At 38.0% G+C, this 72089-nt stretch overlaps 1 protein-coding gene and 2 long non-coding RNA genes across 6 annotated transcripts; all 3 read right to left on the bottom strand.

Moving 5' to 3' along the window:
• Positions 1–5085: 5085 nt before the first annotated feature.
• On the bottom strand, positions 5086–26565 carry LOC110793265 (uncharacterized). Its single transcript, XM_021998123.2, has 6 exons — positions 26509–26565; positions 26177–26299; positions 25446–25561; positions 24337–24525; positions 22996–23923; positions 5086–5301 (listed from the first exon to the last, which is right to left on the bottom strand). Exons 1-6 carry the CDS (start codon positions 26563–26565, stop codon positions 5086–5088), a joined length of 1629 nt encoding a protein of 542 aa, XP_021853815.2.
• Positions 26566–26769: 204 nt separating this feature from the next.
• LOC110793262 (uncharacterized) lies at positions 26770–31523 on the bottom strand. Of its 4 annotated transcripts, XR_008932918.1 has the most exons (6): positions 31130–31523; positions 30822–30958; positions 30179–30248; positions 29236–29502; positions 27956–28049; positions 26770–27125 (listed from the first exon to the last, which is right to left on the bottom strand). It is a non-coding gene; the product is annotated as an uncharacterized lncRNA (long non-coding RNA). The 4 variants fall into 4 exon arrangements; XR_008932921.1 differs by having other exon boundaries at positions 29236–29480; positions 30835–31515; XR_008932919.1 differs by having other exon boundaries at positions 29236–29480; positions 30822–31514.
• Positions 31524–37293: 5770 nt separating this feature from the next.
• On the bottom strand, positions 37294–41879 carry LOC110793261 (uncharacterized). Its single transcript, XR_002534652.2, has 4 exons — positions 41865–41879; positions 41210–41426; positions 41017–41115; positions 37294–37487 (listed from the first exon to the last, which is right to left on the bottom strand). It is a non-coding gene; the product is annotated as an uncharacterized lncRNA (long non-coding RNA).
• Between the last annotated feature and the right edge of the window lie 30210 nt (positions 41880–72089).

Here is a 72089-nt window from a genome sequence, read left to right on the forward strand (position 1 = left end):
ATTCAATAAAAGCATGCATTTCCAAATAGTCAAAGCAAAAATCCTTAACCAAATAGTTTAGATTAACTTCATCAAGGAAATCAAATCTTTAAGCAAAGTTAACACCAATAATGCAATCAATACCACCAAACCTTGAAAGATTGACCAAGCAATCAATAAATCTAATCATGGAAGATTAGAAGAATCCTAAAATAGACAAGCAAGTAGAAAAGGAGATATGAAAGTGCCTATTTTTAGGGTTATCATTAATGAGGGAAATAAAGGAGGGAAATCAAAAGAGACCAGAAATAAATGACAATAAATGAAAGCAAAGGTTGAGAGTTTTACAATGAAGCTTCAATCCAAGACTTGAGGAGAATCCCCAACATACATGAGCAATAAATGAGTTCCTTGTTTTTCTCTCTCTAAAACTTTAAAAAGTTATGAAAATAAGAATGTAAAATGAGGTCCCCAAAAAATTGGGGGAAAATCAGTGTTTATACTCTTTCCTAAAAAGGACATAAATAAGCTAAAGAATAAGAAATCCGGACATTGGTGCGGGCGCACAACTCTAGGTCTTTGAGGGCGCACTACAAACGGGTGCGGGCGCACCGATTAGTGAGAGAAAATCAGCAATCCAAAATTACGATGAAGGTGTTGGCGCACCATATTGGGTGCGGGCGCACGCCTTGAAGTCGATGAGGTGCAATGAGGGCGCAATAACATCTCCAAAAACAACGGAGGCCGGTGCAGGCGCACCTCTCTTGAAAGCTGAAAATGGGATTTTTCAAAAGTTCCTGCAACTTTTTCAATTTTATGCGGGCGCACCCTTCTGCAAATGTCATAACTGCCGAAATCTCCTTATGCAATCTTGTGCGGGCGCTTACAACTTGGTGTGGGCGCACCATAGGCTTGAATATCCTTTTCCCCTTCTAACTCCGTCCAAATTCCTACAAAATATAAAATAAACTAATAAAAACGAAATAAAAGCTAAGGAAAAATGAGCTAAACTAAGAATCATTACCAATTCAATTAAAACTGACATATGAGTTAAATCATGAAGTAAAAGAATAAATAAGAACAAAAACTAGAAGAAAATGATAAGGAAATAAAGGTTTAGAGCGACATAAATGCCGCTCATCAAACTCCCCCAAGCTAAGGCTTTGCTAGTCCTCTAAAAAATCAATCAAGAAACAGGAGGAGAAAGAGCTTATTAAGAAATACACTACCAAGGACCAAATGATAGACACTAACTCACTGTCGTAGGAATCACGGTTGCATTTAAGCGCATACTACAAGCTCTTTGAACCCTACAATCGATCATGAGGGCGAGTGGGATCTCACAAGGGTTTTCTAAGAGATTACCCCATAACTCTCCAAAAATATGGCTAAGGCAAGATTAAAAGAAAAGAAAACTAAAAACAAGCAAACAAATGAAAAGGAAAAACTACAAAAGTTCTAGAACAGGGATTTTATTATGGAACAAGCAAAAGAGGAAACAAATATTTCTAAATCAATAAACGAGTACACGCTAATAGATGTCCCAAGGACGAGTGAATGATTCACATGCAAAGCGGAGAGAACTAAGAAGTTTACACTGCCCTATCCCCCCACAACCATCTAATCGCGTCCCCTCTCTAGATTCAAATCCACCCTCAAGGATAGCTTCTCATGACACCACGAAGGTGCCAGAAAAGAATAGAATTTCAAGAGAGAAAAAAACGCTACACGACAATCTTGGCATGACTATCTCGCTCCATAGGCTTGACTTATTCCTCCCTCCACCGATAATGACTCAACTCTCTAATGTCAAAAGTACTTTTGGGGTGTAATGTTAGGCTAGGGTGAAGGGTGTGGAAAATTTTGGGATTTGGAGCTAAAACCTAAAGTGAAGCATCAAAATGAACTTAACTCAAGCAAATAGGACCAAAAACAAACTATACCACTTATTTGGGGCTCCCCCAAGCTTATTCAACAAACAAAACCAAACTAAACATCTTTTTGCACTTTTCTTTGTTTCTTTGTTTTTGTTTTTTTTTTTTTGTTTCAAGTGAACCTTTTCTATTTGCCTTGTTTTTCTCTATTTTTAGCTTTTTCTACATTTTTGCTTTGCTTTTTATTCAACATATACAAAGAACTTTCCAAAACTTTCCATTTAAATCAACTGCCATCATTCTTCTCAAATTTGCATATCTAATCACATCATAGAGCACAATAACACCAAGCTTCACTATCACTTCTAAGGGTGAAAAACAAAACAAAGGCACGGCTCGTAATGAGCTAGTAAGAAATGAAGGGACAAGGCTCAAATGGCTAGCAAGGGGGAAAATACAAACAAAATACAAGAAAAGTAGGAAAAATGATGTCCTAAAACTACAAAAATAAAATAGTCACAGAAAATAATGCCTCTATCTTCCCCTGGAGTAGTACGGTCGCGATCTCGGGTAGGAAATAGTCAAATTTTAGATCGGAGAAATTCAATGCCAAGGATCCAATACACTCGATGCATTGTGTGTTTGAGAAATAGGCTAGAAAAATCAATAATCCTCACACATGGGTAGCAAATACCGTCCTTCCCGGCTTCAATAACTAGAGAGGGCGACATTGTCTTACTGCTAGCCTAAGGTTCAAGATTCATGTTCTCCTAAGTTCTAACCGACTACCTTTGCATGAAAATTCTAGACTCGACCATAGACAACCAAGACCGTGCACACCTCTACCAGCTAGGAATAAATGCATTCAAATTTACAAGTTCCAATTTTTATTCCTGAATCAAGAACAAACCCTAAAAAGCTAGAAAAACGTGCCTTCACTAGAAGGGAAAAGGAAAATACTTTTGGATTTTTCCAGGAATTTTCAAAGAAAAAGTAAAAAAAGAAAGAAAATAAGAAAAAATGAAGAAAGGAAGTAAAAAGTAAGTAAAAAGAAGCAAAAAGAAAGAAAATAATCAAGAAATATTCACAAAATCACGCAAACATCAATCGGAGATCATCAATGGCATCAAACAATCAAGTTCGATCCCCCAAGCTCGAATTAGGCCATGTCCTCAAGGCCTAAAACAAAACAAGGGGAGGCACAACTGCCCATCCAACCAATGCCCCAACATGTATGATGCCCAATCCCAAAAAATGCAAGAGTTAGAAGGATATTACCAGAAGTGTCGTGGGAGCAAGTCCCGTAAAGAACCGTTAATACCAACGAACTCAACATAAAAAATACCGGGCGAGGCAATGCTAGATGTAATGACCTCCAACTCAAGGAGGCATGAGACAAACACACTCAAAATAGAAAACAATGTTTATATACAAGGCCACCTTGGCCAAAACAATATCAAGCATTAAGAAGCCAACAATCAAATACAATCCGATATGACGTGGGCAAGAAGTAACAAGTGAAGAGACGTGGAGTTTCAACCAACACTCCCCCAAGCTAGACAAGACCGTAAGAAATCAAAATGAACCTAGCCCCTATGTAGCTCACCTTTCCCCCAATCTAATATAGAGCATACCATCACAACAAAAATGACGGAGGAGAGGTACTCGAGCTAGCACCCTTAGCTTTTCGAGCCCTCTCACTCCTGTCCTCCATTTTCCAGTGTTGGTAGGCAATTACTTCGTCGTCGCTGAATGGAGTAAAGTTATAGTTAGGGTCCACATAGGGACCCGAGGCGTCGGTGTAAGGGGGCCAATGATATTTGGGCTCAATTGGGTACATGCCATGGGGAGGCTCTCCTCTCGGGCCGTCCCAACCTCTTGTGTAACCCTCGGGCCACCCACCGGTGTAGCCAACAAGCCAATCCGCGGGGCGGAAGTCCGGCGCCACCATGGGGTACACACGGTCACCATGGTAATCACCCCCCCCCCCCATTTGGGAATAATCATATGGAGGAAAAGAAGGAGGAGTGACTCCCGGTTGGGATGGTCCGACCCAATACGGATAGGTGGGAGTATGCTCCTCATTCCACCTAGGGACGAGCCCTTGTTGGGGTGGACTATAGGGATAGTTGACATAAGGGTAAAAATCCCCTTGGTCTACGTGGTAGTCATACACCCGCCTACCGTAGTAGGAGGAATAATAAGAATCATGCGAAGCCACCTCTTGAAGACCTGGAGAGGCAAGAGAATCTATGGAACTAGCTTGCTCGGCTTGCCCACTCAAGATGGCCAAGAGAGTGGCTTGCAATGCATCAAAATCAAAAGGAGAAGAGGAAGAAGTCATACCACCCTCTTGGAGCGGAATGGAGGCCGGTGGAGGAAGGGGAGAGAAGGGTCGGCTTTTCAAGAACGGAATCCAAGAAGGGAACCTTGGGCATGAGCCAAGCATTAGCATGGGAGGGGATCACCTTGGTGGCAGTGGGATATGGAAGGAGGAACCACTCCTTCAAAAAAGAATGTCCTACAAACCATATGAATTTTTTTGGGTTGCCGGTCCGATGCAACCACTTGTATCCCTTAAGATATTCCACGGAGAGACTATAATCCCCACGGGAGGCAACCCCAACAACTCTTGCTCATAATTCTTGTTAAGCCCTTCCACGATCAAGGTGAGCATCCCACCATGGAGGATGTCACCACTAAGAGGCCGACCATTCCTTGTATCGATGATCCATTGCATAAGCAAGCCTCCAAAGTTAAGGTAGCCTTTACTACCCCCATGATGGGCCAACCACAAGGCCTCCAACTCCAAGCTCGAGAGAGCCCTCGCACTAGCCTTAGAGAAACCACAAAAGACAAGAAGGTGGGAGACTTATCTCATAGCCGGGTGAATGTAGGAGGAGGCTTTGGAAGAGTTTGTAGCAAATACCGGCTCACCCGTCAAAGACTTTCACCACTCTTGCTCACTATAATCCGGACAAGAAGCATAAAGCTCCAAATGGTGAGCAAAGATCCCCTCTTTTCGGAATTGAAATATGTCATTGATTTGGTTTTCCGAAAGGGTATGAGAATCATTGAAGACTTGGAAGGTCAAGTGAGGCTTGTCATCAATAACATTCAAGCGGGTTGAGGACAAGAACTCCAAGGTTAATCGTCTATATGTGTCGGCCCGCATAGTCATAAAGTGCTCCCGGCCACCCTAAACTCCAAATTAAATACTCCATCTCCTGCCTTATCCCCAACTTATCAACTTCCACCACATCATAAAACTAGTGGGGCAGATTTTTCGATCACAAAGACCCATAAAATAACCCCACGAGGCTTGATCATCAGATTCAATCCCAATGGTATTGACATTGGGAGGTCTAACCGCCTTTTTCTTAGACCCGGAGGGTGCTTTTGAAGTTTTGGACTTCTTCCTACCAAACATTATGGTGGACAAGGGACACTAACACAAAAAACACTCAAAAACTACAACAAACAATCCACACAAACAACCACAACCTCAATCACCCAAAAATTCCAAAAAACCAAAATTCCTCCACAATACTCCTCCAAAAGTTTCTATCACCAACCAACACAATTAACGACCAACAACCAATATCCAAAATACCAACAATACCACAACAAGTCACAACAACCAATAAACCACCAAAAATTCAATCACCAAAAACTAAAAAATTGAAAATTCAAGAACAATGAGAAAAAATCAGTTAAAGGAGACGAAATATACCACCCAACAATTGGAGTTGATGAATAAACTCCCCCAAGAACAACTTCTAGATCCTAAATGCTCCAAAATCCCAAAAATGAAGAATTGTTAAATTTGGGTTTCAAAGCCTAACTTTGGGAAAATCTGAAAATTTGAGTGGAGAGGTGGTTTTTGTGAAAAAGAAGTATGGATAAGTGGTGTGGTGATGGAGAAAAGATTAATTTTATGCTTGATGTGAGGAGGAGTGGTGATGTAATGAGGATTTCAGAAGGTGAAGCAACGAAAATGGTGAGAGAAGAGAGTGTGGGTTTTTCGGGGAGAGAGAAGGAGTGAATGAGGGAAATGAAAAAAAATCGTGGGGGAAAAGCAGCAATTAACCAGAAAACGGAAGGGTGCGGGCGCACCCAAAACGGTGCGGGCGCACAACTACTTGATGAGCGACATTTATGTCGCTCTTAGCTTAGGCATCCTTTCTCTTTTTTTGTTGTTTTTCCTGAATTTAGCACACTTTTGTATTCATTTATAGGCCTCTCACTAACTTTGATCTTGCATAGGATACATTGGATTATTCCAGGATTTTCAAGGAGAAATAGGAGAAAAGCAGAGATGTGCGCGCGCAAAGTGCTAGCCGTGCGCGCACACGAAGAAGGAATTCTGGCAATGACAAGAAACAGAGCATGTGCGCACACACAAGATTTAGTGCGCACACACAAGATTTAGTGCGCACGCACAAAACTCCGAAATTGTATCAGTAGCTCTTCAAACATTAATGTGCGCGCACGTCCCCAGCCTGTGTGCACGCATAGGCCTGTTCGAGTCCCTTCAGCAGTTGCGTCAGTGCCTCGTCGTCTCAAAAGTGTGCGTGCGCACAAAGATTTTGTGCGCGCGCATAGATTTGGGGGCTCCTGTTCTTCACTTTATGCGCACATACACCATCCTTTATGCGCCCCCACATACCCTCAAGTGTGCGATGGATATGCCTTTGTTATTTATGCTAATTTAGGAAAGCATATAAATAGATATATTTTTCTGATTTATAAACACATTATATTCTAGTTCTAATTTTCATATTTTCTTAGCTTTTAGAGAGAGAAACACTTAGCCTAGTGGAACAATCTCAAGCTTTAAGTAAAATTCTTTCCTCTTAATCTTGTCATATTTCATTATTTCTCTTCCTTTATTTTTCTTCAATATTGTTCACTTGTTATTGCTCCTCATTTTCCTTCATATTAAGAAAACCACAAAAACATGTTTGTTCGAATTGTTGATTTAAAATTTGTTTTTAATTGATTAATATGCTTCATTGCTTGAATTCCATACATAGATTGCTTTCTCTTTCCATGGCTCTTGAATAGTTGCTTTCTAGGGATAGGAGTGAAGCTTGAAATTAATTAGGGATTTTTGTAGGGAATTCATGATGATGTTGTGATTAAATTTTGATTTGATGATTAGGATTTCCATGTCTTGTTAGATTAGGAGTTGTAAATGCTAATTCTAGTTAGTTGATTGGAATGATTCATGTTAGTTTGGCACGAAATTTTGAATTAGGATGAGCATGTGGATGAACTAGTTCTAATCATTAGGCAACTTAATGCATTCTATCAGAGAGGTGGCGAATGCAACATTATCCGGTTTTCCCCCTAATTGTCATATCTTTGCAATATCAATTTATTGAACCTTCGTCCTTCCCTAATGAAACCAAGATTATGCCCAATTCCCTAGTTTATTCCATTTGATTTCTCCTTTTAATTAGTTGTTAGCTTAGTTCATTGCAATTCCTAATCTCATTTTCCTAAACTAGCTTGCTTAGCTAATCTCAATCTCACCGTTCTCATGGGACGATCCCTACGCTTGCCACTATAGTTGACATAGTCGGTTAGTTTAGGTGTTTTATAAATTTTGTTTGATTGGATGGTTGTTGGTTAACAATACAATAATCGTCTATCAAAATGGCGCCGTTGCCGGGGAATGGCATCATTGTTTGATTTTTCATTCTAGTTCACTAGTCTAGTTCAATTTTCATTTTATTTTAATTTCCTTTTAGAAAAAAAATTTGAAAACCAAAAATATGGCAACTACCTTTGTTCCTCTAAATGATTAACCGATTACACTTGATTATCTTCTCTATCTCCATGATAAGTTCTTAAGTTCTTTGAAAGATGAATCTACCAAATTATTGTGTGAGATACTCCTTTTCATGAAATATCTTTATTTACAAGAAGAACATGAAGTAGATTCTAGTTTGAAATCAATTAAGGGCATGTCCCAAAGAGTTGTAAAAGGATTTTTGAGAATCTTTAACCTCATTGATGAATCTATTAAGGATGTTAAACGGAGAAAAGAAGAGTTTGAGGCTATATTGCCACCTATGATGCATGACATTGAGGAATTGAGTATTGGAGAGTTTGTTCCTACTCGTTCCTCTTTGAGTGAATGCCTTGATGATGGTGATGAAAAGCTCTTTGCTCCCTTTTGATTTGAAGTGCTTCATTTGATTCAAATTGAGGATGAAAGTGAATTGGCCAACCAAAAACAATTTCTTCAAGGTATTAGGGAATTGAGGATATGGAAGTCCCCTCTTTGAATGAAGGATCCTTGGTTGAGAGTTCTTGTACTCTTTGTGGTGAAATTGAAGTTGTTTGTAAAAGTTTTGTTCTCATTCCCTTCCCTCATATCCCTTTTTGAATTAGAAACTCAACATTTATCCTTCATTTCCCATCTCTTTTCCCTATTTACCCCAACTCCCACCGCTTGAGGATTATTTTTCCTCTTTTGATCCTAATGATTCTCCTTCCCCAAAGGAACAAGAAGAAGGGAGTATTTTTTTCCTTTAGCGTGTAGTCATGATTCTTCTTCTTATTTTCTTATTTTTCCCTTTGATTTTTCCTCTTTTTGGCACCCCACCCCCCATAGCCATAGAGTTGCATTTAACTTTGTGCATGCTTTTCACTTGACTCTTGCCTATTTAATGTTCTTGGATATGTTTGCTAATGCATTTGACAAACTATTGCGATCATTGTCGGGGTATTTACTAAAGGTAATTGTTGTCAAGCTAATGACGTAAAAGAAGCGCTTCTCGGGAGGCAACCCGTGGTTTTGGCCGTTGGCCCTTGTATACTAATATTTTTTTTTTTTTTGAGTTTGTGTGCCTCACGCTTCCTTGATATTGGAGTCATGTCATCCACCATTGTCGTGCCCGGTAGTTCTTATGATGAGTTTGTTTGTTATTTCGATTCTTTGCGGGACTTGCTCCCACGATACTTCCCTTAATATCATTCTAACTCTTTGTATCCTTTTGGGAATGGGCATACTTCATGTTGGGCCATTGGTTGGATGGGTAGTTGTGCCTCTCCTTGTTTTGTTTTAGACCTTGAGGGCATGGCCTAATTCAAGCTTGGGGGGATGAGATGTGATTGTATGATTGCCAAGATGACCTCCATGTGATTGATTGCGTGATTTTGTGAATATTTCATGTTGTGTTTCTTTGATTTCTTTTTATTTAAGTTTATTTTCCTTTTATTTCTTTTTTGTTTTCTTTTAGGTTCCTTCGTTTATTTCCTTTATTTCTTTTTTTTCATTTTATTTCATTTTATTTCATTTATTTTTCCTTTATTTCTCTTTCTTTTTATTTCTTTACACAATTCATCAAAAATCCATAAATATTTTCCTTTTTTCTTTTATTCAAGGCAAGTTTTTCTAGCTTTTTGATTTTGTTCTTGTTTCGCGCATAATAAAATTGGAAATTGTGAATTTGAATGCTTTTATTCCTAGTTGGTAGAGGTGTGTACAGTCTTGGATTTCTAGGATCGAATTTAGGATTTTCATTCAAAGGTAGTTAGTTAGAACTTTGGAGAGCGTGATTCTTGAAACTTTGGTTTGTGGTAATATGGTGTCATTCTCTCTAGTAATTTGAAACCGAAAAAGATGGTATTTGCTACGCTTGTGTGAGGATATTGAATTTTTTGGCCTACTTCTCAAACACACATTGCATGAGCGGCTTGGATCCTTGGCATTGACTTTCTTTTATCTAGAATTTGATTATTTCACTCCCGAGATCGCAACCGGATTACTTTAGGGGAAGATAAAGGCATTTCTTTTGGTGGCTCTTTTCTTTTTGTAGTTTTAGGACATCATTTTTCTTATTTTTCTTGTATTTTTTTTTTCATTTTCCCCTCTTTCTAGCCATTTGAGCCTTGTTCCTTCATTTCTTACTATCTCATTACAAGACGATAGCTCTTGTTTTGTTTTTCACCCTTAGACGTGATAGTGAAGCTTTGTATTATTGTGCTTTATGTTGTGATTAGTCATGAAAATTTGAGAAGAATGATGGAAGTGGATTCGAATGGAAAGTTGGGGAAAGTTCTTTGTATATGTTGATAAAAAGCAAAGCAAAAAATATAGAAAAAGCCAAAAGTAGAGAAAAACAAGGCAAATAGAAAAGTTTCACTTGAAACACAAAAAAGAAAAGAAAAAAGGAAGCAAAGAAGAGTAAAAAAAGATGTATAGTTGGTTTTGTTTGTTGAATAAGCTTGGGGGAACCCCAAATAAGTGGCATAGTTTGGTTTTGGTCCTATCTTCTTGAGTTAAGTTCTAATTGATGCTTCACTTTAGGTTTCAGCTCCAAGTCCCAAAATTTTCCACACCCTTCACCCTAGCCTAACATTACACCCTAAAAGTCCTTTTCACCGTAGAGAGTCGAGTCATTGTCGGCAGAGGGAGGAATAAGTCAAGCGTATGGAGCGAGTTTTTCATGCCAAGATTGTCGTGTAGTGTTCTCTTTTCTCTTGAAACTCTTTTCTTTTCCGGCACCTTGGTGGTGTCATGAGGAGCCATCTTTGAAAGTGGATTTGAAACTAGGGAGAGCACGCGGTAAGAATGGTTGTAGGGAATAGAGGAGTGTAAACTTCTTAAGTTCTCTACGCTTTGCATGCTAATATTTCACTCGAACTTTGGATATCCATTAGTGTGCACTCGTTTATTGACTTAGAAATATTTGCATTCACTCTTGCTTGTTCCATAATAAAACCCCAATGCTAGAATTTTTGTAGTTTTCTTTTGTTTGCTTGTTTTTAGTTTTCTTTTCTTTTTAGGTCTTTCCTTGGCCCTTTTTTTGGAGAGTTATGGGTCAATCTCTTAGAAAACCCTTGTGAGATCCCACTCGCCCTCATGAGCGGTTGTGGGGTTCAAAGTGTTAGGTTATGATTCATATGAAAAAACATAAATCATGCGGAAAAACCTTAATGCCAGGAAACATATTATTTACACATAATCATTTAGCATAATTTAGGAGCATACACTTTGTAGCGTGCCCTCCCTAGCTGCGCCCGAACCGAACAAGAACAAGTCTTTAGGACTCCAAATGTCGTCCCTCCGTAGATAGTCCACAGTACGTCCGGATCCGCCTCAAGTTAGACCAACTAGAATCGCCCTTAAGGTTACTAGGAATTTCGGCTATTGTGTTTGCAAGTGTATGGCTGATTTTTCTTTCAAAACTTACCCTTTGAATACTTCAATTGTGTCTATAAATTATGACCCTAGGCTCTTATTTATAGAGGTATGGAAAGGGAATTGGAATCCTAGAAGGATACGAATTAATTAAACTTAGAATCCTATAAGAACTCTAATTAATTAATTAATCCTTTTAGGAATAGGAATTTAATCATATACCAAATCCTAATAGCTTTAGGAATCGTGCGATTGATGCGTGTGGCTTGCTGGGCGATGGCCCGGCTTCGTGCTGGGCCTTCGTCCGGCAGGCCTCGTCCGATGCTAATTCGTACGATACGCTTCCGATTAAATTCTCGGTTCCGGAATTCATTTCCGATACGAACAATATTTAATATTTCCGATTCCGGAATTAATTTCCGATTCCGGAATTAATTTCCGTTTCGAACAAATATTTAATATTTCCGTTTCCGGAATTATTTTCCGATTCCGATAATATTTCCGATTCTGACAATATTTCCGTTTCCGGCAACATTTCCGATTCCGGCAATATTTCCATTTCCATTAATATTTTCCGATACGTACCATGTTTCCGTTTCCGGCAACATCTACGACTTGGATAATATTTATATTTCCGATACGATCCATATTTCCGTTTCCGGAGTATTCATTTCTTGCTTGTGACGATCTCAGCTCCCACTGAAACCAATATCCGTCGATTCCGAATATCCATAGATGGAGTATTTAATGCCATTAAATACTTGATCCGTTTACGTACTATTTGTGTGACCCTACGGATTCAGTCAAGAGTAAGTTGTGGATTGATATCATTAATTCCACTTGAACTGAAGCGGCCTCTAGCTAGGCATTCAGCTCACTTGTTCTCACTGAATTATTAACTTGTTTAATTAATACTGAACCGCATTTATTAGACTTAATATTATATGCATACTTGGACCAAGGGCATTATTTCTTCAGTCTCCCACTTGTCCTTAGGGACAAGTGTGCATTTACCTAATTCCTTTGTCGCTCGATGCTTGCTCTTGAACATAAGGTAAGAGTTGTCATCCTTATTATGTCCAGAGATGTTTCTCGGTTTCAGAGTTCAACTGATCAAATAAACAGATAATCAAAGCCTATGATTCATCCGAGCACGGCCATGCATTTTACAGTTTCTAGCTCTCCGAGTGGCTTTGTACAACTTTTAAGCATCTCATCCCGATTTATGGGAGGACAATCCCAATCTTGCGATCTTGAGATTAGACTTCGTTTGATAGGTGATTACCTGAGCGTTGCCTTTATAGCCTCCTTTTACGGTGCGACGGTTGGTCAACGTCAAAGCAACCAGTTCTCAAACTAGTAATCTCAAATCACTCAGGTATTGAGGATTTAGTGTCTAATAATTTTAATGAAATTTACTTATGACAGATTTTCATCTCTTACAGTAAAGTTTTATAGGTCTGTCCGATACTAGTCTTCCCAAAGTAAGTATCTATGCAAATGATTATGACATTGCCATGTCCACATAGTTCAAGAAACAGAACTACTAGCCATCTTGCATTCTAGTCGTCTAACGTTTTCTAAGCGTCCAATTTTATAGAAAACTCCGACCAGGGACCATTTTCAACCTTTGACATTCAAGTTCACTTGATAGACAGTTCTTAGTCACAGGACTGGTCCTGACAGTCTATCTTGAATATATCGTCAAATTGAAGGGACTCATCATTTAATAAACCATAAATTAAATGGAAAAATGAATTCTATTTATTTATTGTGAATGATTAACCAATAATGTTTTACAAAGATTTAAACTCTAAAACTTTAAAACATTAAATAAGGACATCAAAGCCATTCTCCAATATGCTTGATTCCCATAGCTGCAGTGTGCGAGTTGTGCTTCGCCTGCGGCAGAGGTTTAGTCAATGGATCTGATATGTTGTCATCAGTTCCAATCTTGCTTATCTCGACTTCTTTTCTTTCAACGAACTCTCGTAGAAGGTGAAATCTACGAAGTGCATGCTTGACTCTTTGGTGGTGTCTAGGCTCCTTTGCCTGTGCAATAGCTCCGTTATTATCACAATACAGGGCAATTGGTCCTTTAATGGAGGGGACTACACCAAGTTCACCTATGAACTTCCTTAGCCATATAGCTTCCTTTGCTGCTTCATGTGCAGCAATGTACTCCGCTTCAGTTGTAGAATCCGCAATGGTGCTTTGCTTAGCACTTTTCCAGCTTACTGCACCTCCGTTGAGGCAGAAGACAAACCCATACTGTGATCTGAAATCATCTTTGTCGGTTTGGAAACTTGCGTCCGTATAGCCTTTAACAATTAATTCATCATCTCCACCATAGACCAGGAAGCCATCTTTGTGCCTTTTCAGGTACTTCAGAATGTTCTTGGTAGCAGTCCAATGTGCCTCTCCTGGGTCTGTCTGGTATCTGCTCGTAGCACTGAGTGCATATGCAATATCCGGGCGTGTACATATCATAGCATACATAATTGAACCAATCAATGATGCATACGGAATCCCATTCATTCGTCTACGCTCATCAAGTGTTTTTGGGCACTAAGTCTTGCTTAGAGTTATTCCATGAGACATGGGTAGGTAGCCTCGCTTGGAGTCCGCCATCTTGAACCTATCAAGCACCTTATTGATATAAGTGCTTTCACTAAGTCCAATCATCCTTTTAGATCTATCTCTCGTAAATCTTGATGCCCAATATGTACTGTGCTTCTCCTAGATCCTTCATCGAAAAACATTTCCCAAGCCAAATCTTGACAGAGTTCAACATAGGAATGTCATTTCCAATAAGTAATATGTCGTCGACATATAATACTAGGAAAGCAATTTTGCTCCCACTGTCCTTCTTGTATACACAAGATTCGTCTGCGTTCTTGATGAAACCAAAGTCACTGACTGCTTCATCAAAACGTATATTCCAGCTCTTTGATGCCTGCTTCAATCCGTAGATTGATTTCTTTAGCTTGCATACCTTTTTAGCATTCTTTGGATCCTCAAAACCTTCAGGTTGTGTCATGAACACAGTTTCTGTTAAAACGCCGTTTAAGAAAGCGGTTTTGACATCCATCTGCCATAGTTCGTAATCGTAATATGCAGCAATTGCTAACATTATCCGAATAGACTTTAGCATTGCAACTGGTGAAAAGGTTTCATCGTAAGCCACACCGTGGACTTGCCTGTAACCTTTTGCAACCAATCTAGCGTTGAAAACTTCAAGTTTCCCATCCTTGTCCTTTTTCAGTTTGAAAACTCATTTGCTTCCAATGGCTTGGTAGCCATCTGGCAAATCGACCAAATCCCATACTTGGTTTTCTGACATGGAGTCTAATTTAGATTGCATGGCTTCTTGCCATTTCTTGGAGCTAAGGCTCGTCATAGCTTGTTTGTAAGTCGCAGGTTCATCACTTTCAAGTAATAGAACGTCATAGCTCTCGTTCGTCAAAATACCTAAGTACCTTTCCGGTTGAGATCTATATCTCTGCGATCTACGCGGGGTTACATCTCTAGATTGACCATGATCCTCACCAGATACTTCTAAAGATCTCTGAGTTCCATCTTGAATGTCATCTTGAGCATTTTCTAGAGTTTGTTGTTCGACTCGAATTTCTTCGAGGTCTACTTTTCTCCCACTTGTCATTTTGGAAATGTGATCTTTCTCCAAAAAGACACCATCTCGAGCAACAAACACCTTGTTCTCAGATCTATTGTAGAAGTAATACCCCTTTGTTTCCTTTGGATAGCCCACAAGGATACATTTGTCAGATTTTGGATGAAGTTTGTCTGAAATTAATCGTTTGACGTATACTTCACATCCCCAAATCTTAAGAAAAGACACTTTTGGAGGCTTTCCAAACCATAACTCATATGGAGTCTTTTCGACAGCTTTAAACGGAGCTCTATTTATAGTGAGTGCAGCTGTATTTAGTGCATGTCCCCAAAATTCTATTGGAAGTTCGGCCTGACCCATCATTGACCTAACCATGTCTAGCAAGGTTCTGTTCTTCCGTTCCGACACACCGTTCCATTGTGGTGTTCCAGGAGGAGTCAATTCTGATAGAATTCCACATTCTTTCAGATGGTCATCAAATTCATAGCTCAGATATTCACCGCCTCTATCAGACCGCAGTGCCTTAATCTTCTTGCCTAATTGATTCTCTACTTCACTCTGAAATTCCTTGAATTTATCAAAGGATTCAGACTTATGCTTCATTAGGTAGACATAACCATATCTACTAAAGTCATCAGTGGAAGTGATAAAGTAGCTGAAACCACCTCTAGCATTTGTACTCATTGGTCCACATACATCTGTATGGATTAAACCCAATAGTTCAGTTGCTCTTTCTCCAACTTTAGAGAAAGGTTGCTTTGTCATTTTGCCAAGTAAACATGATTCGCACTTACCATAATCCTCTAAGTCAAATGGTTCTAGAATTCCTTCTTTTTGAAGTCTTTCCATGCGTTTCAAGTTAATATGGCCTAATCGACAATGCCACAGATAGGTGAGATCCGAATCATCCTTTTTGGCCTTTTTGGTATTTATGTTATAAACTTGTTTGTCGTGATCTAATAAATAAAGTCCATTGACTAATCTAGCAGATCCATAAAACATCTCTTTAAAATAAAACGAACAACTATTGTCTTTTATTAAAAAGGAAAATCCCTTAGCATCTAAGCAAGAAACTGAAATGATGTTTTTAGTAAGACTTGGAACATGGAAACACTCTTCCAGTTCCAAAACTAGCCCAGAGGGCAACGACAAATAATAAGTTCCTACAGCTAATGCAGCAATCCGTGCTCCATTTCCCACTCGTAGGTCGACTTCACCCTTGCTTAACTTTCTATTTCTTCTTAGTCCCTGAGAATTGGAACATAAGTGTGAGCCACAACCTGTATCTAATACCCAAGAAGTTGAATTAACAAGTGTACAGTCTATAACGAAAATACCTGAAGATGGAACGACTGTTCCGTTCTTCTGATCTTCCTTTAGCTTCAAGCAATCTCTCTTCCAATGCCCCTTCTTCTTGCAGTAGAAGCATTCGGATTCAGAAGTGGGTTGACTGGCCTTCCTCTTTTCAGACTTGGCGCCAGTTTACTTAGTTGGGCTGGCCTTGTTGCCACCTTTCTTAGCATTCCTCTTCTTTCCAGATTTCTAGAACTTGCCCCCACGCACCATAAGCACATCTTGCTTATCACTTTTGAGCGTCTTTTCAGCGGTCTTCAGCATACCGTGAAGCTCAGTGAGCGTTTTGTCCAGAATATTCATACTGTAGTTCAGTTTGAACTGATCATACCCGTTATGAAGAGAATGGAGGATGGTGTCTACAGCCATTTCCTGAGAGAATTGCTGATCCAGCCGACTCATATTCTCAATGAGTCCAATCATTTTGAGAACATGTGGACTTACGGGCTCGCCTTTCTTACGCTTGGTCTCAAGAATTTGCCTATGAGTCTCGAATCTTTCGACTCGAGCCAGATCTTGGAACATGTTCTTCAACTCACTGATGATTGTGAAAGCATCTGAGTTGATGAACGTTTTCTGCAGATCTGCACTCATGGTGGCGAGCATTAGACATCACATCCTTGTTGGCATCAATCCAACGATTGAGGGCTGTCTGAGTGACCCCTTCGCCTGCGGCTTCGGGCATCGCCTCTTCCAGGACATACTCCTTTTCTTCCTGCATAAGAACTATTTGCAAGTTCCTTTGCCAGTCAAGGAAGTTTTTCCCGCTCAACTTCTCCTTTTCGAGAATTGATCGAATGTTGAATGAATTTTTGTTTGCCATAATTAAAACTACAATTGAAAAGAATAAACAAATAAATAATCATTCACAGTTTCTCTTAATAAACTTAAATTCTAGCATACATGCATAATTCAATGTTCATTAAGCATTTTATTCAAGTTATGTGTTCCGGCAGGTGTGAATAAAATGATTCCAAGATCCTAAAATCCATTGAAGAATTAAGCACATTATGTATTTAGACTTAATTCTAAAAATCTTTTAGGTAATCAAAAGCCTTTTGCTAATAGTCTAGAAACTATTCTTGGTTGATAGGCACGTCTAAGAACTTATTAGGTAAACCTATCGATTTTGCCACGACATAAAAGGACTCCTTACTTATATCGTTGAGTTTCACCAAAACTAACATGTACTCACAATTATTTGTGTACCTTACCCCTTTAGTATCGATAAGTAACACCTCGCTATGGCGGAAAACTATTACTAAGATCGATGAAGAAAGGATATCCAAGTAAGTGTTATTTTGGCATGGCACCTTTTAACTCAATTTTTAAGTTTGGAACTTAAGGCTCTTACTATGTTGGTTAGATTTTAAGTGAACTAAAATCCTTAATCATGCAACATAATCAAGCTTTGATCTCATGCATATTTAAGACATATTTAAAAGCAATAAATAACTTAAAACATGCATAAGATAAATGTGATCTAGTATGGCCCGACTTCATCTTGAAGCTTCAACTTCAAAGTCCGTCTTGAAAATCTCCGTGGGAGGCGCCATTTTCTTCAAATAGGATAAGCTATAATTAAAGTAATTACAACTATTTGATGGTACGCAGACCATATTTGAATTGAAAAACAATTTTGGTACTTTAGACCAATTACATTCAAATTAATGGTACGCAGACCATATTCTCTATCCTATTTGGGCCATACTAGTCACTTCATAACCTGCAAAACAGTACATATACAATATATACCATTCACCCATTCATTATCATGAATGGCCCACATAGCTGGTTAGTAAAACACGTTATGCATCACATAAATATTTGCAGCAATTAATCAAGGGCACCAATAATCTACCAATTATTCAGCCCTTATTAATTCTAATCAAGTTGTTTAACCTTAAGGGATTTGTAGACCTAATCAAGAGTTTATGACTAAAAATTCTCCCACTTAACCAATAAATTCATATGCTTTACTAATTTTAAACATAAAAATGTATTTCTAGTCTAACCGGAAACATACAAATTTAATTAAAATTTAAAGCTCATATAAATTTATAAACGAATCCATTAATTTAATTTATTTCAGTTGAATTAAACGAATTTAAATTAATTCAAGATTTAATTTTAGTAAAATAATTAGTATAAAATAAAATTTATGATAATTATAATATTCAAAATTAAAATCCAAGAAAACAATTTAAATTTCGAATTTTAAAATTAATTAAAATCGTCTCCAAACTGAAAATTAAAATTAAAATTTAAAACTCGATAATCGTAACATGACGAGCACTTGGGCTTGCGCCCAAGCGCCATCGATTGCACGACCATCGCTGGCCCATGGCACGTCATCGCAGCAGCCACGCGCAAACGCAGCAAGCCAAGCTACGCTTGCGCGCAGCTTGCCCGCCCATCGCATCGCAGCAGCAACGATGTGCTCGCTAGCTTGCTCGCGCAAGCATGCGCTCAAGGCCACGCGTGTTGGCGCGCTGAGCTGCCATCGCTGGGCGACCAGCTCTCGCCCTAGCGCGCGCGCGCCTCTGCATTGTGTCGTGCCATCGCTGCTCGCCCATCGCCCACATGCGCGCAGCGCTCGACACAAGGCAGGGCTGCTGCCTTGTGCTCGCGCGCCATCGCCTTGCTCGCTGCATTCGTACCGCATGGGCGACGAGCTCCCTTGCTCGTCGTCGCATGCCCGCACTATACAACACCCCTTTAGGGTAACACGTAGCGTCCATTGCTTTGTGCGTGCAAGTTTTATGAGCGATTGCATAAAAATTTAAAATTTTTAATTCAAAATTAATGACAAATTAATAAAATATATTAATTTCATAATTTTAGGGCGAAAAATCGAAAATTTATTAATCAATTAATTTCCGATTAACATAGATTCAAATCTAGGTCATAAAAATTAAAAATTTAACATAAATTAACAATTTTTATGGTGGATTTGAATCATAGGTATCTAATTAAATTATTAATTAATTATGAAAATCAAATCAATTCTAAATTATTCGAATTTCAACAAATTAATCATAATTACAAATTAGATTGCATAATTTACAAGGCTAGGCATTCAAACTTGTTAAACATATACAGTAGGTCAATCAAAAATTCAAGATTTATCAACAAGAATCACAAATATTTAATTTAACATCTTAAATTTACAAACTTTTGCGTTCGAAAAACTAAAACCTTCGAAAAGTCATAGTTAGGCTTCGAATTTGGGAATTCTGCGTTCGGCCGAAAAATGTGCTTTTTGTCAAAATTTTAGAATGCCTTTTACATGCGGAATTGACACAAAAATCACTCGATTTGGATGAGTAACGAAGAAACTGCCAAAAAACTGCGTACATATAATTAAATAAACGCAATTTGCAATTAATTAACAATTACGAAAATTAATCACCCCTTTTAATTCCTTGCAAATTTGTATAATTTAACCATGTTCATGCAATTTAGATTATGAAAATAATAAGAGGCTCGTGATACCACTGTTAGGTTATGATTCATATGACAAAACATAAATCATGCGGAAAAACCTTAATGCCAGGAAACATATTATTTACACATAATCATTTAGCATAATTTAGGAGCATACACTTTGTAGCGTGCCCTCCCTAGCTGCGCCCGAACCGAACAAGAACAAGTCTTTAGGACTCCAAATGTCGTCCCTCCGTAGATACTCCACAGTACGTCCGGGTCCGCCTCAAGTTAGACCAACTAGAATCGCCCTTAAGGTTACTAGGAATTTCGGCTATTGTGTTTGCAAGTGTATGGCTGATTTTTCTTTCAAAACTTACCCTTTGAATACTTCAATTGTGTCTATAAATTATGACCCTAGGCTCTTATTTATAGAGGTATGGAAAGGGAATTGGAATCCTAGTAGGATACGAATTAATTAAACTTAGAATTCTATAAGAACTCTAATTAAATAATTAATCCTTTTAGGAATAGGAATTTAATCATATACCAAATCCTAATAGCTTTAGGAATCATGCATGAACACAAACACACACACGCACGGCAGCCACGAGGGCCGCCCATGCGTGTGCGTGCGAGCAGCAGCCCACGCCAGGAGGCCCACACAGCCGTGGCCTTGGCGCGCGCTGGGCCTGCCTTGCGGTGGGCCTGTGCGCTGCCTTGGCTGGGCGTGTGGCGCGCGTTTCGCTTGCTGGGCGATGGCCCGGCTTCGTGCTGGGCCTTCGTCCGGCAGGCCTCGTCTGATGCTAATTCGTACGATACGCTTCCGATTAAATTCCCGGTTCCGTAATTCATTTCCGATACGAACAATATTTAATATTTCCGATTCCGGAATTAATTTCCGTTTCGAACAAATATTTAATATTTCCGTTTCCGGAATTATTTTCCGATTCCGATAATATTTCCGATTCTGACAATATTTCCGTTTCCGGCAATATTTCCATTTCCATTAATATTTTCCGATACGTACCATGTTTCCGTTTCCGGCAACATCTACGACTTGGATAATATTTATATTTCCGATACGATCCATATTTCCGTTTCCGGAGTATTCATTTCTTGCTTGTGACGATCTCAGCTCCCACTGAAACCAAGATCCGTCGATTCCGAATATCCATAGATGGAGTATTTAATGCCATTAAATACTTGATCCGTTTACGTACTATTTGTGTGACCCTACGGGTTCAGTCAAGAGTAAGCTGTGGATTAATATCATTAATTCCACTTGAACTGAAGCGGCCTCTAGCTAGGCATTCAGCTCACTTGATCTCACTGAATTATTAACTTGTTTAATTAATACTGAACCGCATTTATTAGACTTAATATTATATGCATACTTGGACCAAGGGCATTATTTCCTTCACAAAGAGGTTATTGCATGTGCTTAAATACAACCGTGATTCGTACGACAGTGAGTTATTGTCTATTCTTTTAGTCCTTGATAGCTTATCTCTTAATAACAAGCTCATCCTCCTCCCATTCTCATGATTGGTTTTCTAGAGGAATAAAAAACGTTTAGCTTGGGGGAGTTTGATGAGCGACATTCATGTCGTTCTTAGCTTAGGTATTCTTTATCTTTTTCGTTGTTTTTTTTTAACTTTAGCACACTTTTGTATCCATTTATATGCCTCTCACTAACTTTGATCTTGCATAGGTTACTTGGATCATTCCATTGTTTTGAAGGGGTAATAGCAGAAAAGCTGAGTTGCGCTCGCACGAAGAATGAATTCTGGCAATGACAGGAAATGGAGCATGTGCGCACACACAAGGTTTAGTGCGCACGCACAAAAATCCAAAATTTGAATAGTAGCTCTTCAAACATTAGTGCGCGCGCACGTCCCCAACCTATGTGCGCGCACATGCATATTCGAGTCCCTTCAGCAGCTGCATTAGTGCCTCGTCGTCTCAAGAGTGTGCGCGGGCAGAAAGATTTTTTTAATTTATGCTCCTCTATCTTTTATTGATTTTTAAACACATTCTATTCTAGTTCTAATTTTCATATTTTCTTAGCTTTTAGAGAGAGAAACACTTTGCCTAGTTCATTGCTTTTGGATATCAACATAAATTGTGGAACAATCTCAAGCTTTTAGTAAAAACATTTCCTCTTAATCTTGTCATATTTCATTATTGCTCTTCCTTTATTGCTCTTCAATATTGTTCACTTGTTATTGCTCTTTATTTTCCTTCATATTAAGAAAACCACAAAAACATGTTTGTTTGAATTGTTGATTTAAATTTCGTTTTTAATTGGGAAAATTTGCCAAATACAACCTAGTAAAGTTTTCTATTTGCCAATTACAACCTTACATTTCTATTTTTGCCAATTACAACCTTAAACTTATACATTCATTTTAAATTACAACCCGAAATTATTTTCCGGAAAAAATCACCGGAAGATGATGTCATAATGTTATTAAAAACAATAGTTACATATTTTCTATATATAAAATTAAATCGATAAATAAGAATTAAAACAAACAAAATAAAATTATCGAAAAAATTATTTTTTTTGTACTTCATAATTTTTTTTAATAACGTTATGACATCATTTTCCGATGATTTTTGCCGGAAAATGGTTTCGGGTTGTAATTTAAAATAGATGTACACGTTTAAGGTTGTAATTGGCAAAATTATAAATTTGAGGTTGTAATTGGCAAATAGAAAACTTTATTAGGTTGTAATTGGAAAATTTGTCTTTTAATTGATTAATATGCTTCATTGTTTGAATTCCATACTTAGATTGCTTTATCTTTCCATGGCTCTTGAGTAGTTGCTTGCTAGGGGTAGGGGTGAAGCTTGGAATTAATTAGGGATTTTTGAAGGGAATTCATGATGATGTTGTGATTAAATTTTGATTTGATAATTAGGATTTCCATGTCTTGTTAGATTAGTAGTTGCAAATGCTAATTCTAGTTAGTTGATTGGAATGATTCATGTTAGTTTGGCAAGAAATTTTGAATTAGTATGAGCATGTGGATGAACTAGTTCTAATGGGGATATAGTTGATATAGTCAGTTAGCTTAGGTGTTTTATGAATTTTTTTTGATTGGATGGTTGTTGGTTAACGACACAATAATCGTCTATTACTACTGTTTTGGTGCGGGCGCACGGGCGCACACGAACAAAAAGTGGAATTTTCAGAGATCATATTTTTTTTTATAGAGTGTTTCTGTGAAGGTACGGGCGCACCCAAATCGGTGCGGGCGCACCTCAACAAAGACACCATTTTCCACCTACTTTAAATATTGCCCAAAATACTGAATTTCTGAACTTGTGCGAGCACACCAGAATAGATGCAGGCGCACCTCTGCCAATCCTCGAATTTTCCTGCAGTTTCTCCCAACACACAAAAACTAAGAAAAAATGTTAGTAGCACAATAAAATAAGAAAATCAAAAGAAATGAAAAGTTAGAAACACAGGTTGCCTCCCGGAAGCGCTTCTTTTACGTCACTAGCTTGACGCATCTTCGCGAAAAAAAAAATCACGGAAAAACTTGGAGGCAGGTTGTACAAACCCTCCCAATGTGAGCTCCTTCGAAATACTTCTTCACCCTATGACCGTTGACCTTGAAAAAATCACATTTGTCTTTGTTCCAAATTTCCAATGAGCCATAAGGCAATACTTTCTTCACCTCAAAGGGGCGCTCCATCGAGACTTTAGTTGGAAAAAGATTCAACTTTGAGTTGAAGAATAGGACTTTCTCACCTTTATGAAAGTCCTTCTTTGTGATCTTCCGGTCATGGTACTCCTTATACTTAGCATTGTAGATGCTTGCCAAGTCATATGCATTCATTTGCATTTCTTCTATCTCGTGCAAGTCTAGGAGCCTTTTCTCTCCCGCACCCTTGAGATCGAAATTGATATGCTTGATGGCGTTTGAGGCTTTGAATTCCATCTCCACCGGTAGGTAACAACTCTTTCCATAAACGAGCTTATAAGGTGTTGTCCCAATAGGAGTCTTATAAGTCGTTCTATAGGCCCACAAGGCATCATCGAGCTTTAAAGCCAAATCCTTGCGGTTAGAGGCTACCATCTTCTCAAGGATCAGTTTGATCTCGCGGTTAGAGACTTCCGCAAGACCACTTGTCATGGGGTGGTAAGATAGGCCTTGCCTTTGGATGACACCATGCTTGGAGAGGATGTTTGAGAAGGAACCCTTGAAATGAGACCCTCCATCACTAATGATTGCCTTGGGCATCCCGAACCTAGGAAATATCGCTTTCTTGAAAAATTGGATGACCACTTTAGCATCATTTGTATGGGTAGCAATGGCCTCAATCCACTTGGACACATAATCAACCTCTAGAAGTATGTAGGTGTTCCCTTGGGAAGAAATGAAAGGCCCCATGAAGTCAATAGCCCATACATCAAAAATTTCAAGCTCAAGAATGTGATTTTGATGCATCTCATCCCTCTTAGAAATGTCCCCAACACGTTGGCACCTATCACAAGTCTTCACAAAAACCCAAGCGTCCTTGAAAAGAGTGGGCCACTATAGGAGTGATTGCAAAACCTTTGCCGCGGTTTTGGAGGCACCCATGTGGTCTCCACTAGGTGAGGAATGTCACATATGAAGAAAACCTTATATTTCATCGTCTGTAACATACTTTCTCAAAAGATCATCCACTCCTCTCTTCAATAAGAACGACTCATCCCAAATATAATGCTTGCAATCATGCCTCAACTTCCCCCATTGTTGAGGAGTGAAATCCGGAGGAATCACACCACAAGATAGAAAATTCACAATGTCGGCATACCAAGGAGAGGCTTTGGTTTAGATAGCATAAAGGTGATGATCCGCAAAAGCCTCGGCAATGAGGAGGTCTTCACCACTCCCCTTGAATTTCAATCTAACAAGTGATCTACCACAAGGTTTTCGGTTTCCTTCTGATCACGGATCTCAATATAGAACTCTTGAAGAAGAAGAAGAATCCAACGGATAATCCTTGGTTTAGCTTCTTTCTTAGCAAAGAGGTACTTTAAAGCCGAATGATCCGTGTAAATTATATCTTCTACCAAGACATTTACTGAGGAAGCAGAAGCCCTTTTAAAAGAAGCTATTCAAGAACAGATGGAACGCTTTCTACTTCAGGAACAAGCATAAAGAAATCGATCCCTCTTCATAAAAAAATTACCGTTTTGAGAATATCTAAAAAATATGGAAATAAATTGCATCCAATAGGATTTGAACCTATACCAAAGGTTTAAAAGACCTATGTCCTATACATTAGACTATGGACGCTTTTCATTCCGATTTATTATCATTTTTACTTATTTTTTGTTTTGAAAGAACAATCGTATTGTATGTGAGATGAGACTATTTTTTAGAATTGCATATTAAACTCAATAGAGCGGGTAGCGGGAATCGAACCTGCATCGTTAGCTTGGAAGGCTAAGGGTTATAGTCGACGTTGATTTCTTCTTTTTAACGTCTCTAATTCAAAACCGAACATGAAAATTTGGTTTTATTCGTCTCCTTTATAGAAAATGGAGAAATTCCCATATCCTAATTTAAGATGGGAACGAAATTATATAATACAATTTCACCCATAACATCTATGTCAGCTTTTTGTATGAATGCATTCAATTCAAAACAAGTTACTTTCTAGATGGTCCTTCTAGAAGAGGTGATTCTACCAATCTTTCTAGTTACTTCGTTCTCTATTTCTCACTACTAGAAATTCTACATTTAACGACAATATACTAACGACAACCCTTATATTGTGTCGTTAATGCATTAGTGCGCTACATTATTATGAAAAAAAGTTAGGTTGTAGTTCGCCATTATCCCTGCTTTCTTCAGCGCGGCATTCAACTTCTCGAGCCCGCTTCTAACTTCACGCTTCAAGCCTCCAAATTTCATTCACCTCCAAGCTAAAACCCTAATTGAGCTCGTCTCAAATTTATGATTCTTATTATTCTAAATGAAGAATTTCGATTCTTTCTCACCCCTCTTTCACTCACCTTAAACCAAAAACCCTCAATTTCTTTGACCAAAGATGCTGTACAATTTTGTGCAAGCTCGCAACACCATTGTACGCGGTATATTTCATATCTCTTTTCCACTTTAAATGATTTTCCTTTAAAAATGGATATAGGGGTTTTAAAGCCTTTTAGTTCAATCGATTAAAATTGTGTTGATATTATGTAGCTGAAATTTCATGAACCGCGATAATCAATTCTGGCGAGTTCCTATTTTTCTTTTATTAATAAACTTAATTTCAACCCTTTTTGTTTTGAATTGTGTTTTTTGTTTGACTCCTTGTATTTTCCCATCAAAATTGCTAAATATTATCCAGAGACTAAAATTAAGAGAATACAAGTGGTTGACTACATGAGATCGGGAATCCTACATGACAACTACATGTGAGTGAAATTCGAGTTTGATTTCTCCAAATACTGGTTAATTTATTTGTTTTTTTTTCTGGATGATTGTCTTTGTTTGTTATGCTTTTGATGGTTACATAGGTTCTTCTTTACGATTGAATTATTGATGAGTAGGTTGTTTGTTGACTACATATCCCAACAGTGATATAAATTATGTTTTCTTCATATTGAGTGTTTAAGATCCAAAGTAGGAAATTATATATGGATGTTGCATTTTTTGTTTAATATGGCACGGATGAATTTTTATTTATAATTTCTATTAGTTAAACTATATCGTATTATATATGTTTTTACCAAAATTGCAATACCTCAATAACTGTTGTTGTTGTTGCTGCAGCTAATGTCATGATATCACCATTAGTCCTTGCATTTGTTGCAGAATTAACATCTATAAGGATCAGATGTTGATCAACCCTCACTTCCTCGGCATTCTGAATGTAGTGTTAATGTGTGATCACTACTACAAAAATACTAAGAAACCGTGCAAAATAGGCAAAAAAACCTCACTTTATACGGTGCCTAGGTAGTAGGTCTCTTAGCATAAGAGACAAGACTTTTTGTCTGGTTTCTTTGATATCCCTAAGAAATCGATTTTGACAAAAAACTGGTTTCTTAAATCATGTCCTGTGAATTTAAATACAAAGAGGACCGGATTAAGGAAAAGTGTGGTTCCTTTGACTGTACTACGAAACCACATTGTTACAAAGTGCGGTTCCTTTGATTTATTTTTGTGTACGGTCTAAGAAACCAGAAATATTAAATATCTGGTTTCTTTGATTTTTTTTAATTTTTTTTATTAAAACGTGTGTACTGATAAATTATTGACATATAATATATATTTTCAAATTACATGGTACATGTTAAATCCCAACCAATATCCAAATTAATTGGCTCAATGGTATGGTCATTAATAATCCATCAACTCTATATTATATGCATAAAAATTCTCCAAACCGACCAATGTACCAACTTCTTGTTCTCCAAAACAATAAAGTAAATAAAACTAATGTAATATAACATTCTCCAAACTCTAATCACAAGTTCAAATCTAAAAAAGTACTTCAAATGTATTAACTTGCTACGAGATTCCCAAAACATTTGTTGGAAAGTTTCAATATGTACTAGCTACAAAGGTCATTCATGATCAACGTCCAACAGATCATTTTCTTCATCGTGCTTGAAAAAATATGTAACCAAAGTATGCCGTGTCTCGTCAATCATCGCTTGAGAATAAATGGCAGGAACTTGAGGAAAGTACTACATATATACAAGACATAAAATGATTAGAATAGGTATATGTTAAAAGATATAAACTAATCAAGTGCACGTGAAGTAACTTCTGTCAAGGATGCTTAATTCTACGGCGGAGGATATTAATTAAGATTAGGTGAATGTTTTATAATAGCTTAATCCCCGGTTCGACTTACATGAAAACAATCAAAATAACAATGTACCCCAGATGAAATATCCCAACCTTCACAACCTTCAAGGAATCACACTCTAAGTCAACCTCTTCATATCCCAACCTCGTGGCTACACTCAAACCAAATCGTGCAGCCAATGCTTCCCCCATCTCTGCCTTCCACGACGCAGTATGTCTTCTCACCCCAACTGCCAGTAGCTCACGCGCCTTAGACCGAATAGTCATCCCCAATCCAACTCCCCCACTTATGATGAAATATATTTTCCAGTGGCCTTTTTTAAAAATTTCAAGTTTTCAAAGAAACTAGTCAAACGACTACTTGTAACCAATTATATACCATAAGAAGACCTCTTTTCTGTGACAACTTATATATATATGTTCTTACGTTTCTGCTGTGGCTTTTCATCTGATACTCTTAATATTGGGACATCCGACTACATTAGCTTACTACTGTCACCTAAAATGCGGCGTCATTTAGTCAAGAAAAGTTAAAAGGAAAATGTTTTTATCCACGCAGAAGGAGTATAATTTCCTGGACCAAGTTATACGCAGTACCAATTTAGGGCCATAGGAGTATAGGACCTTAAAGGGTTGTTACGGCCTGAAAACTTTCTTTAGAGAACAAAAGAAATACAAATTGCAAGGGCAAATAATTGAATCTGACCTGAAACCGAAAGTGCAGAAGAGCTTTAAGTGCTTCTTTCCGTGTTCGGTCATCTTAGCTCCACCCATTTCTAGAATCTTCAGCCTCCTTTCATCTACAACACATGCAGGACACAAAATAAAATCTATAACGTCTGATCTTCTTAAGGGTTCTTTAAATTGCACTTTAGGTATAAAGCGTACAAGAAGTGCACGTAAATGTCAATTGAATAGAGACACAACTAATTGAAATCACATCCTGTTAATTGGTTTCCATAATGTAACTTCAGAGCCTATCAGTTCGTGAATTGCAAAGGGTTTTATAGGAGTAGTAAAGTAGCAGAAAACCACCAATAACAACTACATGACCAAGTAGCACATATCCACATCAACAAATGTATGGTCTCATGGGTTTATGTTTGATTTAAGCTCCAATTTTACATATGTAGTGGACCTTGGCTAAAGAAGCCATGTAATATATCATCAGACCTGAAATGAAGATTTGAATAAGAGCAAATTTGATGAGATAGAAAGAAAGCATCCCATATATTAGTAATTCATCGGAAACTTAGTTGACTTTGTTATGAGACTGGTACAATCACACATGAAATGCATGGGTTCAAAAAACAAGGACATTTCAGTGATCTTATTTTAGTTGTGATATGACAAGTAACAATTAAACAATGTTATCAGTCTAGGACAATCTTAGTTATAAGCAAACATGCATCAAGATGAAATTGCTACATTAAGTAAATTGTAGTTAACACCTTTTCAGATATATCAGGTCAGGAGTTGGGAACTCGGGACCTATGCAGACAACTAGTTTGAATTCCTGAATTACAAGTAGAGGCTTATCAGTTGCTTCTATCCTTTTTCAAACAAGCTGTAATCATAATCTCTCGATCCAGAGCTAGTACAAACTGAGTAAAATAAAATGAAATTATTAGACAGCATATTGATGAATGAATCTAGAGGATCTGGGAATGGATTTAGAGAGACATAAATGTAAATCTTAATGCCATATATCGAGGAATATTGTATATACAACATGGATCAAAATAGAGATCCCACTGGTGGTCATGTTTCCAAACTCAAATAGGACATTCAAAGCATGCATCAGCTGCAGCTGGTGTAGACACCGACAGAACTCAACTAATCTCATTCCTTATTCCAACTAAATCAGCTGTCAAAAGTGGAGCACTTAAGACAACTCTAATGCAGATTCTCACACCTCTCCAGACATTTTATTGAGGATAGGCATCAAGGAAAGAAAGAATTGACGGATTCGAACTTCGTTTGTACCTGAAGAGGCAGTTGGTTTTGAGCTGACTCACTGACTGGTGGTGCGAATGAGGGCATATCCCCAAACCTGTCACTTTCACATGTCTGGTAATACGCAGAGTAAGATGCCAAAGACACTAATTATTGTGTCTTGCAAAATCTTGAAGAATGTTTCTGTACATCAGAAGTACTTTACATTCTCCGTGTTGGCGGCCAGCAAATCACAAAACACATCAAACACTTAGTCATCACTGCAACATCGGTCACTGCAAGATGAACGTATTGAAGCTGCCATATTATCAGAAACACAGCTTTGAAGAACTGTTACATAATTATATCAATACCGAGATAAACACCGGAAAGGTTGTTAACATCATATACAGTTTTCCTATTCAGAGTACTTAACTCAGCAAAATCCCTCAGCATGATTTTAATAAGAATTTTGTTGGTTAACAACTTCTAGTTAGTATTATCATATAAGAATCAAGCCACATTTATCAAATGGATGTTCCGGAAGGGACAATAGAAGTGAATTTTCAACAACAGTAGTAAAATCAGACATTGCTAAAGTCATAAAAACAAATCAGATAATCGTCGAGACAATCTCAATAAAAAGTCATTCACAAGCAGGATGCCTAAAACACTTGGACAGGGCCAAAATTATTGCCTCTTGCCAATAAACAAATCTTCCAGGACTGTCACAACATTCCACTTTTGAAAGTGTTACTTGATCCTACTAGTTGTCAATTAATACAATATTGTTAAATGCAGAGTACAGACTATAATTCATTTCGAACACTCATTATCAGTGCTGTCGATTAAGACAACCAAAAAGAAATGAAGTGGTGTTTCCAGCAAATATACCTTTAACCTGATTCTCCATCTCATAAATTTCTACATTGCAGAATTCATGTCATCTATTCATTGAAAGAACTAAAAATATGTAAGCAACAAATACTATTACCTTAACTTTTCAAAAATAAATCTCTGAACCCTAGTTCCCGAAGCACTTGCTCCCGAAGCCTGCAAAGCAGCTACATTGTAGAAGAAAGGGAAGGAAATAGTGAGACCATTGCTAGAATCACATACAAAAATCACACAGTAAGCTTTACCAGGACTTCTATAAAACTACTACTCTATCTCTTACAATGCAGTCAGGAGGGCAGAAAGAAACAAGTTTTCCTAAAGGATTTTTCAATTATTGCCTCAAATATTCTGTTGTTATTTCACTATTTCGGAATCAGTTTCTGCTGGATTGTTGCTGATATATGCAGGAACAGAACAAAGAAACTTCATGAATAAGTCAACAAAAGGTTGGTATCAGAAAATAAACATGTTTTATAGAAGTATATAACAGTTAACAGCACAAGAAAACTTTTTCCAACTTCTAGTACAGTCTCATGAATCTACAAGTCATTGGCTTCTTCTTTTATACATATTTAAATTTCCCTCTTCAGTTTTACAACAGTTGCTATCACAAAATCCGAAAAAATGCCAATTAACCCATTACTACAACTTCACTTGTATCCTACAGGTGCATATTTCAAACAGAAGTATCAAATATCTCCTATGTAAACACAGAAAACTCTGGGATCAAGGCATAATACCTTTGGCACAAACCTAAAGGAACGAGTATTCGCAATGTCAGAGCAGCAGTTCCATCTCGTTTGTTTTTGGAGTTCAAAGCATCCATAGCATCAACCAAGGCTTCCAGATGTAATTTTATACTTCGTGTTTAACATCTCTACGCAATAATTCAATTAATTGCAACTAAATATTATACTACCTCCGTTCAATTAGTTGCAAATAACAATGTAGCCCCAGATGAAATTTCAACCAAATAATAACTCAAATATAAATTAGGAGAGAAATGGTAAAAATATAATTAGGGAAAAAGGGTGAGAAGAGGTATTACCTAAACTTATAAGAGCTGAAGAACTGGCGGCAGAGACGGTGGTTGTACGTGGTGGGGGTTACGGTAGCGGTGGAAGTTCCAATCAAACCACAAAAATAGAAGAAATTAGGAAGATGGAGAAGCAATCGGGAAGGAGAACGTGTCGGCCCTTCGTCGGTGGTGGTGAATCGCTTGAGCTCTGTGAAGGGTTCTTGTGAATCGAAGTTGAAGGGATGTTTTTGTATGAGGATTCTTGTGTTTACAAATTAAATCAAATTGAAGATTTTTTTGAAAGGAAATACAATTGAAGATGAGATCGTGGGTTTAGGGTTTTTAGGAAGAAGTTATTTTATTTTCCTAAAGACTATGTGGGTAAAGCCGTAAAGGGAATTCAAAAGGCAAAAAAATTTCAAAAACTTACAATAAAAATAAAAATGATACTTAATTACAATAAAAATAAAAATGATAATTTTATATAATATATGAGTAAGAAACTAATTTTAAAAGATCTCCGATATTTCAGGAATGAGGTTTCTTATATTTTTTTTCTAAGAAACCACACTTCTAAGATAATTGGTTTCTTTATCTAAGAAATCTAATAAGTGACTTATGCGGTGCCCTAGAATTGGTTCCTTAGCCCATTTTTGTAGTAGTGGATGTTATTAGTGCAACAGCAGATGCAAGGGAAATAGTTGGTATAGTTGCTGCATGTGAATGTCCAGACGTTGCATTTGAGGCTTTTAGATATGCAGTAGCAACTACAGCTGCTAGTCTGCTACTGACACAGTAGCATGTAAATGTGCACTGTGAGTTCTTATTTCATGTTTCTTTCTCTCCCTCTTATCCTTCATCCCTATTGCTATCCCTTTTATTTGAGATCGGGAACACATGTGGACTGTTCTTACTGAAAGAATTCAAACAAGTAGCTTTTATTTATTTCTTCTCCTAATTTTTTTCCAGATAATGTACATTTGCGCGAACTTGGGCTTGATTATAAGCCGTGCGAAATACTTAATCTGTGCACCAATCTTAAGAGTAGTTGGTTCGAAACATGGAAATGAAAATATAGTTGAAGGTTACTAGTGATAGACATAAACTCCATTAGGATTATTATGCTAGCTAAAAACGTGGTTCAGGCCTTTGTTTTCTTATCAATTCATTTCCTCCAAGTCAAATGGTAAAATAATGTGATGGTTGCATTAAAAGTGTTTCTTCAAGTCTAACTTTGCTATTAAACTGGAGAATTCAGTTCTATTTACTTTTGACCAATTCAGTTCTGTTTACTTCACTAATAATTGCATGAGTATGTTTCCTCGTTTTAAAGGCGTGACCGGCATTGTTCACCTAACTTATTTTAGCTGCATCCTTCACTTGTTTTCAGGTCAATGAATGCAAATGTAAATCTTTATTTGGGTGGTCAAAAGATAATTTTAAGGTTTGGCCTCTAAACTGATTATTCCCTTCTTGACAGACACTAACACAGTATCAAATGTGATGAGCTTAACCTTCTGGCATTTTGTAGTCACAGTCGTGTGCTCTGAATCTTGTTTTAATCCTGTAAAAATAATGGTGTCCAAGTTGGATTGGCTTTCTAGTTAACCTTTTTCTAGCTAAAGTTTTTCATAATTTGTTAGTCAATTCAGTTCAATTGTTTGGCATTTAACTGAAATTAGAGAATTGCAACACCAACCAGCATTCTGAAAGTATGTAGTTTGTATTTTCAGTTTTGTAACTTGCAGATTTCCCTTAACTGGCTTTATTTTAATGATTTACATTTGTAGATTTACATTTTAGGTAGATTAAATTTTTTTCCCGAGGTAACTAAATCGCTTGAGATTGCCCATTACTGGCTTTATTTTAATGATCAACAGCTGCCTGTTTAATCAACTTATTTTCTCTTTGTTATGCCGATAAAGAAATCAAATATGATATGGGTTTTAAGTCCCTGCAGTCCTGCACCAGTCTTATTATGCATGTTTGTGAAGAATCTCGTGTTCGTGTAAGTATTATTTATTGGCTGGATGTCTACGACCTCATTGTTACAGGAGTAAAGAGTTTAAGATAGGATACCCTGATAACTTTGCATATTCCATGGTTTCATTTGGTTCTAAAGGTTCTTTTAGCTGGAGCACTGCAGTGTATCTGTATTTTTTTTCCCTTCCTAGCATATCATACAACATTTGTAATGGACGCAATCCAGATGAAATGAAGCCTCGGTGCAAAGCAAAGATTCCTTTATTGTATGGTTTTATCCAAAGTCATTGCTGGTATGCACTCTCCCTTTTTTAGCAATTTTCAGTGACAGTGTTGCAGTTAACCTTTTTTTTGTTGTTCCATTATGCTGGATATGTTTCTGTATTTCCAGCTTGTTTATTAAGTTCTGGTGCCATCATCAATATATGATCCAATCGCGTGGATACGTACAAGAAGAAAACAATGCACTTAAGAGTCGCATGAGTTCAGTTGAAGATGAGCATAATGAGCTTGAAGTATTTAAAGAAGTTCTCTTACAACGCTTTTCAAGAGGTGGCACCGCTCCAAGAGAGAACACCTCAACTAGTTAGATTTTATTTTGTTCTTTTAGATTGAACAAGAATTACTCATCTTTTAGTTAGTAGAATTTAAAGACAAAGGGATGCGATTTTTGGTTTTACATAGCTTGAAATTCTATTGTAAAAAATCTTTCGAGTAATGAAATTTTCATTTTTGTTAATTGATTGATTTATTCGGAGTAGTTATCTATATTGTTTCACAGGTCAAATTATTATGATGATTGCAATATTAATGACAAATTAGTTGGTCGTTATTGCTAAAATTCAATTTTTTTTGACCGATGGGAAGTACATTTTACAACGGAATTTTTGGTCTTATTGCTTAAATTATCATCGTGAATAAGTATCTAACGACGGATTATTGTTTCGTAGTTAACAATTAACGACGGATTACTATTTCGTCGTTAACTTTTAACGATGAAAATGTAACTTCGTCGTTAATTGTTAACGACGAAACGATAATCCGTCGTTAATTGTTAACGACGAAACGGTAATCCTTCGTCAATGCTTAACGACTAAATCTTAATTCGTCGTTAATAAACGTTAATTATTAACGACGAACATCGTCGTTAAAGCCAATAACGGCGGAACCTGTTGCAACGAATATTTTTTCCGTCGTTAAAGGTTTTAACAACGAAAATTGAGGTTTTTAATGACAAAATTGTTTGTCGTTAAATGTCCTTTTTCTAGTAGTGTCTATTTGAGAGAATCATAAGGAAAAGTATTTTGTTTCCACCGAGCTAAAACAAACAAAAAGAAATGTGTTGATTGCAGCCTCTAGTAAACTAAAGTCATCATTTAATAGCTATTTTGCTTCTCTCTATCAAAAAATAGAAGATTGAGTTACAATTAGAAAACTTTTTTTATATCTTCATCCATGGATCTCTTACTTATACTCATTCGATTGGAAATATTGATCCAATTCAATAAAATTTTATGTTTCATAATTTCATAATCCAAAAATTCCCCTTTTAATTCCCTTTTGGATACAAATCACGATAATGTATACTTTTCCTCAAATTTTTCATTGAGAGTGAAAGGATTAATTCCTTTTAATAAATAAAGGTTTTGATCGGAATAGTAATCAAACCATCAGACCCCTTAACTTTTAAGGGGGTAATAGAACGAATCACACTTTTACCACTAAACTATGCCCTCTACAGTTGGAATATTGTAGCGAAATAGAACTTTTGTCGAACGCTTAAATTTGACTTAATCAAGATAGGATTCTAAAATAGTTAAATAACTAAAAAAAATGGCATGTTGGTTCTATATCAAATAAAAAGTTTCTTTATTCTATAAATATATTAAAACAAAAATGGCCTGGCTAGGTGCTGATCAGGCCAGACCGTGGGAATAAAAAAGGCCCTTTGGGGCGAAGAAGTATTTCTTTTTCTCTTTTCTTTCTATTCTATTTTCTATTAATATTCAGTCTTTTTTTTAATATATTTATATATTATTATTTATTATTTTCTACTCCCTCCGTATTTATTTAAGGGATACACTTACCTTTTTCGGCCGTATTTATTTAAGAGATACACTTGCTATTTTTAGTAACTTATCAACCCCACCATCTAATTAAATCTATATATTGTACTAAAAGAGAGAAAATCAATGTGGTGATGACAAATGTCACACATTGATTGGCCTCTCTTATAGATATTAAAAATAATTATAAAATAAAAAATAATAATTGATTCTATAATTATTTTGTTAACTTTTACCTCAAAAAAATATTTGATTCTCTCTTCCTCAAAATAAGAAAAAATAAAAATAAAAAAGATTTCATTCTATACATAGGGAATATTTTTTTAAATTAAATATCTTTTTTACATTTGGTAACAAATATAACCAATATAAGATTATCTTTCTATAAAAAATTAATCCATTGTACGGAGTACGTAGTATGATTTTTATAAGAATTTGAGTGTCCTATACTTATTTGTATTTCGTACTTACATAATTTGAAATCAAATAAATTAGAAAATCAATCAAGTATGATTAAGAGTATAAAAAAATTACAATATCAGTCTATAATATTTTAACAACTATATGCAATAATTGTAACCATCATCGGTTGTACTATTTTATCGTAGTACGTATATTTAGCAACTAAATTTGATAATCATCACCGCCATTGATAGTAATATTTTACTACTCTGAAAAAATGGTGTAACTTCTTTAAGAATGAGCAACACTTATATAATCCAATACATCTACTACTTTACTACTCAATTCCTAAATTTCTTAGATGCAACTATTTGACTTTTACATTAGCTAATATATTCACACATACCTCTAATTTTTATATTTTTTTTGTGAGTATTAATACTTTATGATGAACATAGTCATGTATTCCATATAATTTAGTTGGATTTGTCTAAATACTTACATAATACTACCATTTTTAAATAATTTTTACTAATTGATAATTTAAGATATTAATGGTTGAACTTATTTACTATCAACCGTAAAAATAAAGTGGTTTATCCAAAAAAATGGAAGAAATATTAAACAAGAAAAATGATATGGGAGTACGTAGTCCTCTCTATTTCAAAAAGCTCCTCCAAATATTTTAGGCTAAACAATTGACTTATATTTTTGTCGATTTTTAACAAACATCTATATATAGAGTATTATACTAAAAGAGAGGCAAATTGATGTACTCGCTGATAAATGGCACTCTGATTTGCCCCTTTTATAATATTGGTAACTAACCTATGGTAAAATAATTAATATACTTTCTACATATTTTACCTAAAATTTTCTAATTACTTATGGTAGTAAAATCTATTATACTACGAATTACTTATTTATTCATGTTAATAAGTTTCTTAATTTTAATCTATATACTCCATAATATACTAAAGAAAGGCAAATCGATGTAGAGATGACAAATGTCGCTCTCTGATTTGCCTCTCTTATAACATAAATAATGATTAATTGTAAGTACTATCAAGTTTCGTTTAGAAATTGTGTCATATAGTGAGTACGAATACGTTCAAAAAATTTCCTTAATTAGATCATTTATTATTTTTATCCAATGAAAAATCTTTATAGACAATTTCTGATAACCAATATAGAAAATCTTATAATAGTTTTACTTGGAATACCAATTATATTATTATAATACACTAGAGGAAAAAAGCTCAAGTGCGGGCTCATTTTAAGGGGTTAAGTGCGGGCTCATTTTAAGGGGTTAAGTGTGGGCTTTTACACGTGCAGCACATGGCTTGCCCGCACTTGATGTTTCTCAAGTGCTGCCAAAATATTGGCAGCACTTGATGCTTCAAGTGCTGCCAATTTACAAAATGAGCCCGCACTTGACAAATTTGGTGCTGCCAATTTTGCAATATGAGCCCGCACTTGACAAAGTTTGTGCTGCCAATTTTGGATTTGAGCCCGCACTTGACAAATTTGGTGCTGCCAATTTTGGAAATTAGCCCGCACTTGACATAAAAATGGGCAGCACAAGCATAAAAAAGAGCCGCACTTGATATATAAATGAGCCGCACTTGATCTAGAAATTTGTTATATAACTGATATCCCCGCTACATATATTATACAATTAGACCACGCCCACTAGTTAACCTCCATACATCACATAAAAAAAGTATCCAATTATATAGATAATTAAATTGAATAGTATGTAATTGTAAATATAAAAATTGATTACATTACAATCCAATTAAAACTAGCATCCATAATCTAAAATTCACTACAAGATAATATCAAAGACAATAAATAGTATTGAAGTTTGCCAACTTCTCTCGAACTTCATTTATCTACTCAATGGTAAAAGGTCTCTCCCTCGGATTGTTGAATACCTAAAGAAGATTGACCATCAAGAAAATAAATATGTTAGTTATATTATAAATATTGTATGGTATAATAAATTAAGACATAATTTGCTCACAACAATGAAATAATGAACCTTATAATAATAAAAATGGTTTATTTCTCTCCTAACTTTCAACCAATGAACCTAAATAAGTATTTTAAACCCTTTGGATGTTTAATATACTTAGTTTTATGTTTCAAACACTCATTCTCACCTACATTGGTCATGTTATGCACATTTAAGGCTCGTTTGTTCATTATAGTTCATATTCTGACTAAAATGGCTTATTTCGCTCCTAACTTACAACTAATGAACTTAAATAAGTATTTGAAACCATTTACATCTTCATTAGACTTAGTATAATATTTCAAAGACTTATTCTCACCTACTTTGGTCAACTTATACACATTTAAGGCTCGTTTTATCATTATAGGTCACATTTTGACTAGAATGGCTTATTTTTATTCCAACTTTCAACAAATGAACCTAAATAAGTATTTTAAACCCTTTAGATGTTTAATATACTTAGGGGGCGTTTGGTTCACACAGGGTAAACGGAATGAAATCAAGAATGGGATAGAAGGGGAATGGGAATGAAACCCTTTGATTTAAAATGTTGTTTGGGATGTATTTTTCATTTTCCATTCATCTTCTCCCTCCCTTGCTCCCTTGCTCCCTCCCTCCTCCGCCCACCCTCCCTTGCTCCCTCCCTCCCTCCGCCGCTCACCCTCCCTCCGCCGCGCACCCTCCGCCGCGCACCCTCCCTCCGCAGCCCACCCAACCACCTTCTCTTGCTCAGCACCCTCCGCCACCATGCACCCCCTCCCTCTAATCTTATTTTCTCACAATTTTATGGATGAATTTGATGTTTAAATGTTCTAATTCGACTATGAAATCCTCAGATCTGAAGATTCCATAGCCGAATTTGACCATTTCAAGACATAAATTGCATAAAAAAAAGGTAATTTCATTCTAAATCTTGTTTTTTCTTCAATTTTTTAGGGTTGGGGTGGAATTTGGGGTGGTGGTGGTGGGGGGTGGTTTCGGGTCATGGGGTGGTTTCGGGTGGTGGGAGTGGATCAGGGGGTAGTTTCGGGTGGTGGGGGTGGATCAGGGGGTAGTTTCGGGTGGTGGGGGGTGGGTAAGGGGTGGTGGTTTCGAGTCATGTAGTGGTTTCGGGTGGTGGGGGTGGGTCAAGGGGTGGTTTCGCGGGGTGGTGGTGGGGTCATGGGGTGGTTTCGGGTGGGTAAGGGGGTGTTTTCGGGTAGTGCTGGTGGGTTTAGGGTGGTGGTGTCGGGTGGTGGGGGTGGTTTTGTGGGGTGTGGTGGGGTCATGGGGTGGTGGTTCAGGTGACTTTGGGTGTTATAAGGTGGTAAATGTTTTTTTAGAAGTGTTGGGGGAATGGGAATGGAAAAGTCTAGGGGGGGTGGGGAATCAGTGTAGAAGGTTTTTGGGGTAACCCAAAAATGAAATTGGGTAAAGGGAATGGTGAAACATGCCAACCAAACAATAACAAAGGGAATGATATCAGTCCATTCCCATTCCCTTTCCTGAAAACCCCCAACCAAACGCCCCCTTAGTTTTATGTTTCATACACTCATTCTCACCTACTTTGGTCATGTTATGCACATTTAAGGCTCGTTTGTTCATTATAGTTCATATTTTGACTAAAATGGCTTATTTCGGTTCCAACTTTCAACCAATGAACCTAAAAAAGTATGTGAAACCATTTACATGTTCATTATACTTAGTATAATGTTTCAAAGACTTATTCTCACCTACTTTGGTCAAGTTATACACATTTATGGCTCGTTTGATCATTATAGGTTAAATTTTGACTAAAATGACTTATTTCGATCCTAACTTTTAACAAATGAACTTAATTAAGTATTTTAAACCTTTTACATGTCAAATATACTTAGTTTTAACTTTCAAATACTCATTCTCTCACCTACTTTGGACAAGTTATACACATTTAAGGCTCATTTAATCATTATATGCCATATTTTGACTAAAATGGCTTATTTTATTCCCAACTTTAAACTAATGAACCTAAGTAAGTATTAAAAACCCTTTACATGATTATTAGACTTATTTTAATGTTTCTAAGACTCACTATCACCTACTTTGGAGAAGTTATGCACATTTAAAGCTAGTTTGTTTATTATAGGTCGTATTTTGATTAAAATGGCTTATTTCGCTCCCAATTTTGAACGAATGAATCTAAATAAGCATTTTAAACCTTCTACATGTTTATTAGACTTATTTTAATTTTTCTAAAACTCATTCTCAAGTTATACACATTTAAGGCTCGTTTGATCATTATAGGTCACATTTTGACTAAAATGGTTTATTTCGGTCCTAACTTTCAACTAATGAACTTAAATAAGTATTTAAAATGCTTTACATGCTTAATACACTTAGATTTATGTTCCAGAGACTCATTATCTCCTACTTTTCTCAAGTTATGTACATTTAAGGCTCGTTTATTTATTAAAGTTAGACTAAAATGGCTTATTTCGCTCCTAACTTTCAACTAATGAACTTAAATAAGTATTTTAAACCCTTTACATGTTAAACATACTTAGTTTTATGTTTCATATACTCATTCTCACCTACTTTGGTTAAGTTATGCACATTTAAGACTCGTTTGATCATTATAGGTCACATTTTGACTAAAATGACTTATTTCGGTTCCAACTTTCAACCAATGAACCTAAACAAGTATTTTAAACCCTTTAGATGTTTAATATATACTTAGTTTCATGTTTCATGAATTCATTCTCACTTATGTTAGTCAAGTTATGCACATATAAGACTCGTTTGATCATTATAGGTCATATTTTGACTAAAATGAATTATTTCGGTCCCAACTTTCAACTAATAAACCTAAATGAGTATTTTAAACCCAATACATGTTTAATATACTTATTTTATGTTTAAAAGGCTCATTCTCACCTATTTTGGTCAAGTTAATCACATTTAAGTCTCGTTTTATCATTATAGGTCACAGTTTGACTAAAATGGATTATTTCGGTCTCAACTTTTAACTAATAAGCTAAATAAGTATTTTAATTAAAACCTTTACATGTTTATTAGACTTATTTTAATGTTTCTAAGACGTAATTTTACCTACTTTGATTAAGTTATACACATTTAAGGCTAGTTTGTGCATTATAAGTCATATGTTGACTAAAATGGCTTATTTCGCTCCTAACTTTCATCTGATGAACCTAAGTAAGTATTTTATACCATGTAAATGTTTTATATGCTTAGTTTTATGTTTCAAAGACTAATTCTCTCCTAATTTGGTCAACTTATGCACATATAAGGCTCGTTTGATCATTACAGGTCACATTTTGACTAGAATGGCTTATTTCGTTTCTAACTTTCAACTAATGAACCTAACTAAGTACTTTAAACCCCTACATGTTTATTAGACTTAGTTTAACATTTATAAGACTCATTCTCACCCACTTTGGTCAAGTTATACATAGTTATTACATAATGTGTACCTTTTCAAGATCTTCGACTTCCGTACAACTTGTGACTATATCGTGCATGAACTTCATCACGTAGAAGCCTCACTTGGTATTGTCGGTTTGTTGTGCACACTTGGAATCACACAAATAAAATGTATGTAAGACAAAGGCAAGTTTTTGAGCTAATAACAACTAATGAAAATATATAACAATTGAAATCATTTACCTTCACTGATTTCCCATAGTCTTGATCTATTTGCTTGCTTCTTTTCGCTTTCATTTTTCTCTTCTTCGTTTTCCTTGATAGTTGTTTCTTCCAAATCTTTGTCTCTTTTTAGTGATCCAACCACTCACGAACTTGGATTTCAAATCCCTGAATCTTATGCCCACACCTTTTAGAAATATATCTTTCTTCACTTGATCATTCTCAATATTGAAAGATTCTTCACAAAACAAGAAAACCATTAGTCAGTTTTTTTATTAACCAAAACTCAAATGCAGAGCAAATCAAAGACAGAACGAGAGAAAGAAAGAGATTTAATAGAGCGAGCAAAAACATTGAGCTCGCACAGTAGATCGGAAGCAACAACAGATCAGAATCACAATTGCTGATCTTATCTGATGCCGCTGTTGATCTGTTGCCAGATGATCTTATTTGCTGCTTCTGATGTGCTGGAAACAGATCAGCAGCAACAACAACAGTGGATCATAACAAGAATTGTGAAACTAATCTGCTGGCAACACTGAAACAGGGGGAAGAGAGTGTTTACAATGAAAAGAAAATGTGAAAAGCGGGGGGAAAAGGAAGTTAAACAATGACTTGTAAACGGAAGTGCACACAATTATAGCCATAAAAGTTTGAAAATACAAGCACAAAATACCTTCAATAGAGTGGATCAGGGCAACCAAATACATTACACGCTCTTCGGTCTTCAAAGGTGCAAATAGGAATTGGTGCACTTACCTATATAAAAATGGACGACCAATCAACCATTAACTCAAAAGTTTGACATATAAAATAGCTCATAAATCAGATATCTATGAAATTTAGGGACAATTTAATTTGACATGAACCACACTCGAAGAAACCCGATCCTAAAGATGACTCGGAGAAAGGGTCGCAATCAGAGTAGTTAATACTTTTATATATTGTAGACAACTTCACAATTAACTGTAAGCAGAAACACTTTCAGAAAGACAACCAATTTTGGTAGTATAGATTATGATGAGCCTAAGGTCCAGGTAAGCCAAGAATCACATCCCTCATAACTTAGCCAACTGGAAGGGTAAATCAACAATCAATACTTGTTTAAACCTTCATATTATTCAACTCAATTCAAATACAATTATTCAATATTATACATAACTAATCTTCATTAAAACTGGAAATGAAGTTCTTATTTTCAGTTAGGATTAGATGAACCTGAATTTTGATCATTTATACGTATTCCAAAATAGCACTATTGAGGATATACAAATTCCAATAGGAAGCGTAGGAATTGATATCAACTAATTACTGGAACATTGAGGCAATATAATAATAATATAAAAAAAGTTAGTGTAATTAGATTAATATGTACCTTGTTTTGTAGATTGGTATGCATTTACTACGACTGCATTTACACTTATTTTACAAGTTTGCAGACATACAAAACGAGTTGAATGAGTTGAACAGACCAAGCCAAAATTCTGCTTGCTAACAAAACACTTGACATAACACCATCTAGCAGACTAACACTTCATTCCTAATAAGTCATACTAATTATTAAGCTGACCAGGAACAAACACATATCAAAACAAAAGACCATCAGGGTAAACAAAACACCCAAAAAACCAATTTTATTGAGAGCCTAAAGACTACTAGATGTTTCAAAGCTGCTCAAACCAGATACAATCTTCTCACCAGATTCAAAATTTAACTAAATACTTTGATTATATAAATGGTGGATTTAACCTTTAATATCTTTTACAAAGTGTGTGATTTTATATATGCAAGTTTACATATTTAATTAGAAAATATGAATTTGTCTAGGTCTTTATGGTTACTATTTAAGTGAAGTCATCAAAGTATTGCCAATTTAGACTTAAATTCCATCTGAATAACATCTAACGACTTACATAAAATGCTTCAACTTAAAACCACCCCAAAACACAGTCAAAGTTGAAGCATCATATACTCACAAAAATAACCAAGAAGAATGATTTTTGGTCTTAAAAATAGAATGACGGTATCGCCTGGCTTCAGACTCGACTAAGGCGGGTGCGCATTGGTATATTAGGAACTATAAGACGCATTCAAAGTCGCAGTAGGATGCCTTTTGATATTACTACTATTAGAAGACAATCAGACATGTCTTAGTTGATTAACAGTTAAAACATATTCTCCGTACCAACTTTTCCATTGTACTACATATTTCAGTAGATAGTTCATAGTTTCAAAGAAGATAAATAAAAAATAAAAAATAAAAAATCAGACACACAATAGCACATGAAAATTATATAGTGACTTATTAATTAAATTAGTTACTTAACTCCCCACAAGCAAAACTAATGGATAAATGAACAGGCATTGGCACTATTATAACCCACGAATAGGATGATGGTAAACATATTTGCAAAATGTTTAAAAATCAGCAATATATATATGTTCCGGTGTTGAAGTGGATGGAACAATGGGCTTCGAATGAAGGCCCTTTGTGTGTTGAAGATCTTGCTATCTTGAATGTGTCGTGTCCGAATTCACCTGCACAATAGACAAGTTACTAGCCTCGGGGGTGTTTCCGAGGAAAGCCCCTCCGATGCCTAAGTAAGAACGATGCTCGGATTCTAGAGAGAAGGTCTCTAGAAGAGTAGTCTTAAGACGATAAATTGGACGTACCTTGGTATGTGAGCCCTGGCGGCCTATTTATAGTGTTTGTGTAATAAATGACCACATAGGTCATTTATTGTTTGGTGGGCCTTGGGCCTTGCTGGCTAGTCAGCCTTTGGAGTGTTTGTGGGTTTGATGTTGCTGTATTGAGCCATTGGGCTTTGGACTTAGTGGCCCAATTGATATTCAATTGGGAGCCCAAACAACATGCCCCCCAGACCCGGTCCATTTAGGAATAAATGGGCGGGTTTCCGTAAATCAGAAGTTGGAAAGTTTTCCCTCTCTTTTTTTTCAAAAAGGGGGCGTTGGAACCATGCACTAGTGGGACAGGTGTCAAATGGATGCTCCGTGTGTGGCGTCGATCGAACGGTCCAGAACAAGGTGGAAGTTAGGCAGTTTCACTGAGTGGTGGCCTATAAATACTCGATCCAAATCCTCGTTCAAAACTTTATTCGCCAAAACCTTTCTCAAGTCCTCCCAGAATTCCGGTGGTTTCTCTTGTGAGTTTTCTTTAGATCTTTGCGAATTTGTCAAGAATCAGCTTTGGGTCTTTGCTCCATTCGACTTGTCGGCGATTTCCGCTCCGAGGAAGGTAATTTGTTTCTTGTTTTCTCTTTTTTACTCTCCAGTTCTTCGTATTTCGGCACTCCTCTTTCTTTGGAGTTTTTGCCATGGCTGGGGGAAGATGGAAGAAGAAAAAGGTGTGGTATCCTCGTCTAGTGGTTCCGAGGATAGATCGGCGAAAACTTCTTCTAAGGCCGAAGAGCGCTCAGGGAGTGGGGCTCGTGCTGGGCCGAGCCATGGAACCGGCGTTACTGGTCGTTTTCCTATTCGCCCTTTCTTCCCGAGGCGGTGGGAGGAGGCGGACCCTGAGGGTAAACTTGCGGCTCTCTTTGATGATCCGAGTGAGATTGCTGGTCCCGACGGCACAGCCGTTGAGGGGGAGTGGTTAGTTGAAGCTCGTCGAGGGCATTATCACCGGCTCGCCGAGGATCTTTATGGCATTCAATATGCCTTGGGCTACTGGTGTGAGCTTCCGCTTCAGAAGCATGCTCGGGTGACGAGGCCGCCCCCAGGTTTAATTGCTGTGTATCTCCATTACTTTGATTATGGGCTTCAGTTTCCTTTGGATCCGTTCGTTTCCCGAGTGTTGGAGGAGTATAACATTTCTTTGGCGCAGTTGACGCCGAAGTCGATGCGTCATATTATCTCTTATCGCTGGACATGCGATTTTCTGGGTTATCCCCCATCTCTCGAGGTTTTCAAGGAGATACATGAGCTCGGGAGGAATCAGAATGCCCAACATGGTTGGTGGACCATTACCAACAAGCGGCTTCGGAAGAGCGACTCGCAGTATCTGACTGCGTTCCCTTATGTGTCTTTGGTTCACAACTGAAAGAAGCAGTGGCTTCTAGTGTGGGTGCCCGTGGATCCAAAGCATCCCCATTATTATGCGCCACCAAAGTGGTTTGTCAGGGTGGATCCGGAGATGTCTAGGGTTGGCCCGATCGATCTGGGGAATCCGGATCATGTTGCTCTTCTGGAGTGGTTCCGAGCGAAAACGACTAGGGAGCCTTTGCATTGGCTTCCTAATTTCCATTATATCACTCAGGAGGCTCTCCTCGCTGCTGCCGGTCTCAGTCGGATCTATGATAGGGGTGAGATTTCTCGTGCTGAGATCGTGCTTCAGCTGAGGTATTTGCCTCTCCTTGGCTTTGCCTGTATCTGACTTTTCCTTCTTTTGTTGCAGCGTACGGCGAGGCTGCTATTGACCCTAAGAAATTGGGGTACAAGTTGGAAGGTGGGGAGATTCTTGATAGCTGCCCTCCTTACGATTTCAAGGCGAGTAACCCTCGGCAGCCGAGGCTAGATAGCTACAAATTTTCGGATCACGCCTTGGCTCATCTTGACGACGTCCGAGCTGATCCTTAGTCTGCCGATCGTCCTGGAGAAGCAGTTCCGAGACAGACTGTTCTACCTGAGCTGGTAACTACTTCTGATCCGGTAACCCTCTTGTTTCATCTTTTCGGATATGAGGTGTTTACTGTTGGGATGGAGATTCATTTTCTTCCCTTTGTTGCAGGGTCCCGAGGTGACAGTTACTGCTCCAGTTGTTTCATCTGCCTCATCTCCTCCTTCTTTTGCCCTTCCCGAGGTAAGCGTTGTTCTTTCTCCTTCATCTTCCTCATTCTTTTTTACCTGCTTTCTCACTCCTACCTTTTCTAGGAGTCGCGGAGGTTAAAGAAGCGGAAATCTTCGGAGGAAGAAGCTTCTCGGAAAGGGAAGTCGGTTTCGGGGGAGAGGTCCCCAAAGAAAAAGAAGAAGAAGTCTTTGCTCTTCTCTAAGGTAACCCCCCGCCCCGAGGTTCTCGAGTTTCTGAGCCAACGGCCTTTTTTGACTAAGGAGAGGATTCAACAGGTTGTTGCCTCGGATCCAAGTCTCGCTGAAGCAGGAGAGCGGTATCTTGCTCGGAAAGAGAAGGAGATGGGTCCACCTGAGAATTTGTGTCGTTTCATTCCTTTTCCTGGCCAAAGGTTAAAGAGTGTCGCTGTGCTGGTGACTAATGATCCCGTGGACCAACCTTTGGCCGAGGAGACTGATGTTCCCTCGCCGCTGAAGCCCTTGACTCCAACGGAAGTGTTCGTTGAGGACATTACCCACGAGGTGGAGCAAGTCGAGGCAGACATTCTTATGGTTCCCGCCGAGGGTCCTGCTTTTGAGGAAGCTGCTGCTGATGGTATGGGAGAGGACCCTCAGACTCCACCTAAGGTAGTGGTGGAGATCTCTGATTCTGAGGCCGCGGAGAACCAAACCTCTACTGCCGAAGGTGCTGAGCAGCCTTCTTCTTTCCAGCTCACTGAAGGTGGACCCTCCGAAGGTCGCGGGGTTAAGAGGGCCCGTGAGACCTTGGGCTCGACTTCCACTTCTGTGTTGGAAGGGTTGGTCCACGGTGACCCTTACGCGGACGTTCCTTTGAAGAGGATTCCGTTGGAAGTTCGGGAGACCATGGCTCGCTATGCTCGCACTGCTGTGTTGGGTGAGGACCCCTTGGCTCACGTGGGTTCTTTAGTCGGTCCTGAAGCTGCCCATGAGAATTTTCTTCGCGGGATCCCGTAGTTTCGCGTTCCTGGGGAGGTGGCGAACCACCCGACAAAGATGGCTCAGTATCATCTGAATGAGGTAATGTGTGCGTGTTTATTTTCGTTTATCGCTTTCCTTTCTTCGTTTCCTCTAACTTCACCTTCTCTCAGTCTGCATATTGGAGCTCTTTCGCTGCCGTATGTCAGCTTCATGATGAGAGGCGGCTCCACAAGTTTGAAGAGCTCTATGCTCGGGACATCCCCAATATTGATCGAAAGTTCAGCTTTCTCGTCTCCGAGCTTGCGAAAGCGAGGCGAGAGGTTTTACCAAGGAAGGTGGGGATGCCTTGCTTCAGATCGGCAAGGAGGTTGGCGTTTTGACTTTCCAAGTGGAGGAGGATGCGCTAAAGCATGCTGCCGAAGCGAAGAAGAGTGCCGAAGAGAGAGCTGACCTCGAGGCCAAGCTTCACAAGAGGGACACCACCATTGTGGAGCTTCGGGAGGGCAACATAACGCTCCAAGCCTTTACTGATCGAGTTCCCGTTCTTGAGGATGACGTCAAGCGTCTGAAGGAGCAGGTTCGTGAGCTTGAGGAGCAGAAGGCTCAGATGTATACTGGAGATCAATGCCAGGATATGTACTGGGAGGGCATCCTGATTTTAAGTGGGCCGAGAATGTGCCCAAGTGGCTCGAGGCTGAGGACAACCAGGTGGAATGCCAGGCTGATAGGGATGACGCTGCCAAGGAGCGTGAAAAAGATGACAAGGGGCAGCAAGCTCGGAAGGTCGCCTCGGAAGGTGACACCACTGCGGCTGCTTCCCCGAAGGTATCTCCTCAGGGACCTGTTGGTGAAGTCCCTTAGGAATTCGGGCAGTCGTCTTCTTCAGAGTCGGTTGGTTCCAGTTGAGGGCCTCCGAACTTGCGCTGACTTTCCCCCTTTTGCCTCGGTGCTGCGTCGTACTTCAATAATTTCTTTTTGCTTTCTTTTAGTACTTCGGTAGGCCGATATGTATCTGTTGATGGCTGCCGATTTAGCTTCTAGTTATTTTTCAATTTTTGAGGATTGCTCGCTGTGCCGAGTTGTAGTTGGTATGATTGTACTCGTTTCCCCCAACTTTTGAATAAAAAATGACTGCTTCTTTTGTTTTACTTTCTTTGCTCTACTGAAGTACTTTTAGCTTTCCTTTGTTGCCAAATCCATGGATTTGGCTAAGGCATTTTCTCTTTTAGCTTTTCGCGTTCTTCAGATCCGTGGGTCTGCTAAGAGACTCGTTTTGCTGCTGTTGTTTTTTTTTGAAGCCTCGCTGAAGAGCTTGATGGCTTAGGGACCTTTAGGGTCTAACTTTAGAGTCTGCTTTTGAGCTCTTCAGATCCGTGGATCTGTTAAGAGTCTGCTTTTGAGCTCCTAAAAGTTTGTAGGCGTTGTTTGGAGTCTGCTTCTGAGCTCTTCAGATCCGTGGATCTGTCAAGAGTCTACTTTTGAGCTCCTTAACATCTGTAGACATGTCTAGAGTCTGCTTCTGAGCTCTTCAGATCCGTGGATCTGTCGAGTCTGCTTTTGAGCTCTTTTAATGTCTACTTCCGTTCTTCCGACTTCTTGTGGTTCGGAAACCTGGGCAAGAAATCGTAAGTCTGACTTAGTTATGAGTTTCGGGGATCGGTGGATCTGAGCCGAACTCTTTATAACTGTGTTTGAGAGACTTTGTTGCGAACGGAATATCCCTGGGTATCGCGAATCCGAGGATTCTGGACGGTACCTTGCGGGTCGTTTTGAGTTAGCTATTTCTTGGGCTTTTTGTCCTCAAGAAATGGCTACTTCGGGTTGATTTTACCTTCGGATTGATCAGATCCGAAGTTGCATGCATGCGTAAAGAAACATAGTGACAGAAAAAAAGACATAGGGATATGTTTAATGAAACACATGGTGCCAGTGGCTTTCCTCTTCTCATTAAACGACTTACTTGGAGTACAAAAGGAGGTGGGTGAGATCATACAAAATATTTCTTGAGAACATCGGCATTCCAATGGTTCTTCAAGATTGTTCCATCTAACTGTTTAAGCATAAAGGTGCCAGTCCTCTTTTCAGAGTGGATGATGTATGGTCCTTCCCATGTTGCCGAGAGTTTCCCGTGGATCTTTCCCTTCTACACTGCAGCAGCGTTTCTGAGCACTAGGTCACCGACCTTTAGAGGTCTGGCATTGACTCTTCGGTTGTAGTGCTTGCTGACTCTTTGCTGATAGGCTGCGTTGAGAGTTCTGGCTTCGTCCCGAGCTTCATCTAGTAGATCCAAGGATTCGGACAGAAGTTGATTGTTGTTTTGCCCATGGATTCCATCATACTTGTTGTATGCTTGGACCCTTAGGCTTTCTGTTCCGATTTCTACAGGGATGACAGCTTCAGAGCCGTAAACCAAGTGGAAGGGTGTCTGTCCTGTGGCTTCCTTCTCAGTGGTCCGAAGGGACCAGAGTGTCCCAGGGAGCTCCTCTAGCCATTTGCTCTTTTCGTCCTCAACTCTCTTCTTGAGTGCATTGAGGATGAGTTTGTTTGCGGCTTCGGCTTGGCCGCTCTGAGGATGGCACACTGCTGAGTAGGCGAGGCGGATACCGAACTGTTCGCACCATCTTTGCAGTGGTGTGTTGTCGAATTGCTTCCCATGGTCGAAGACCATTAGCCTCGGTATTCCGAACCTTGTGATGATATTTTGCCAAATGAACTTGCGGACCTGTTGCTCTGTGATGGATGAGACTACCTCGGCCTCAATCCACTTACTGAAGTAGTCGACCCCTACAATCAACCACTTTTTCTGATTCACAGCCGAAGGGAATGGACCGATGATATCCAAGTGTTAGGTTATGATACATATGACATTACATAGATCATGCGGAAACAACCATTAACCCAGGAAACATATTATTTACACATAATCATTTAGCATAGTTTAGATGCATACTCTTTGTTGCGTGCCTTCCCTAGCTGCGCCCGAACCGAACAAGAACAAGTCTTTTAGGACTCCAAGTGTCGTCCCTCCGTAGAAAGTCCACAGCACGTCCGGATCCGCCTTAAGATTGACCAACTAGAATCGCCCTTAAGGTACTCAGAAAATTCGGCACTTTTGGGGCAAGATGGGTGTTTGAATTTTCTCTCAAAAAACTCACTTTTGAATACTTTGAAACTTGTGTATAAATTATGACCCCTAGGCCTTTATTTATAGAGTTATGGAAAAGGAATCGTAATCCTAGTAGGATGCGAATTAATTGGAATTAGAATTCTACATGAATTCTACTTAATCAATTTATCCAATAGGAATAGACATTTAATCATACACTGACTCTTGCAGATTCAGGAATCTCGCATGAGCTCAAACTCACACACACACGGCAGCCACAAGGGCTGCCCACGCATGCGAGCAGCAGCCCACGCAGCGCGGCCCACGCATGCGTGGCCTTGTGCGCGCTGGGCTGTGGCGTGCGTGCTTGCTGGGCGATGGCCTGGCTTCGTGCTGGGCCTTCGTCCGGCAGGCCTCGTCCGATGCTAATTCGTACGATACGCTTCCGATTAAAATTCCATTTCCGGAATCTATTTCCGATACGAACAATATTCAATATTTCCGATTCCGGAATTAATTTCCGTTTCGAACAAATATTTAATATTTCCGTTTCCGGAATTATTTTCCGATTCCGGTAATATTTCCGATTCTGACAATATTTCCGTTTCCGGCAATATTTCCGATTCTGGTAATATTTCCATTTCCAACAATATTTTCCGATACGTACCATGTTTCCGTTTCCGGCAACATCTACGACTTGGATAATATTCATATTTCCGATACGATCCATATTTCCGTTTCCGGCAATATCATCGTTTCCGGAGTATTCATTTCTTGCCTGTGACGATCTTAGCTCCCACTGAAACCAAGATCCGTCGGTTCCGAATATTCATAGATGGAGTATTTAATGCCATTAAATACTTGATCCGTTTACGTACTATTTGTGTGACCCTACGGGTTCAGTCAAGAGTAAGCTGTGGATTAATATCATTAATTCCACCTGAACTGAAGCGGCCTCTAGCTAGGCATTCAGCTCACTTGATCTCACTGAATTATTAACTTGTTAATTAATACTGAACCGCATTTATTAGACTTACCATAGAATGCATACTTGGACCAAGGGCATTATTTCCTTCAGTCTCCCACTTGTCCTTAGGGACAAGTGTGCATTTCCTAATTCCTTTGTCGCTCGATGCTTGCTCTTGAACATAAGGTAAGAGTTGTCATCCTTATTATGTCCAGAGGTGTTCCTCGGTTTCAGAGTTCAACTGATCAAATAAACAGATAATCATAGCCTATGATTCATCCGAGCACGGCCATGCATTTCACAGTTTCTAGCTCTCCGAGTGGCCTTGTACAACTTTTAAGCATCTCATCCCGATTTATGGGAGGACAATCCCAATCTTGCGATCTTGAGATTAGACTTCGTTTGATAGGTGATTACCTGAGCGTTGCCTTTATAGCCTCCTTTTACGGTGCGACGGTTGGTCAACGTCAAAGCAACCAGTTCTCAAACAAGTAATCTCAAATCACTCAGGTATTGAGGATTTAGTGTCTAATAATTTAATGAAATTTACTTATGACAGACTTTCATCTCTTACAGTAAAGTTTCATAGGTCTTGTCCGATACTAGTCTTCCCAAAGTAAGTATCTATGCAAATGATTATGACATTGCCATGTCCACATAGTTCAAGAAACAGAACTACTAGTCATCTTGCATTCTAATCGTCTAACGTTTTCTATGCGTCCAATTTTATAGAAAACTCCGATTAGGGACCATTTTCAACCTTTGACATTCAAGTTCACTTGATAGACATTTCTTAGTCACAGGACTGGTCCTGACAGTCTATCTTGAATATATCGTCAAATTTGAAGGGACTCATCATTTAATACTAAACCAAGATTAAATGGAATATGAAAATACATTTCATATATGATAAATGTTCAACCCCAATGTTTTACAACCATGGGCCTCAAACCCATTTTCTAAAACAATTCATGGAATTCAAAGCTATGCTTGATTTCCAGTGCGACAATGTGAGTGTTGCTTCTCACTTGTTGCATAGGTTTAGTTATCATGCTTTGCCAATCTTAATATCCTTTTCATCGAATGTTCTTCGAGATATGATGATAAGATCTTTTCGAGTTTGTTTATTATGTGATCTAGTCTTTCTTACTTCGATGGTGGTTTTACTCATTTTGCAATGAAGAACCATCAAGTTAGCAGACGTTTTTCTTGCTTCAAGAGTGGTTCTACGCATTTTTCAATGAAGAACCATCAAGCCAGCAGATAGGTGATCTACCCAAGTTCAGTGAAGAACTTTAAACAACCCTGTTTTATTGCTTCTTAGGCAATAATTACTTTTACTTCAACTGTATAGGTTGCTAGTGATGCTTTGTTTGGATTTACCTATCCAAGCAGTTCATAGATATGTGGAAGACTCTCCAACTATATCTTAGAACATAGAAATTAATATTTTAATTTCCCACGCAACAACTCATGGTCTCCAATCCATGTTGCCATTTCAAAACACGATGCTCTATAGCTCGTCCTTATCAATGGTTAACTCCAAAGGGTCTTGCTTGATCCTTTGCCAGTGTTTATGCGTGTAGCACCAATATTTAGCATATCTTTATTTCCTTGAATCAAGAACTATTCCTATGTACCTTTTCAAGTACCATAAGTATTCTTGATCTCAATCTAGTTGATCTTCACTTAGATCAATAGAGATTGGTATATGTTCGTCATGGCTAAAGTCATACGATACGTTTTTGGCGATCCTCATATTATATCATACATGATAAATTCTTTTGCAGAATAATTCCCAATTGAATTCTATTCATGTAACTTTAGCTTATTCAATTTCAGCAGATACTGAATCCAGCTAAATTCTTTGACATATAATATAGGTTAAGAATCTCATTTAGACTCTTTGATGTTTAACTTAGTAAATGCTTATACATAGTTCAAACATCCTTTACTTAGATTTATTCACATGGGTCGAATATCTCCAATGGAGACTTTCGTGTTTGTTTTAGTAAATGCCATTACTTAATCCAAAACAATATCATAAGATTTTTGTAAATAGATCTTAATACCCAGTATGTACTAAGTTTCGCCATGGTCCATCATTGATGAATAATTTCAAATCTAAGTCATTAGCATTTGAATGTTATTTCACAATAGAGAGATATGTGTGTGATACACATAGGACCAAATAAGTTTTTATGTACTCCCACTAAACCTCTTATACATCTATAAGAATCATGTATATTTTATGAAACTAAAATACTTATTAGCTTTACTAAAATACATTTCTAATTCCCAATTGCTTGCTTAAATCTGTACTTAGATTTCATAAGCTAGCTTTCCTTTTCAAGTATTTATTTGGATCCACAAATCCTATGACATACCATGTACATAGTTTATTCCAACATTTGATTGAGGAATACGTTTTGTCATCCAATTGCTATATGTACCAATATGCAATCATTGCTTGAATTATAGACTTGAGCATTACGATTATGCATGAGGTTTCAACACAATTCAACCATGAATTTGCTTGTAACCTTTAGCAACTAATCTAGCTTTGTGTGTGAACACAATTCCATGTTTGATGGTTTTTATCCTTAAAACAAACTTGCAACCAATAGGTGTGAAACTATTCTTGCAAATCAACAAAATTTCAATTTTGTCATCAAAACATTGAGTATGTTTTATGGCCTCTAACCATTTAAAACATTTGAGTCTATATATGGCCTCTAACCATTTTAGGGAATCTAGGTTTCGTCATAGCTTTCTTACAAGTCACAAACTCATTAATCTACATGATAATAGTTTGACTGCAAGTTGTAGGTTTCTTCACTATCTAATAGAAGAATTGCATAGTTTCAGTGACCTGATCTCTATGTTTCTTCACTATCTAATAGAAGAGTCTCATAGTTTCAGTGACTTGAATTCTATGCCTACTTGGGTATAGAACATCAAACAATAGAATATCAATAGCCACTTGAAAGTCCTTTGAATATTCTGTTCTCCTTGAAGCACTTGTAAAGTCTTCTAAGAGATGTCTATTCTTTAAAGCCACTTCTAAAGTCCTTAAAGAATAAGTTCGGATTTTCTGAAGCACTTCGAAAAGCCTCCGGAATGTCCGTTTATGTTTGTTGTTCGCCTCGAAGACTTTCGAGGTCTATTTTCTCCCACTTGTCATTTTGGAAACGAATCTCCAAAAGGACATTATTTCGAGCAAACAAACATTATGTTCTCAAAAATTTGTGGTAGAAACAATACCCTTGTGTCTTATTTGAATAAATCACAATGAAACATATATCTATACTTGGGCCTTAGTTTGTCGAATGACAAACACTAAGCTCCCACTGAGTTTTGCAACTCTCTAGATATTTTATGAAAAGTTATTCTGAAATTACTTTTCAATAGCTTTGACGAATTTGGTTTAGTTTGGTGGTAGTTGAGCATTTTGTTTTAGAAATTATAGGAAAATTCTTTATGATTCATCATTGATCGAATCAAGTACTAATTGACTTCGATTATTCCAACTAAGATATGCCATATCTTATGGACTTAGATTGTGAAATTACAACACACAATCATTGATGATCATATTTGGTCTCAAGTAATCATCAACATGATCTAACCTAGATCTTTATGATTTCTTGCCGAGTGGACTTTATACTTCTGAATCTTTGAACTAGCCAAACAGATTCAACTTATATCACATTTGAGTAAATAAACCTATATTCACTCAAATCCATGTGAAATAATAAAGTCATAAAATCTTTCTTTAGCTTTGAACTCTATTGTCTAGGCGTTCTAACAATAGTTCATATCTTTTGTTACTTTCAACAAGTAAGACTAGCTGTCTTAAAATGATCTAGAAATCAATCAACTCTCAAAAGTCCATCAAAATAGAGCTTATGAATGTTAACTTGTTGATATGGTCTAAGCAACAATGCCAAAGATTAGTGGAACTCAAATCAAGAAGTTGATTTGAACCTAGTAAAGTTCTTTAAAGAGTTGTTTGTTTTAATCAAGCATATTGACTCAACCTGTAATTGACCATTTCATTCAAATAAACAAACAAACATTGCTTTTGTTTTTCTTGAATGTGAGTCTTTCTGTGTTTGAAGCAGAAATTTAGGTATGCTGATTATGGAACAAAATAGCCATTTAGTTCCAGCCTTTGAAAGGACTTAAAACAAACTAGATGACCCTACAACTAATGTAGCATTGCCATGCTTCATTTCTCACTTGTAGGTCATTAGTGTATCCTAGCTTCCATTGTTTGAGTTTTTTACCGAAGTAAGAACCTCAAGCGGTATATGATACCAAGGAAGTTTGATTGCTAGGTCACTTCTCTTTAAACATAAATTTATAGGTAGAAACGGAATCGTAAATTCCTTTCATTTGTTCCTCGTTTTCCTATTTCTTGTACCCTTTCTTATAGTCTTAAGAATTGAATTCTTTAGTTTGACTTTTATACTTTGTTAGACATGTCCAATGTCACCAACAAGGTTCTTTACCATTTTAATTTATGTTGAATATTTTGTTTCAACTAGATGATCTTACCAGAAGCTTCTAAAGTTCTCTAAGCATCGATCTATTCGAATGTCTAGGGACTAGACTCATTCGAGAATTAAATGGACAAAGATAATAGGTTGTTAACCATTGGTAAAGCTGAGCGTTTTAAGCTCAATGCTTTATGATCTCAAAACTACAGTGTATTTTGAATTCACAAGCACCAATTGGTTTGCCATTCGATTTTGATATTCGAAAACAACCATAAAAGTCGATATAAGAAACGCACATTTTAAATTGCTCACTTTCTCTCTTTTCCATGAATCGTTCTTGGATTCACTACCAATCGAGGAAATTTACTGTTACCTTTCTAAAAGGATTTATTGCAGTGCAAGATATTTAATTATAAACAATAATTAAAACATACATTGAAGCATGCAAAGTCTAAACATTTATCATGAATAATAACTTGAAATTAAAGCAACCATGCAATTCAAACAAGTTATTAGCATTTTATTCGATTTTATTGTTCCGGCAGGTGTGAATAAAATGATTCCAAGATCCTAAAATCATTGAAGAACTAAGCACAGTTTGTCGACTTAATCCTAGAACATCTTAGGTAAGCAAAAGCCTTTTGCTAATAGTCTAGAAACTATTCTTGGTTGATAGGTACGTCTAAGAACTTATTAGGTAAACCTATCGAATTTGCCACGACATAAAAGGACTCCTTACTTATATCGTTGAGTTTCACCAAAACTAACATGTACTCACAATTATTTGTGTACCTTGCCCCTTTAGGACCAATAAGTAACACCTCGCTGAGCGAAAACTATTACTAGATTGATGTAAAGGATATCCAAGCAAGTGTATATTTTGGCATGGCACCTTTTAACTCAATTTTTAAGTTTGGAACTTAAGGCTCTTACTATGTTGGTTAGATTTTAAGTGAACTAAAATCCTTAATCATGCAACATAATCAAGCTTTTGATCTCATGCATTTTAAGACATATTTAAAGCAATAAATAACTTAAAACATGCATAAGATATTTGTGATCTAGTATGGCCCGACTTCATCTTGAAGCTTTGACTTCAAAGTCCGTCTTGAAAATCTCCGTGGGAGGCACCATTTTCTTCAAATAGGATAAGTTATAACTAATTACAACTATTTGATGGTACGCAGACCATATTTGAATTGAAAAACAACTTTGGTACTTTAGACCAATTACATTCAAATTAATGGTACGCAGACCATATTTTCTATCCTATTTGGGCCATACTAGTCACTTCATAACCTGCAAAACAGTACATATACAATATATACCATTCACCCATTCATTATCATGAATGGCCCACATAGCTGGTTAGTTAAACACATTATGCATCACGTAAACATTTGCAGCAATTAATCAAGGGCACCAATAATCTACCAATTATTCAGTCCTTATTAATTCTAATCGAGTTGTTTTAACCTTAAGGATTTGTAGACCTAATCAAGAGTTTATGACTAAAAAGCGCTCCCACTTAAACCAATAAATTCATATGCTTTACTAATTTTAAACATAAAATTGTATTTCTAGTCTAACCGGAAACATACAAATTTAATTAAAATTTAAAGCTCATATAAATTTATAATTGAATCCAAAAATTTAATTTAATTTCAGTCGCATTTAAATTAATTCATGATTTTAATTTTAGTAAAATAATTAGAATAAATTCCATTTATTATAATTATAATATTCAAAATCAAAATCCAAGAAATTAATTCAAATTATTAATTTTAAAATTAATTAAAATTACGTGAACTGAAATTTTTCAAATTAAACATTCAAAACGATCTAATCGTAACGCAAACACCCTACGCGTTGCACGCCCATGGGCCGTACGCACACAGCCATTGCTGGCCATGTGCGCGCAGCCCATGCGCTCGTCGCATAGCTGCTGCTGTCCCATACGCAAGCCTCCGCACAGCGCCCACCGCACGCGAGCTATCGCTCGCAGCGCGCGCGCGTTACCGCGCTCGCTGGTGCGCGAGATCGCTCGCTGGTGCGCGCGAGCCATCGCTCGCTGGGGCGCTGCATCGCTCGCTGGTGCGCGAGATCGCGCGCTGGCGCGCGAGATCGCTCGCTGGTGCGCGCGAGTGATGCTGGGCGCAGCGCTCGTGGCACGCGAGCTTGCGCTCGCTGCGCACGAGGCTGCGCGCTGTTGTGCGAGGCAGCGCGCGCTGTGGCGCAGCTCGCTTGCTGCCCACACGCGACTGCCTTGGCTCGCCCCTCGCCCATGCCCATACGTTCATTGCTCGTGGCACACGACACAAGGCAGGGCTGCTGCCTTGTGCTCGTGCACTACGGCCTTGCTTATTGCATTCGTGCCGCACGGGCGACGAGCTCCCTTGCTCGTCGTCGCATGCCCGCATTATACAACACCCCTTAAGGGTAACACGAAGCGTCCATTGCTTCGCGCGTGCAAGTTATTTGAACGAATCGCATAAAATTTAAAATTTATATTTAAAATTAATGACAAATTAATAAATAATATTAATTTCATAATTTTAGGGCGAAAAATCGAAAATTTATTATCCAATTGATTTCCGATTGATATGGATTCAAGTCTAGGTCATAAAAATTTAAAATTTATCGTAAATTTACAATTTTTATGGTGGTTTTTAATCATAGGTTTCTAATTAAATTACAATTAATTATGAAAATCAAATTAATTCTAAATTATTCTAATTTTCAACAAATTAATCATAATTACAAATTAGATTGCATAATTAACAAGACTAGGCATTCAAACTTGTTAAACATATGCAATAGGTCAATCAAAAATTCAAGATTTATCAACAAGAATCGCAAATATTTAATTTAACATCTTAAATTTACGAAATTTTGCATTCGAAAAACTAAAACCTTCGAAAAGTCATAGTTAGGCTTCGAATTTGAGAATTCTGGGTTCGGCAGAAAAATACTATTTTTGTCAAAATTTTAGAATGCCTTTTACATGCGGAATTGACACAAAAATCACTCAATTCGGATGAGTAATGAAGAAACTGCCGAAAAACTGCGTACGTATAATTAAATAAACGCAATTTGCAACTAATTAACAATTACGAAAATTAATCACCCCTTTTAATTCTTGCAAATTTGTAATATTTAACCATGTTCATGCAATTTAGATTATGAAAATAATAAGGGGCTCGTGATACCACTGTTAGGTTATGATACATATGACATTACATAGATCATGCGGAAACAACCATTAACCCAGGAAACATATTATTTACACATAATCATTTAGCATAGTTTAGATGCATACTCTTTGTTGCGTGCCTTCCCTAGCTGCGCCCGAACCGAACAAGAACAAGTCTTTTAGGACTCCAAGTGTCGTCCCTCCGTAGAAAGTCCACAGCACGTCCGGATCCGCCTTAAGATTGACCAACTAGAATCGCCCTTAAGGTACTCAGAAAATTCGGCACTTTTGGGGCAAGATGGGTGTTTGAATTTTCTCTCAAAAAACTCACTTTTGAATACTTTGAAACTTGTGTATAAATTATGACCCCTAGGCCTTTATTTATAGAGTTATGGAAAAGGAATCGTAATCCTAGTAGGATGCGAATTAATTGGAATTAGAATTCTACATGAATTCTACTTAATCAATTTATCCAATAGGAATAGACATTTAATCATACACTGACTCTTGCAGATTCAGGAATCTCGCATGAGCTCAAACTCACACACACACGGCAGCCACAAGGGCTGCCCACGCATGCGAGCAGCAGCCCACGCAGCGCGGCCCACGCATGCGTGGCCTTGTGCGCGCTGGGCTGTGGCGTGCGTGCTTGCTGGGCGATGGCCTGGCTTCGTGCTGGGCCTTCGTCCGGCAGGCCTCGTCCGATGCTAATTCGTACGATACGCTTCCGATTAAAATTCCATTTCCGGAATCTATTTCCGATACGAACAATATTCAATATTTCCGATTCCGGAATTAATTTCCGTTTCGAACAAATATTTAATATTTCCGTTTCCGGAATTATTTTCCGATTCCGGTAATATTTCCGATTCTGACAATATTTCCGTTTCCGGCAATATTTCCGATTCTGGTAATATTTCCATTTCCAACAATATTTTCCGATACGTACCATGTTTCCGTTTCCGGCAACATCTACGACTTGGATAATATTCATATTTCCGATACGATCCATATTTCCGTTTCCGGCAATATCATCGTTTCCGGAGTATTCATTTCTTGCCTGTGACGATCTTAGCTCCCACTGAAACCAAGATCCGTCGGTTCCGAATATTCATAGATGGAGTATTTAATGCCATTAAATACTTGATCCGTTTACGTACTATTTGTGTGACCCTACGGGTTCAGTCAAGAGTAAGCTGTGGATTAATATCATTAATTCCACCTGAACTGAAGCGGCCTCTAGCTAGGCATTCAGCTCACTTGATCTCACTGAATTATTAACTTGTTAATTAATACTGAACCGCATTTATTAGACTTACCATAGAATGCATACTTGGACCAAGGGCATTATTTCCTTCACCAAGCCCCATTGTGCAAATGGTAAGGGGTAGAGTGTTGCTTGCAGGGTTTGGGCTGGCTGGTGGATTGCAGGTGCAAACTTTTGGCATTTTTCACATTTCCTTGTCAGCGCTTTTGCTTCGGAGACCATGGTGGGCCACCAGAATCCGACCCTTAGTGCCTTGTGTGCCAGTGCCCTGCCTCCGATGTGATTTCCACATATGCCGAGGTGGATTTCCCTTAGGATATAATCGGCATCGGTTAGGCCTACACACTTCAGCAGTGGGGCTGAGAATGATTTTCTCATGAGCTCTCCGTTGGCGTCAATGATGAACCACTGGTTGAACCTTTTGATCTTCCTTGCTTGCAGCTTGTCTTCGGGAAGTTCTCCCCTCTCCTTGTACGCAATGACTGCGTCCATCCAACTTGGTTCGGGACGCACATTGAAAACCGTAGGGGGTGGCATGTCAATGCTCCTTTCCTGGTGTACTTCCACATGGACTGACCTGTTTAGGTCGGTGAGCGTTGAGCTTGCAAGTTTGGACAGTGCATCTGCTTGTGCGTTTTGACCTCGGGGAATGAGTATGACTTCGAAGGATCTTAACTTTGACGTTAAGGATTTGATTTTTGCTAGGTAAGCTGTCATGCTTGGCCATTTGGCCTCATACTCCCCTCGGATCTGGTTGGCTACGAGCTGAGAATCAGTCTTGAGACAAACATGTTTGGCTTCCAGAGATAAGCACAACTCTATTCCTGCGATTGCGGCCTCATATTCGGCCTCATTGTTGGTTGCTTTAAAACCGAACTTTAGGGCGTACTCTATGCTCTTTCCCACTGGGGGTATCAGTACTACTCCGGCTCCCGAGCCGTTCACAGTGGAAGATCCATCAGTGTAGACTTCCCATGTCCTTTTTGTGTCATCTAGCATTTCCTGATATGAGCATTCGGCCAAGAAGTCTGCGAGCGCTTGCGCTTTGATGGTTGTCCTTGGCTGATACTTGATCCCGAACTCAGATAGCTCGAAAGCCCATGCAGCCAATCTTCCCGATCTCTCTATTTTGTCTAGCACTTTCTCCAGTGGTTGGTCAGTTAGCACCACTATTTGATGGGAGTCGAAATAGGGTCTCAATTTCCGAGCTGCTACCACCACTGCGTATGCTACTTTCTCAATGAGTGGATACCGAGTTTCGGCATCTGTCAGGGTTCGGCTGGTAAAATAGATTGGCTGTTGTTTCTTTTCCTCCTCCCGGAGGAGCACTGCGCTTACGGTTCCGGGGCTGACTGCGACGTACAAGTACAAAATTTCCCCTTCTTTTGGCCTGGCTAGCGTTGGCAGTTGAGCTAGGTGGGCCCTGAGCTGCTGGAATGCATCTTTTTGCTCTTGTTCCCATGTCAGCTCGGGGTCCACTGTAACACCCTAATAATTCCTTGCTTTTATAAAACTATTTTCCAACTTAAAATAAAGGAATTACTAAAGTATTACCGCCACCGTGATAACGGCTAAGGCTATTACCAGAATTACGCAGCGGAATTAAATGTCAACTAACTTTTAAAAACCATAATTAATAAAATATCGAGGCCTCCTACAATTTGGAACCATAATGGCCCAAAACCCAAAATATAAACAATCCAAACATTTCAAACGTAATTAAAATATTAAAGGAATAGTTTCAAAAGACGAAAACATGCAACTCTCTCAATCATCCCAAGCTACATGATTTCGATCGTACTTGATCTACCAACCTGCTATATTAATCTACTCCCCAACAATGCAAGTGCAAATGATGGATCATCATAGGGTCATTAAGGCAAAGGCCATGACCGGAAACACACAAAGCACGTAGTCAGCAAAAGCTGAATACTTACAAGCATAGAGTAATGAAACTAAAGCATGCATCACTCACTAAATACTAATCAACATGCAAAAGCCATATAATAATTAACAAACAATCATGAGATACAAAACTCGACTCTTGACTCACAATTTAATTAGAATAAGCTTCGAACGGGCCAAAAGAATAATCCACAAAGGGAAAAAGGTGATGGGAGCCAACCATACACCAAATATAATAATAATAAAATCGGGCCATACCGAGTGTCGGGCCATACCGACGGAATTCCTGCGCATAATATAAATGAAACAACGTCTTGTATCATTAGTAGGAGTGCGAGCTTTCCGGCAAGACTCCCCCCATTGTTCATACCCAAGGTATATACGTTCCAAGAGTTTTGAAGCTTGTTCCGGTTGCACTTTACGTTTATTAATATTTTAATAAAGGCGAACTCAAGACTCGACAACACGTACACATACAATTAATAAACGACAACCAAAACAATCGTATTTTAATGCTTTAAGACTTGTGATCAACCAAGCAAGACACTTGTGATATTACTACCATGTTCCTCCTCACCAAAGTGAGTCTCCACATCATGCATATTAACATGAGGGTTGTGCCCTTGCACGACAAATCCTAATTCATTTCATACATAATATTCCCAACTGAACCCTACATGTGCGGTGGCTTACGTGAGCTAACCCTTCACATGTGGTAAAATAAATAGTACAACGAGGTACAAAAAAATGGCTCAAAGTATGCTAGACATCCCGTACAATAGCATACAAATAATTAATCCATCCCTTGCATGTGAATTGAACCATACATGCATAAATATTAAACAACATGATTGACAATGAAATCCATACTCATAATAATTTAAACATGCTTGTTCAACAATTAATTCAATAAATCCAACATCACAAAACACATGCTCGTTCACCAAAATAAACATGATTTCACATAATGTAATTCACATCATCAACAATCATGTATTGTCATTGACAAAAAGGTGTGGTCGACCTAGACTTGTACGTACTTTGAATACCTAAGCGTAGGGTCCACTTTGCAATAACGAGCACTCAACTAGAAATCACCTCCTATCATCAAAATAATGAAACTTAAATTATTTCCATGTTCATTAAATTTCCAGCAACTTTATAAAATTTAAAACTTCCTTTAGACTTTAGAATTCAATCGTTTTTCATTAATAAAGTCGTCTCAATTTGCAAAATCAAACCCTAGTACAAAAACATACTTTTTCCGCCTTTAAAATCAATAAAAATCGACACTTTAAACCTTTATTCGAATCTGAAAATATAATTGATTATCATAATTAAAATCATCACCTAATTATGCTAATCAATTGACTCATTAGGTCTAGGTTAAAACCCCAACTTGAAAATCCCAATAACACTAGTTTAATGTCATGAAAAATCCATGCTTTATTAAATAAAGAAATCTGAAAATTCATTCTTTAATAATTAAAACAAACCTAATGAATCACAACACACAAATCCTCAAACCACAGTATTCATAACCGGTTCCCAGCATTTTAATTACTCAAAACAATATTAATATAATAATTTAAAATACGGAATTTAAATAGAATAGGTAAGGAAGAAGAGAATTATACCAATCCGGCCTATAGCACGGAACAACCACGAATTAATGTGATAGGGCGAAAAAGAAATCGAATACGAACACACACACACACACACACACACACGTCCGTGTGTGCGCGCGGGAGAGAGGGGCGACGAGCACGGCTGGCGCGCGGGACAAGGCAGCATGGCACGCTAGGTGCACGCAGGACAAGGCAGCAGGGCGCTAGGCGCGCGGACGAAGAGAGAGGGCGAGCGAGTGTGGGTGTGAGGCTGGGCGAGTGAGGGCAACACACAACACAACAACAACGCAGCAAGGAGAGGAAGGGGGTGTGGGCGATGGGCGCGCGCGAAGAGGGAGTGCAGCGCGGGGCGCGACACACTCGAAGGCACAAGGCAGCGTGCGGGCGTGAGGCCGAGCACGCGAGGGCACGAGCACTGCTGTGAGGCGTGCGGTGCCGAGCAAAGAGAGGAGAGGAGAGGTGGAGTGAGGGGCAAGAAAACAAAAGAGGGTTTATAAATTTTAGGGGCTCATTTAATGATGGGGGAGTCCTATTTATAGGCTCCCTAATCCCTTGATGGGCTAGGCTTAGGAGATTTGAGTTGGGCTTAGGAAACAATGATTAGGCTAGCTTAGGATTTAATTTAAACTCTTTGGATTGAGCTTGATTAATAAAACGAACTGGACTTTTTATTTTAAAAACACCGAAGCTTTTAAAAATCATTTGCAACTCATTTAATTTCCCGACTCAAGAATTAAATTCGTTTCGTAATTAATTAAAATAATAAATATTCTAATTAATTAAAATACATTAAATACATTTAAATATTATTTAAATGCTAATATATCGTAAAATGCTTTATAAATATAATAAAATATATTTATAAATATTATAAAAATACGAGGTATTACAGTCTACCCTCCTTAAAAGAAGTTTTGTCCCGAAACTTGGGTTCGGAAATCCAAAATTCAACTCAACTTGAGACCTTCTGAGACTTTTCAATACGTTCCTTTACAAAAGTTTTAAGTTGCTGTACTCTTTACATGATTAAACAGGACAATAATAAGTGCAAATTCAATAGAAAGCACTAAATTAAGTATAAAATAGGGGAAAACAAGGTAAAAAGCGTGAAATTCTACCGCACTCTACCCCCCTTAAAAGACACGAGTTACGACCCCGTAACTCAACTAACCTCGGGAAAAAGCTCGGGATATTTCTTTCTCATTTCGTCCTCCGCTTCCCAAGTGGCTTCCTCAGATTCTTGATTAGACCACAACACTTTGACAATTTTCACATCTTTAGTACGCGTACTACGCACTTTGCTATCAAGGATTTTAACAGGTCTTTCCTCAAAGGTTAGACTTTGGTCTAATTCTATGGTCTCCGGTTGCAACACATGCGATTTATCCGGGATATATTTCATTAATTGAGATATGTGGAACACATTATGCACTCTATGCAAGTACATAGGCAAGGCTAGTCTATAAGCTACCTTTCCGATTCTTTCTAAGATCTCATATGGGCCTATGTACTTAGGGCTTAACTTCCCTTTCTTCCCAAATCTCATGACACCTTTCATTGGTGACACTTTGAGCAACACTTTATCACCTATGTTGAACTCTTCATCCCTACGTTTCAAGTCTGCATAACTCTTTTGGCGATCCTGCGCCGCTTGAATCTTTGATTGGATGGTTCGGATTTGGTTCATGGTGTCCTCTATCATTTGAGGTCCCAATACTACGGTTTCACTAATATCGTTCCAACAAACTGGACTTCTACACTTTCGTCCATACAAATCCTCAAATGGTGCCATTCCAATGCTAGCATGATAGCTATTGTTATAGGAAAACTCAATCAAATCTAGGCTATCTTCACAACTTCCTTGGAAATCAATAACGCATGCTCGAAGCATGTCCTCCAGGGTTTGGATAGTCCTTTCAGTTTGGCCATCCGTGGCTGGGTGGAAGGCTGTACTCATTTTCAATGTCGTACCAAAGCTCTTCTGCACACTTTTCCAGAAATTCGAAAGAAACCTTGGATCTCTATCTGATACGATATCCTTAGGAACTCCATGTAACCTTACAACATTCTTAATGTAGGCTTTAGCAAGTTGTTCCATTTTCCAGGTTTCCTTCATTGGTATAAACACTGCTGACTTGGTCAACCTATCTACCACAACCCAAATTGTATCATTCCCAGTCTTTGACTTAGGTAAACAAGTGACAAAGTCCATAGAAATACAGTCCCATTTCCAGCTTGGAATCTCTAAAGTTTGGACCTTCCCTTGAGGTCTCCTATGCTCAATCTTAACCTTCTGACAAGTCAAACATCTAGCCACAAATTCAGCCACTTCGTTCTTCATCCTTGGCCACCAATAGACCTTTTTCAAGTCCTTATACAACTTGTCACCCCCTGGGTGCACAGAATATGGCGTATTATGCCCTTCTTTCATCAATCTCTCTTTCAGTTCTCCACACTTTTGAGGCACGCACCACCTGCCTTTGTACCTCAAACTTCCATCATCATGGATTCGGAATTCTAACTCCTTAACTTGCAAAATCTTTTCCTTGATTCGCGCCAACTTTACATCACCAGCTTGGTTCTCTCTAATCTCATCAAATATTGACGGTTGAATGGTTAAGGCATTCATTATTCCCACAAGGCTTTCACCACTTACTATTTCAAGGTTCAAACGCTGCATGTCCTTACACAGCTCGTTAGCAACTACTAACGCATTGACACTATGACTTGATTTCCTACTCAAGGCATCCGCAACTACATTGGCTTTTCCCTCATGGTACTGGATATCCAAATCATAGTCCTTAATTAACTCCAACCACCTTCGTTGGCGCATATTCAAATCCTTTTGTGTGAAGATGTACTTCAAACTCTTGTGGTCTGTAAATATCCTACACTTAACACCATACAGATAGTGTCTCCATATCTTCAATGCAAACACTATAGCCGCTAGCTCTAAATCATGGGTAGGGTAATTGGATTCATATGGCTTTAATTGCCTTGACGCATACGCAATAACTTTCCCGATTTGCATCAATACACACCCCAAACCATTCTTAGAGGCATCACTATACACATCGTATGCACCACTCTCATCTGGTAAGGTTAACACTGGCGCGGTTTTTAATCGCGTCTTTAAGGCTTGGAATGCTTCCTCACACTGGTCACTCCATTCAAACTTGGTTTCCTTCTTCATTAATGTAGTCATGGGCTTGGCTATCCTAGAGAAGTCTTGAACAAATCGTCTATAGTAGCCAGCTAATCCCAGAAAACTACGAATGTCAGTCACACTCTTGGGTGTAGGCCATTCACTGACAGCTTTGATCTTAGCAGGGTCGACTTCCACTCCTTCTTTTGACACAAAATGTCCCAAAAATGCAACTCTTTCTAACCAAAACTCACACTTTGAGAATTTGGCGTATAACTGGTTATCTCTCAAGGTACTCAACACCGATCTCAAGTGTTCCGCGTGATCTTCTTCACTCTTCGAATACACTAGGATGTCATCTATGAAAATCACTACGAACTTGTCCAAATAGGCATGGAATACACGGTTCATTAAGTCCATAAATATTGCAGGGGCATTGGTTAACCCAAAAGGCATAACAGTGAACTCATAATGTCCGTATCTAGTTCTGAATGCGGTCTTTGGTATGTCGTGGTCAGTGATCCTCAATTGATGATAACCCGAACGCAAATCGATCTTTGAAAAGATTCCTGCTCCTTTTAGTTGGGCAAATAGGTCTTCTATCCTAGGTAATGGATATTTGTTCTTGATTGTGACCTTATTGAGCTCCCTGTAGTCTATACAGAGCCTCATACTTCCATCCTTTTTCTTCACAAACAACACTGGTGCTCCCCAAGGCGATGCACTTGGCCTAATATAACCTTTCTCCAATAGATCCTCTAGTTGGCCTTTTAACTCATTCATTTCTGCTGGAGCCATTCTATAAGTTGCTTTTGAAATAGGGGCGGTTTCAGGCACTAAATCTATGGTAAAGTCAATAGGTCGATTGGGAGGCATCCCCGGGATCTCTTCTGGAAATACATCAAGGAATTCATTGACTACTGCAATATCCTCAGGCTGATCCTTGGTCACATGCTCTAGGTTCCTCACATTACATAAGAAGGCTGGGTTCCCTTTACTGACTAGCTTCACGAGTTCCATTGCCGTGATGATTCCTATGTTCTTAGGCTTACCAAAACGACGATATGACACTACTTTGCCTAGGCTAGACCTCAAGTGAACCTTCTGCTTCTCACAATCTATTTTGGCTTTGAACTTGGCCAACCAATCCATTCCTAGAATTACATCTAGCTCTCCTAACTTGAATTCGATTAGGTTAGATAAGAATACGGTCTTAGCTATGGTCATAGGCACATCTCTATGGATTTTGGTACACTTCACTATACTACCAGTAGGTATGACTATAGGTACTTCAATCGATTCAGGCTCTTTCAACCCTAATTTCCCCAAAGCATCTACTGATATAAAAGAATAAGTCGCACCAGAATCAAATAGAACTTTAACTGAAACGGAATTAATAGAAAAAGTACCCGCTATGACGTCAGAGGAAGTCTCCGTTTCTTTCCTAGATATCACATTCAACTTTCCTTGGGCAACTCCTTTGTTATAGCCACCTCCATTGGTGTTCCCATTGTTGTTTCGATTCCCATTCTGCTGTTGGTTCCCTCCAGGCTTTCCATGGTTCTGGTGATTGCCATTGCTATGGCCATTGTTACCACTTTGGTAGTTCCTTTGATTTCCACCTCCATTTCCCCCATTCTGGTTCTGATTATTCCGGTTATTGCCTTGGTGGTTACCTTGGTTAGGCTTTCCATTCTTTGAATAGCATTCATACTCCCTATGGCCTAACTTCTGACAGAATCTACAAGTCACCAAGTTCCCATCACAATCCTTTCCAGGGTGATTCATGTTACAGCGCCTACATTCGTAGGTCCGTACTCCATTCCTTCCAGACTGATTTCCACCACCTTGGTTGTTGCGATTACCACCATTGTTAGCCCTAAACTGGAAATTCCCATTTCCTTTGTGATTCTTAAAATTCCCCTGATTCTTATGGTTATTTCCTTGATTTGAGTTTCCACCATCCTTTCTCTTTTCAGCACTACCATTCTTCCTTTGCTGTAGCCCATATAGGTGAGCAGCTTTTCCGTACAGGGTGTCTAATGAGGTAAAGGTCTCTCCAGACAACAACAGCTGTAAGTCCATGGTCAAACCATTCTCAAATCTTTGAGCCCTGAGCTCCTCCGTTGCCACCACTTCAGGTGCAAACCTAGACAGCTCTTTAAACTTAGAATAGTATTCCGTCACAGACAGACCTCCCATTTTGAGTTCAATGAACTCTTGCGCCTTTTGCTTCTTCAGGTAGGGTGGGTAAAACTTGTTCCTTAGTGCAGTTTTGAATGCTTCCCATCCAAAGTTAGGTGTGGCTCTAAGGGTATTTTCACATCGTTGCCACCACAGATCAGCTTCACCTCTCAGGTAGTACACAGCACTATTCACCCTAAGGTTTTCGGGGCAATTCACAGCTACAATGAGTTTATCAAACTCTCTCAACCAGTTCTCCAACACACTTGGTTCAATCTCTCCGCTATAGAGTGGAGGCTTGCTTTGAGCTATTTTCTTAAACATTTCCCCAGCTGGGTCATGCATTGGGTTTGCTCTGGTTTGAGCTATATCACGAACTACCTCAGCTAGTTGTCTAACCACTTCAGAAATCTCTTGGTTAGCCATATCCCTTCTCCCGAATAAATAAAAAGGCTAGCTTTAATATTGGTTGGACACGACATTACTAAGGTACTGGTTCTACAACGAACCTACCACAACAATAACACACTTAGGCGCCACCTAGGGGAAAAGTTGGCGCCACTTTCGGGCCTTCTCATCCCACTATTCGATGCAAGTAAATTTAGATGGTTGCTACTAAACCACCTTGCACATAAAATTTCATTGAAGAAATAACAAATAATCCATTTGCGATACCCACACGACATAGAATTGAGAATTAAACTTAAAGGATAACGAAAAGGAAATTCTATTCTTTTATTAAAACTCCAATGAATAAGTCTTACATCCACTAATGCCATAACATTTATTCTCCAACTATAATAGACTTAAACCATAAGTAGTAGCTTTGCCACTTTATTACTTCAACGAAAAGAAAGAACAAAAGAAATAAAACTAAGGATTACATTTCTCTAGAGACTAACGTCATCACGACGATCGTTTAGTCTTCATCCATAGCCTCATCATTTTGCTGTGGTTCACTATCAACCACATTATTCTCTTCAAGCTCATCTTCAGATCCACTGGATATCTCAATGGTTGGTTCAGGAACTATAGGGTTAGGATTCTCAATCTCTACCACATCATCATCACTATCCTCCTCAACATCACTAGCTTGCTCATCATGGATCATATCATCCTCACCATCACTTTCTATTCCTCCATAGCCCATACCTAGACCCGCAGAATACTTTCCATCCTCATAACTAATTTCCGCAACCTCTAGGATAGTAGCAAGAACCTCAGAATCATACTTCTACCTAGCATCACTAGTCCCATATTTGTACCAATTAGGGGTACCATCACTATAATGCATGTCACTGAACCTATTCTTGAGGTCTATGTAAGGGTTCTTATGGGGTAAGCAATGTATAATCATACTAGCCATCATATCTTTGTGCCTAAGGTGGGGCATATTCTTGGTCGAAGCCAAATAGTCACAAGCAAACACGATCTTCTAAACATACGTGCGAGGAGTCTCATTATCCATCTTCTCTAAGTATCCTAAACTGGTGAACTTAGAAGGTAGCATCCTTAATTCCTGAAAATTCACAACTCAAAAGTCTTACTAACGCGTTTCCATAGAAATTCCAACCCCAAAAGGATACAATAAATAGTTTGTGGAGCCATACAATTTCAATGCACAAATATATGCTCAACATGAAATATGATGCAATTAATCACATAAAGCAAGATAAAACATGGTTAAAACATATACATGGCACTTAATAATCACATTGTCACATAATATGCATTCTTAGACTAATATGTCCTTCTTAGTCTACCCATTTCTCACTTGAAAATAATATTAATTTTCGAAATTAATTAAGAAATAACTCCTAACTTAGTTGAAATTATTTAAATTAAAATCGAAAATTGATAAAAATTATTGATTAATTAAATAAATACATAAATAAATAAATTTCGGATAAATAAATAAAAAAAATTCCGAAAATTTTAAACATAACTTCGAAATAATATTCGAATAAAATAAATAAATAAATAAATGATTAAAATAATTCGGATAATTAAATAAGATAATTTTCGAAATTAAGAAAATAGATTTGAAATTAATTCGAAAAATTCGAACAAAATCGGAAAAATAAAAAAAAAAAAAATTTGAAAAATTTAATTAATATTAAATAATAATCCGACTTTTCCACTAATTTCAAACGACCCAAAATAATTGATATTTGACCTTTAAAATATTAAGTACTCAAAATAATACGTTTTGACTTTAGGAAAATAATTTTCGAAAATCCTAAAGTTCCGCAATTGTAGTTTAAGGATTTACCACTTTGCACTATTAATTAATGCAAAGCAGCTCTCAAACTAGAGCTCTGCAAATACCACTTTGTAACACCCTAATAATTCCTTGCTTTTATAAAACTATTTTCCAACTTAAAATAAAGAAATTACTAAAGTATTACCGCCACCGTGATAACAGCTAAGGCTATTACCAGAATTACGCAGCGGAATTAAATGTCAACTAACTTTTAAAAACCATAATTAATAAAATATCGATGCCTCCTACAATTTGGAACCATAATGGCCCAAAACCCAAAATATAAACAATCCAAACATTTCAAACGTAATTAAAATATTAAAGGAATAGTTTCAAAAGACGAAAACATGCAACTCTCTCAATCATCCCAAGCCACATGATTTCGATCGTACTTGATCTACCAACCTGCTATATTAATCTACTCCCCAACAATGCAAGTGCAAATGATGGATCATCATAGGGTCATTAAGACAAAGGCCATGACCGGAAACACACAAAGCACGTAGTCAGCAAAAGTTGAGTACTTACAAGCATAGAGTAATGAAACTAAAGCATGCATCACTCACTAAATACTAACCAACATGCAAAAGCCATATAATAATTAACAAACAATCATGAGATACAAAACTCGACTCTTGACTCGACTCTTGACTCACAATTTAATTAGAATAAGCTTCGAACGGGCCAAAAGAATAATCCACAAAGGGAAAAAGGTGATGGAAGCCAACCATACACCAAATATAATAATAATAATAAAATCGGGCCATACCGAGTGTCGGGCCATACCGACGGAATTCCTGCGCATAATATAAATGAAACAACGTCTTGTATCATTAGTAGGAGTACGAGCTTTCCGGCAAGACTCCCCCCATTGTTCATACTCAAGGTATATACGTTCCAAGAGTTTTGAAGCTTGTTCCGGTTGCACTTTACGTTTATTAATATTTTAATAAAGGCGAACTCGAGACTCGACAACACGTACACATACAATTAATA

The sequence above is a fragment of the Spinacia oleracea genome, chromosome 4 (assembly GCF_020520425.1).
Source record: "Spinacia oleracea cultivar Varoflay chromosome 4, BTI_SOV_V1, whole genome shotgun sequence".
Taxonomy (NCBI): domain Eukaryota; kingdom Viridiplantae; phylum Streptophyta; class Magnoliopsida; order Caryophyllales; family Amaranthaceae; genus Spinacia; species Spinacia oleracea.

Bases quoted from the DNA above. Each gene is read 5' to 3' on its own strand.
- LOC110793265 (XM_021998123.2), bottom strand. From the start codon at position 26,565: ATGTGGTTTCGTAGTACAGTCAAAGGAACCACACTTTTCCTTAATCCG. The intron at 24,526-25,445 runs GTGAGTGAAAGA...TTCTTTTAAAAG, and splicing joins TTGAGGGTTTTTGGTTTAAG to GGCTTCTGCTTCCTCAGTAA. The intron at 5,302-22,995 runs GTTTGTACAACC...TTTTTGTGTTAG, and splicing joins AAGGAGCTCACATTGGGAGG to TGTCCCTTGTCCACCATAAT.